This window comes from Saccopteryx bilineata, chromosome 4 (genome assembly GCF_036850765.1).
Source record: "Saccopteryx bilineata isolate mSacBil1 chromosome 4, mSacBil1_pri_phased_curated, whole genome shotgun sequence".
Lineage (NCBI taxonomy): Eukaryota > Metazoa > Chordata > Mammalia > Chiroptera > Emballonuridae > Saccopteryx > Saccopteryx bilineata.
In genome coordinates this window covers 269,106,071-269,178,159 of record NC_089493.1, presented here as the reverse complement: position 1 = coordinate 269,178,159, position 72,089 = coordinate 269,106,071, and positions in this window count along the sequence as shown.

The window sequence follows — 72,089 nt, the reverse complement described above, 5'->3', positions numbered from 1 at the left end:
AAGGGGGATAGCTTAAGGATTCATTAAAGCCTACATTAGGTCAAATTCACAAAAAGGTTTGCAACGGAATGCCTTCATCACTAGGATCTCAAAGTCTCCTGTCTGTTGTTCCCCCGTTCCAAACTCTCTGATACAGTGGAGTCCTGGCACTTAGTGTTATTGTCTTACCATGGGATTTGACTTGTACTCTCTCACACAATGTTTACAAACACGCTTCCCTGAGTGAAAACTGGGATGGAGTGAAACGTAAGGCAATGCCAAGCAAATGTTATTATCCATGAACTCTCAGGACTTAGGAGTGTGCTGAACACTGGTTGTAGTTTGGGGTGTGCTGGGAGTGGGGGGGGTTGCAAAGGTGAATGTGACATCCCCCCAGATGGAGTCTAAGTTCCTTGAACAAAGAAATGGAGACAAATGCTCAAATGTCCTTTTGATTAGGTAGGAGATGGCAAGTGCATTAGAAGTTATTTATGACAGGGGGGGAGGACGGCCACCTTAAGAAAGGCTAGTGTGAGGGTTCCTTAAGGATGGATGAATGGGGATTTTGATGGTGAAGGTAAGACATGTTGGCATTACAAAGACCTTAAAGTACATTTAGTCTGAAACTGAGGTTTTCAACTCCTTCCCAGCCTCTGTCCAAGTAGTCCTTTCAGCTGGGTGTCTCTTCCGTTCATTCCCTCACTTGATCGATTGTCTCATACTAAACCAGGGGTCCCCAAACTACGGCCCACAGGCCGCATGCAGCCCCCTGAGGCCATTTATCCGGCCCCTGCCACACTTCCGGAAGGGGCACCTCTTTCATTGGTGGTCAGTGAGAGGAGCACAGGATGCTGATGTGTGTGGAGTACTGTATGTATGTGGCGGCGGCGCTCACGTACAGTACTACTTTCGGTGACGTGGGACGCTCACCTCACAGCTCCGGAAGCGCGTCATATCACTTGTTACAGCTAACAGTGACAAATATGGAACTGGACATTGATCATCTCATTAGCCAAAAGCATGCCCATAGTTCCCATTGAAATACTGGTCAGTTTGTTGATTTAAATTTACTTGTTCTTTATTTTAAATATTGTATTTGTTCTCGTTTTGTTTTTTTACTTTAAAATAAGATATGTGCAGTGTGCATAGGGATTTGTTCATAGTTTTTTTTATAGTCTGGCCCTCCAACGGTCTGAAGGACAGTGAACTGGCCCCCTGTGTAAAAAGTTTGGGGACCCCTGTAAACTCTTGTGTGTTCAGTGCTGAGGAGGCGATGAGCTGGTGAGTTGACCCAAATGCACTCCACTCCCTGCCCTTCTGTCGCTTACAGACTGGTGGGGAGACATCAAGGGAACAAATTCTGAGGTTGCCGAGACAAGGAGCCTTCTGGAGCTAGGAGAACTTGAATAAGGACGACGATCGGCTCTCTGAACGGGCAGAACCTGTACCTCTGAAGATCTGAAAGCTGTGAAACATGCACGAGGCGAAAGGAGGGCGAGAAGAGCATTCCAGGTGGAGGCGCTGCCTGGGCAAAGCTTTTGAGGCAGAAGATTCTGCGGAGAGGCTCTGAAGGGGGCAGAGGGAGCAGGGAGAGGGGGCAGCGGGGAGGCTGGAGAAGAGGGGGGGCCAGCAGGAGCAGAGCTTTGGAGGCTGCACAGAGTTGGGTTTTGGTATCCCAGGCCTTAGAAGGATTTAAAGCAGGGGTCTGGGTAGGGGCTGAGCAGTAGGGGAGATGTGCCTGGGACACAGGGATCTTGAGAGTGCATGTGCGTGTGTGTGTGTGTGTGTGTGTGTGTGTGTGAGACACAGTCAGATCTCTGTTTTGAAAAGATGATTCTGTTGCCCTTTGAAATGCATCCATTGACGGGAGACTCTCTCCGTCCATGTTGGACAGCCTTATGGGTCAGAAAGTAATTCTTTATAATAAGCCACACCTCTTTGGATGTTCAAAGATACCTGGCATGTACCACATGCTTTCTGAAGGCTAAGCAGCCCTGATCCTCTACCTTCCTCTCGTTTGACTTTACCGGAAGTTCTCTCAACACCCTGGATTTTTTCCTCCAAGCCTGCTAGAGTCTGGCCCCTACGGTGTGAAGCTCGGAACCAACCCAGAACGACAGTGTGGTTTGACTGGAGAGCGCCCATCCCCCCTCTCCTTCCAGAAGCTGCTGCCCTTTCAGTGCCGGCCCAGGTTGCAGCTAATTTTTTTGGCAGTCAGGTCACACTATTGACCCGCGCGGAGCTTACTGACAACTCCAACTCCCCAGGCTTTCAGAGAGACGGCAACTACACAGGGCTCCCTCTTCCTGCACATGTGCCTTGTGGACCCAAGGGCAGAACCTTACATTTGTTCCAATTAAATTTTATCTTGTTAAACCCGGTTCATCACTATTCTGTCAAAAATGCCTGGAGCCCTTATTACGTTTTCCAAAATATATGCCGTACTCCCTCAAGTTTCCACCCGCCAATCCACACAGATTGGAACGCCTTCCCTGTGTCAGCTCTGTTCTTGGCAGGGAGGATGTCGAGATGGCCAGGACCGTCTCTGTCTTCAGAGAGCTCACAGGCGGGGAGAAACCCAACAGAATGCAGGGCATGGGGTGTAATAAAAGGGGCGTTGAGTTTTTATGGCAGCAGGTAGACGTCTCTAATCTAGACCTGGACGATGGTGTGGACCATCAGGGAAGATGCTCTCAGTAAATCCTGGCTAAAATGTCAGAGGGCAGGAGATGTTGCCTATGTGGCATTTGGGGAGGAGGGTAATTGCTCAGAGGCAAGAGATAGAAAGAGACATTGAAGAACCCACAAGTACTTCAGGGATGAGGCAAACTGAGGGCCCTGATAGGAGGAGGCGGAAGGGTAGGGTAGGAAGGTGGTTAGCTTTGAGGTTGTCCCTTGTAAGAGTCCTAGTATTTGATTTAGTGCTCAGAGTCAGGGCTCCTGAATTTGGGGAGGGGGCGGGACAAAGCAAAACAAGGTGAGACTTGGACCAAGAGGCCCCGGGATCCCAGGAATGGGTGTTTGGGTGAAGGTCTGAGGTCCCTTCCCTGAACTGAAGCACAGGCGTAGGACAATTTCCTGAACTTGGGCATGAGGTTGGGGGTTATTGGTTATTGATGCTGAGGCATAGGAGGCAAGGCGCTGGCTTTGGGGCAGCACTGTTCCGGGTACTAGAAGAGGAAGGAGGGGGTGGGAAGTATACGATGGAGAAGGAGCAAGGGTGCAGTGCCGAAGCCATGTGTGGCCTGACCTCGGGGATCCTGTACCCAGTGGGAAACCCAGGTGTGAGGCGGATCTGGCCCAGCAAGTTCTTAATGAATCCTTGCTCCTTCCTTTTTTTTAGCTCTCAAAAAACCATCTCTTCTTGAACCTTTCCTGGACCAATACAGGCACACTTGTTTGTAAATGCTCTTGGGTTTGGAGGCAGGATTCCAATCTTTTTTTTTTTTTTTTCTTAAAAAATAGACCAAAGCAAGACATGTTCTCAGTTCTAGGAGTGGGAGTGAAGGAAGCTTTCAAAAAGAGGAGCTAGGTGGCCCCTGGAGGGCCTTTGTCCCCAGCACCATGCCGGCTCCCATGGCCTTTCCTCCAAAGTCCCTTAGATTTCCCCAAGCTCCATCAGGGGGCCTCCAGGACTCAGGGCCAACGCTGCCTTCTGATTGGCTAGTGCCTTTGCCTTACAGCTTGTCCAATAGAGTTGAGTGTTGCCCTTGCCTTTTTGGGAAGTGGAACTCAACTTGCCTATGTTCAGGTCTGCTCTCTGTCTGCCCTGCTCCTGGCTCAACAGTCTAGTGAACAAGTTCTGAGACTCCCTGTGAAATGCATTCAGTTCAGGAGACCCGCACGTTCAGCGCCCAAGTGCGAGGTTACAGCGCCTGCCTCTCCGGAGCTCTGTTTCCTGCTTTTCACGGTTCGTTCTGTCTCTTTCAGAACAAAGCTCACACTCTCTGACAGGCACAAAAGGACAAAGCGGGAAATGAAGGGTCGAGGGCATTTCAGGTGGAAGAAGTAGAATAAGCCAATGCCTGGAGACACTTGGGAAATGGCAAGAGGCCAGTCTGGGTTCCAGGCTTGTCACATACGTCACGAGGAGGGAGGGAGGGAGATTTGAGGGGGGGGGATCCTTTGGGGTGAATGCACACAGGGCTCTGAGTGTCACGGCCAAGGGACGTGAAGAATTAGGGGAAGGCTTGGATTAGGGCAGGAGATGATGAGTACTGGGCATGTGAAAGGTCGATTGTGGACTGTCGAGGGGGCCTGGAGGTGGGAGAGGCATCAAGGGATCTTTGTACAAGTCCAGGCAGGAGGCAGCTGCCAGCGTGGCAGGGTGGCCTGGAGACAAACACGTGAGGTGGGCATGGAGGTAACACACACCTTTTCTTTAGGGTCACGGAACACGAGGAACAAGAGCGGTGATGGTTGGGTTTTGGCAGCTCCGTGTTCTGTGTAGTTCCATACTGATTTTATTTGTGTCTAAAATTCATCCAAATTTTGAATTATGTTTGGGTTGTTACTTCCGGGGTTTCCAATGAGTGATTTATCTCTTTAGGGATTTTAAAACATCCTTTTAATTTTCTGTAAGCTTCCTTGAGATCTTGAGGGTAAACATAACCATGATGTTAACCCTTGCACAGTTTTGCAGTGATAGAAGCGCCCTCCCCCCCTCCATATTCACATTTTGGTTTTGGTTGGGAGGGTGTGGAGAGTGACTGGCGGCATGAAGCTCACAGACAACCCAGTCTACATCCCACCAAGCACACGACTGCTGCACGCGTGCCCCACCCCCTCCACACTCCAGGCCTTCAGTGTTTATGGGACATTTAGGTTTTGGAATTAGAGGAACAGGGAGAACAAAGGAGGGGCAGGAAGAACTTGGTATGTTTCCTGTCTGTCCCTTACTGCAGTGGTCCCCAGCCTTTTTTGGGCCACGGACCAGTTTAATGTCAGAAAATATTTTCACGGACCGACCTTTAGGGTGGGACGGATAAATGTCTCACGTGACCGAGGCAAGCGTCAAGAGTGAGTCTTAGACGGATGTAACAGAGGGAATCTGGTCATTTTTTAAAAATTAAACATCGTTCAGACTTAAATATAAATAAAACGGAAATAATGTAAGTTATTTATTCTTTCTCTGCGGACCAGTACCAAATGGCCCACGGACCGGTACCAGTCCGCGGCCCGGGGGTTGGGGACCACTGCCTTACTGGGTTTGGGGCCTGGGGTGGAGGCTCTGAGCCTGGAGGCTGAGGGAACTCTTCCCCACATGCTTGCAGGGCGCTCCGGGCACCGGCAGCATCAGCAGTGCCCTCCATGTGTAGAAATGAAGACTCTCAGGCCCCAGCACAGACCTACAAGAATTCAAATGTCTGTATTCATCGGGCCCCCGTGAGACCCCTCAGCACATTACAGTTTCAGAAGCAGGCTAAGTGGATACATAGCCATGAAATAAGAATCTCTGAAGGTGGGGGCCAGGCATTTTTAACAAGCTCCCAGGTGATGCTCCAGGTCCCTGGGCCACACATTTAGTAACAAGATTTGAGAAAATGTACGGTCTCTGATCACAAGCGGGGGCTGTGAATAATGAGGAGATGGGAGGAGTCCGCGTGACACCCAGTGCTCTCGGCCAAGCTGAGGAATGGCGCCTTTGGGAGCCTCTGAGGAGGCGCCTTGAACTTGTATTATGTTCCCACACGGGAACTGTTGACATTACACAGAACCCGATTCGTGGGCTCCCAGAAATAGCTGGAGGACCCACTGACAAGGGTTAATTTTCTTCTAGGGTCAATTAGAAGGAAACCTGGATTCAGCATAATGTGATTCCATTTCACCCTTTTTAACTGGTGAAGCCTGATGTATTAGAGATTTTTATCTACTTATGTATCTATTGATTGATTGATTAATCTATCTATCTATCTATCTATCTATCTATCTACCTACCTACCTGCCTACCTATCATTTGCTTACCCACATTCACATACACACATACAGGCCATCACTTTGCTCACTGTTAACAAACATCAGCTTGCTAACGGCTGCTGTCCAGATAGTTTGGGTTTGGCCACACATTATTAAGCCTTCTCAGGAGGATGGAAAGCAGAGCTCTGAAGAAAGTGCATAGGAAGGGGCATTCATTCTGTATGTGGGACAGCCATTTGCTTAGGGCAAAACCCTGATCCCCTTCCGAAAAAACCCCAAGCAAACACCCATGGAAGGCCCCAAAGCCCAGCCCTTCACTGCCAGTGCCCTGGTTGCTTTAAGACTTCTTGATGTGGTTAGAAGCTATGGCTTGAAATAATATGTTCTGCGTCTTGAGGCTGGGTGGAAATTCACTTAGAATTCTGTGCAGACATAATGTTTGGCTATTAAAATCTGGGGTGCCTTCAGTGACAACCGATCCTCATTAGCGAGCACAAACGACCCACACACGGCCTCAGATCAGCAGCTCTTGGGCTTTGTGTGGTGGCAAATTGGCCCCATTGGAAAGGGCGTGCTAGACGGGAAGGCTGAGTGGTGCTGTGAGCAGCCTTGAGTCCTCCCCACCCTCAAGCAGACGCAAGCCCTGCGTGAGCCCCCGGCATTGTGCGGTGCAGATGGTTCCATGGGTGCAGCTGCCTGCACAGGGGTGGCGATGTCGTGGGTCTCACCCACCCAGAAGGAAGGGAACAAAATGGCCCCATGCCCTTCCAGCGACTCTGCATCTGCCTGCAGTGAGACAATAATAATAATAATAATAATAAATGTGAGTATTAAATGACTTAATATAGGAAAGGCCTTATAATAATGTCTGGACATAGCAAGTTATTACTCTTCCTCCTCTCGAGCTACAAACACTGCTGCTAGCTGACTCTGCTGTCCCCTTCCCCCTGTAGCTGTGGTTTGGCATAGCTTTATCTAGAGGCCTGAGGTCCTTTACCAGCACTGGGTCAGCCGGTATGGGCCAGGGGGAGACAGGGCAGCCGCTGGGACAGAGTAGACATGGATGAGAGCTCACCTAGCTCCGGCACAGCATCTGAGAGCACAGCATCAGTCAGAATCATTACCGATTCTAGAAGGGGCAAGTTCCCGAGAACCCCTCAGTCAGGCTTGTGTATCAGCAAGGCACCTGGTGGCAGCCAGGTGTGGCAGTTGGGTTAGGCAGACAGAGTGAGAATCTGAGAGCCAGAGCAGGTCCTGAAGCACTTGGTGGGGCATGTGATCAGAGCCAAGAATGGGACTGGCAAGATGGCCCTGCAGAAAGGGGGGCGGGGTGGGGAGGGAGGCTGGGCTGCTCCTGGGGGCCTCCGTGTGAGATTGGATCAAGAGGGGACCCAGGATAGGGGTTGGGATACAATGTCCTAAGACTTGGAGGGTGACGTTAGTCTAAGCTCTCAGGGAGATGGCACTCAGGTCACCGATAACTGCCCTGACCTGCTCAGGACAGGCTCGAGGCCTGGCTTCAGCTGCTGTGTGGAAGCTTTGGGACCATTAGCCCTAAGCGTTGGGAAGCTGAGGCTTCGGAAAGAATCAGAGTCTGGTGGGCCCCTAGGAATGAACCTGTTCCTTAGCTCCATTTCCACCTTTAAAAGATCTTTGAGTTGCCCTCTTCTCGTTTCTGTCGGCCCCACCCTGGCGCTAGACTCGCCACGTTGTGTTTGGATGGCTGCCCCCTCCCCTGCATCCTCTTCCCAGAGTCCGTCCCTGGAGAGGCAGTGCCAGGGGGGTCACTAAGAGCTGGGTTTGATATTCCGGCTCTGTGAAGGCATCTCACAACGCCTGAGTTCGCTCATCAGCAAAAGCGAGACAATAATAATAATAATAATAATAATAATAAATGTGAATATTAAATGACTTAATATAGGAAGGCCCTTATAATAATGCCTGGACATAGCAAGTAGCATATAAGTGTTTGCTGCTGCTGCTGACATTACTGCAATTATACTCCTACATACACTCTAATCCTTCTAACCTCCCTTTAGCCTCCGGATTCAAGCACTCACCAAATGTTGTGGTTTGTACTCCAGAAGTACTTTCTCTTCTCTATTCCAACTGAACCCATGTCATTTTCAGTTCTCATCACCTCTTGCCTAGGAATGAAACCCCAGACTGGCCCCCTTTGATCGGCAATTAAGTCCCCCTTTGAGCCCCTTTCCACTCTGCCTCCAAGAAATGGAGCTAGTTTAGAAAACGCAAATCAGATTATGTCATTTTGTCTTACCTGCTGTAACTCCACAATGCCCATGGGATGAGCTCACACTTTGGCTGACCCCAAGCCATCTTGTGAATTCTCTACCTGTGTACCTTGTGCTTCAAAGACAGGGTGGGGTAAAAGTAGGCTTTCAGTTGTTCATATGGAACATGATACAATGATCAATAATAATAACAGAATAAACTCTGTTCTGCACACTCACAACTGCAAACCTACTTTTGTCTCACCCTGTATATCTAAATTCTCCCTCGGGGACAAATCTGCTTCCATTCATATTTTCCCTTCTGCCTAGAATTAGTTTCTTTTCTTTTCTTCCTTACCTCCCTCCTTCCCTCCTTTCTCCTTCCTTCCCACCTTCCTCCCTCCCTCCCTCCCTCTCCTTTCCTTTCTTCCTGCCCTTCCTCTTTTCTTTCTTTCTCCTTTCCTTTCTCCCTGCCCCCTCTTTTCTTTTTGCCAAGGACACTCTTGTTCAAACTTTAAAACCCAGACTGAGAGAAGCCTTCCCCAGTTCCTTGCAGTACGGATAGAATCTCATTCACTGTGTGTCTTTCAAACCTGGTGTAACCCATACAGGGGCAGGAATGAAATGCCTTGCTCCAAAGCCCTGTCCTGCCAACCACAAGGGTTCCTGTCCGAGAGTGAGCTGTGGGAAGTGAGGTGGAGTCAGTGATTATGACAGGGAAGGAGACTTTTTAGGTAGCACTAAATAGAAATGCTTTCCAATTCTGTCCAAAACTGTCTGATGCCTGGCAACACCCAGAGACGAGGCATTCCCGATGACAGCTGTGGGTACAGAAAAGTGAAAGTCCCTAAGCTTGGCTTTGTAGGCAGCGTGCGTTTACAAGTTAGGAATCGCCAGAGCAAGAGATTCAGGACAGCGGGCTCAGACTAGCTCTGGCGCAGGCTGCTGTGAGCTGAACTGAGAGCAGCTAGGGACAGAACTTCCAGAACTCACTGAGGGGAGGATATTTCCCCTGTACAGAGAAATGGCCAAGCCTGTGTAAGATATGAAGCAGTGTGGGAGCCAGCAAACAAGGGCGAAGTTGGTGGACCAACAGGAAAAGAACCCTCGCAGGCAGGGCAGAGCCACGCCAAGCTCCCCGCAGCCGTGTCTGGTCACCATGCCTGCTGAACAAGCCAAATCTTCATAGGTGCCCATGAACTTGCAATTTTGTGCATGAACCTGCAATGAGGTAGGAATCACTGGGGGAGACATGTCTTTGCTCCCGTTGGTGTCAGCTGGGGTGACGTGATGGCGCTACTTTCACAGGGCTGGCAAGTGGGTGCTGGCTGGGAGCTGGGAGCTCAGAGGGGCTTAGGGCCAGAGGCCCTGGTTTCCTCCGACTGAGCCTCTGCGTGGGCTGCTCAGGTTCCTCTCAGCGTGGGCGCTGGTCTGAGCCTCAAGAGGGAATCAGTCATGGAAGCACTGTGCTGGGGAATGTTAACAATGGGCTCCCTGGGTGGAAGCTCAGGGTCTGTAGTGTTTGCTGATTTCCCTGGCATGGATACTCCCATCGTAGTCAGTTTCAAGCCACTGAGCTCAGAGGTGGTAAGAGACGTGCATAGATCTCGGGAGCTGGTGAACCGGCTGCAGCACCCACAGGTGGAGACCGCCCTGGCCTTAGAGGTCACCTAGTATCATGTCTGTTGTATTCTACAGACATGCCCAGATTCAAGAGGAGGGAATCTGTACTCCACTTCTTCATGGGAAGGGTATTAAAGTCACACTGTAAGAAAATCTTGTGAGATAGGAGGTATTTGGGTAAAATTTAGAAAGTGTAATAGACCACAGACTACAGAGGCCACTGCCCAGAGAAGCCAGCCGGGTAATATGAATTAGTGAAGGGGTCAGGTGTCAGGTGACAAGAGCAATTGATACGTGTGTGCTCAGTGTCAAGGGGAAGGGGAGGATGGAGGAGGCGTTGGTAAACTGGAGAGCACCCACACTGGCAGAGCTGAACAAACACTTCGGGGGCCAGAGTCACAGCCGCTTGTCAGCAGCCTCAGTGTTGACTGCTCACAACTCAGGAGAGAATGGAGGAAATAGATGAATTCTTTTATTATTTTTTAAAGCACATTAATTTATAAGCCTAGGTTAAAACAATAACAAACTGCCTTTTGGCTGTCATTAAAGAAAGTCACCTGAGATGAGTAGACCCAAGTGACATTTATATTCAAGATTCTGGTGAGGAGCGGCCCCACCCCATGGCCACTCTATCTTTTGGAGTCTATCTCATATTTCAAAAGCACAGTAATCACTTTGCATATATGTAGTACGTGTGCACATGCAATACACACACTCCACACACACTCATGCACACACACTTGCATACATATCATTGGCATATATCATACCATGTGGTCACTAATACTTGTTAATTGAATGGTGCTGTGTGGTATGTTTCTTGTGCTGTTTGTTCTGTGAGTCTCTACTCTAATATGTCAGAATCAGGAGTTAGCTCCATATTGGCCGATCTAGCCAAGGTCATGCATACCAGGGACCATGAGATTCAGGGTGTTGTGATGACTGGAATTCAGGGTACATTCCTACAATTCCACGTTGTCCTTTGCCAGCGCACCAGGCCATGCCTCCTGGGGGGCAGAGCCAGGCTTCATTATTCGAAGGCTGATTAGCCAGCCCACGGATCCTCTAGACCAGGGGTCCCCAATCTTTTTACACAGAGGGCCAGTTCACTGTCCTTCAGACCGTTGGAGGGCCGCCACATACAGTGCTCCTCTCACTGACCACCAATGAAAGAGGTGCCCCTTCAGGAAGTGTGGCGGGGGGGGGGGGGCAGATAAATGGCCTCAGGGGGCTGCATGCGGCCCACAGGCCATAGTTTGGGGACACCTGCTCTAGTCTCTGAATTTCCCCTCTCCTCACCCAGGATGCCTTTTGGCACTATCTCCCCTCCCAGAGAGAAAGGAGGGGCAGAAGGTACAGTGACATTCACAGTGGGACATTTTCATACTGCTTGGAAGCAACTCTTAAAATTAGATGTATAGATTATTTGTGGGTTTCATTATCTAGGCTATTCCTGTTCCCACTGACACAGATAATTGAAAATTGACTGTTCTATCTCTTTGAAAAGATTGAAGAAACACAGTGAATGATTTATGTGGCTGAATAAATGGCAATGCGGGTCTTCTACTTTTGTGTGTGTTAATAAAAGTTTTCAGTACATAGCTTTCAATTAATCAATTAATATTTGCGGGGAACTTTCTATGTACAATACTAAGTTTGAGAATTGAAAGAAGCTCGTCAAGGACTCTGACCTCCAGAGAAACACAATCTACCCATGAGAAGCTATCCAACATTACAATGAACCAGTGGCTACTCGATAGAGTAGTTGAAACCAGAATAAACTACTGTTTATTTTAGGCTTACAGACCACACAGTGCCTGATTCCTTCACCTGTGGTGCCCTCCACTCTTCTCAAAGCTCTTGTGAGGTAGAGATGATAACTTCTATTGATATCGACACTGAGGCTCAGAAGGTTAAGTGACTTAGCCATGATTTCTCAACGAGTAGAGCCAGGATTCAGTGTCTGTACCTTTTCAGTTGTACCCCAGCCATCTTATTTGTTGTCCGTGAATCCTCAGATTCCACCCCCATTTACTGAACACAAGGTGCTGTCACAAGTCTGCTATTTATTTTCTGCTTCGTCCCTGGGTAGCTTGGGGCGGCTCAGGGCTGAGGCACGTCAGGGTCACAACAGCGCAGGGAGCACGGGGAGGTACAGGCTGGGGCTTCCCTAGGTTGGGCTGGGGATGCGGAAAATTGAACTGATTAAAGAGGCTTAAGATACTTACACGCGGCCTGTGTACACTATGGCAGTGGCAGGAAAAGCGGGTTGAATTAGCCTTGCAGTGCTTCAGAAAGAAGAAAGCCTACTCCTGCACTAAGCTTGAGAAGCAGGTGGTTAACACAGGGCGGGGTGGCAGAGGGGGCAGGAAGAGGTGTGTGAAGAAGCCAAACCTCAGAACAGGGAAACTAGAAGACTCCTTTTCCATGTGTGTTTGATTTTATTAATATCTATGTATTGACCCCCCCAAATTGATTTATTATGTTGATGCCTCTGTAAAAGACTACTATTATTATTTGCAAAAATAATTAAAAGACAACTTTTGCACGGAGACTCCAGGGTGGCTGGAATGGAAGGTTCTAGAAAGTGAGTAGTTGGCTGTAGAGTTGGATAGGTTGGTTTGAACCAGACTGTGGTTAGATCTAGTAACCAGGTCAAGTAACAGGATTTTCCTGGGTGAGATGTTGTTTTCAGGAAAACATAGGCATGCTCCCTGATTTGTGTATGCCAGAATCTTCTGTCTGTGAAAAAAATAAATTGCTTCTTTTTTTTTTTTCAATCTCTATATGTTACAAATATCCAAAAGATACGGAAAGCATGCAGCGCAAATTAAGTCTCCTGCCCAACCCTCACCTCAGCTATCCAGTTCTTCTTCCTGGAGACAACCCCTCCTAACAATTTTTGTCAGGAGTTTTTATTCTGTGGGATTTGCTGAGATCAGAGGGTCTCTTGGCCTAGAAAGAGCCAGTTTTACACGCATCATTCCAAGTTGTGTCCAACTTCTTTATTCTTCAACTACAGCTCAAAGCCATCTCTGTCCGAGGAACACTGGCTGCATGAGCTGTCGACATTACTCATGTGGCATTTAGTACGTGGGGGACACGAGGTTCCTCTGGACCAGGCATCCCCAAACTATGGCCCGCGGGCAGCATGCGGCCCCCTGAGGCCATTTATCCAGCCCCCTGCCGCACTTCCGGAAGGGGCACCTCTTTCATTGGTGGTCAGTGAGAGGAGCATTGTATGTGGCTGCCCTCCAACGGTCTGAGGGACAGTGAACTGGCCCCTTGTGTAAAAAGTTTGGGGACCCCTGCTGGACCTTTAGGGCCCGGGGAACAGAACATAATCAAATCAGCTTAAACACAAGAGAGCCCACCAAATTCATGGAAAAATTAAAAAGCCAAATAGAACCAGCCTCTTGGGAACACTGCTGGGAGCCAGAAAGATAATGGAAGTTTTGTTCTTTTCTGTTCTCTGTCTCTCTTTGGGGCCACGTGCTGCCGGTTTGCTCAGTTCTCCTCTTTCTGCAGACATGCCTTTCCTGAGAATGCCCGCCCCAGGCCCTGTAACCACGTGACCTTTCGGTCCCACTGCGTCACTCCTGCTGGCAAAAGCTTCTAAACCTTTTAATGCAAATTCTGGTGGGAATTGGATTGGATCAGTTTACCTGCCTGAGCCAGGCCACACCGCCATAGGGCGCACTGGGCTGTTTTTGGGTCACATGCCATCCCTAGGCCTATGAGCTGTCGCTTGCTTGCTTGCGAGGGTGGGAGGTAAGGTCAAAGGCAGGGTGAAGGTTCTCTCTGGGTGGCAGAGAGTTACCCTCAGGGTGGCTTTGCAGTGTGTCTCCACTGTAGGGAAGCTTTTGTAAGGGCAGGGACTCTGAGGGCACCTGGCTTGGTGATCAGCACAAAGTTTACCGCTTGGTAGATATTTGTTGATTTTATTGATGCTTGTTTCCCTGTTGGAAGACACTATTCTTCAGAAAGGATCTAGAAGTCTGCAACTTAGACATTTACTCAACTGTCATTAAGCAGTGTGGTGAAGCAGAAAGGACTCAAAAATTAGTTACTGCCAGGAAACAATGATTTGGAGCCTCCTCATAAGAACAGGATCAATAGATTATTTTCATTAGAAAAACAAGACAAAAAGAAATCCCACAGCAGCAGAGCAGCTGCAGCCTGGGCTATGTCCTCTAGATAGAATTTAACTATACGTCTGAAAGTGTGACAGAGTAATAAACTCTTAATTGGAATATCTTGGAGGATGGCCAGCCCTGGTGAATGAAAATTGTGAAATTATGACAAGAGCTTAGGCAAGTACAAGGCCTATTTTAATGACCAGATAAGAATCATTGATAAGTACAATGTTTACATGCGAATGACGCTGATAAAAGGATTGCCAAATAGCTGGAGCTAATTTTCTTAAGTAGATTAAACATCCCCCTTCCAATTTTGTTAGGATTGATAATTTGATTTAACAAACGTATTTCTAAAATCGCTACAAATTCCAAATGAGCTGATTCTGCCTATATATTTTACTTTTTTCCCCCCCAAATAGTTATTATCAACATGTGAATTTGTAATTGCCAAAAAATGACATTAAATTCGAATTGTTTTCTCAGAGGAGAAGGTTATACCAGGGCTACATGTACTTCCGGTGGCCAGGACAATTGCTCATCCCACACAGCTCTGCTGCAATGTGGCATTGCCCTATTCCAACAAGAAGTGGAGAGTGTCCACGTTTTGACTTTCAATGGGCCCTGTGACCACTTTGACAAACAGAATACAGTGGAAGTGACTCTATGGCAGTCTGGGCATAGCCCTTTGCTGGTCTAGCAGCTTCTGCTTCCTGCCTTTTGGGAGTGGGCTGCCATAGAAGTATGTCTACCATGAAGCCACCGTGCTGTGAAAGTCTAAGCCTCGTGGAAAGGCCCTGGAGGATATAGTACCTTGCCCAATGAGAGAGGCCAAGGAGCACCCAGCCACCCCACAGGTGAGTGGAGAAGCCCATCTTGGATGGGGGTTCTCCAGCCTCTGACTCACAGCCCGTACTGTGTGGAGCAGATGTGCACTTGAGCCAAGACTTCCTGACCCATAAAGTTGTGAGCAGCATAAATGATTGTCTTAGGTGTTGGGGTAGTAGGTCATTTGTTCCTTTTATGCCTCGGTTGGTTCATCAGAAAAATGACCATGGGGACCTTTTCTCTGTTTCATGGGGTAAGTTTCTGAGGTGTGAGGTCATATTGAGATAATGTCTATGGAAGTTCTATCGGTTAAGAATGCTTAGAAACGTAGGACCGCTGGTGGGCTCAAAAAGGTGATAGACCCCAAAGTGCTCTCTTTTTTTAAAAAATTTTTAAAGACTTTATTTATTCATTTTAGAGAGGAGAGAAGGAGGAGGAGGAGGAGGAGGAGGAAGAGGAGGAGAGAGAGAGAGAGAGAGAGAGAGAGAGAGAGAGAGAGAAGAGGGGAGGAGCAGGAAACATCAACTCCCATAAGTGCCTTGACCAGGTAATCCCAGGGTTTTGAACCGGCGACCTCAGCATTCCAGGTCAACGCTTTATCCACTGCGCCACCACAGGTCAGGCCCAAAGTGCTCTCTAAATGTGAGGCAGGCTGATTATTCTCATCATCACAGCTCCAGAAATCCCCACACCATCCATCCCTGGCCCTCGGGTTCCCTTGCTTGAGCCTATTCTTTAATCCCAGTCCCTATTCCATATGTCATGGGCACTCAGGGAAAGGGAGCTGAGATCCTGATTCGAGACTTCTGCTTTCTGATTCTTGTGCTGTCAACTCGTCAACAACTCCAAAACACAAGCCCCAAATTCATGTTGTACAATTCCCCCAAAGTCAGTTTATATGTGTCTATACATGCAAACATTGGGTGGTGTGGTAGGAGGGGCGAGAAACTGGCTGATGTTTCCTACTCATTGATAACCAAAACAGTTAATTATGAATGCATCTCCTTTTAAAGGATCTGAATTGAATCACTTCTTCTCCCTGGCCCCCCCAATTTACCCATGAGTGCCAAAAATCTCTCTCTGTGTGTTGTGGGGGCGAGAACAGGTGCTTGCTCAAATATTTGCCATTCAAGTCTGTGTTCTGTAAGGCCATCTGCACTGGCAAGAACCACAAATACGGACTCAAAAGATAACAGGGAAACCAACGGTCAAACATTGGCAAGGCCTGTACTACTCCTGGGTACAGAGAACTCGAAGCAATCTTGAAAGCAAACCTGAGACCGGGTTGTAATGAGGAAGTCCTCTGGATTAGAGCGGGCTCCAGCTGGGTGTGGCCAGCGCCTTAGAGCAGCTAGATCTGTCACGCTGAGCTGCCTGACTGCTGGGTGACCAACTGTCCTGATTTGCCTGGGACATGGCCAGGTTTTGTGCTGAAAGACCCATCTCTTGGAAAAATCTCATTCCAGGACATGCTGGGATCGTTAGTCACTTTACATAACCTGATTTTTTGCCCTGACGTAAAGGGTTGGGCTGGACAGAGAGTGCTTAGGCGGATACACCCTAGATCGGAAAGGGGGCTTCTGGGGACCCAGCTCAGTGTGAGGGTCAGAGTGAAGGGGTGAGTAAGTTTGCGTTCTGCTCTGTGCCATTGCTCATCACAGAACAGGGTCCCAGCACAGCCAAATCCGGCAAGGCTGACGTGGCCATTTCCACATATCCCTGGATAGTGCCATTGCACCTGACCCTTCTCGTTGCCTTTCCAAGGAAACAGCCAGTTTAGACCCTTCTGATATGTCTCCTTAAGAGGAGTCTAGCCTGACCTGTGGTGGCGCAGTGGATAAAGCGTTGACCTGGAACACTGAGGTCGCCGGTTCAAAACCCTGGGCTTGCCTAGTCAAGGCATATATGGGAGTTGATGCTTCCTGCTCCTCCCTCCCCCTTTTCTCTCTCTCACTCTCTCTCCTCTCTAAAAATTAATAAAAGAAAAATTAAAAAAAAAAAAAAAAAAGAGGAGTCTAATTTTTGAGAGTCTTGTGTCCCTGGTGGTGGAGTTCACCAGTTCTCTGCTGATGGTGAAGTGACCGTGTCGGGTAATCCAGTGTTTCATCTACAGACTGAACGTCCACTGCCCTTCTGTTAGGCCAGGCAGTCAAGTTTCAGCATGCATCGGCATCACTGGAGGGGCTGCTGGCGCAGACTCCCGGGCCCCAGCGCCAGAGTTTCTGATTCAGTAGAACTGGGAAAGGACCCGAGAATTTCTATTTCTAACCAGTTCCAGGGTGCTGCCAATCTGCTGGCCCAGGAACCACACTTTGAGAACCACTGTAGGTGCCAGGCACTCTAAGACTTCGTGAAAAGCCCACCCAGGGAGGAGTTATTACTGATTGAATATTTGTAAAACCAGAAGACGAAGTGGTTTGCTTAAATGGCTACTGCTAAGCAACAGGGCTGGGATTTAAATTCTTGTCTTTTTTTTTTTTTTTTTTTTTTTGCCTCCATCTGGCTTTCTTCCATTTAGAGGGGAGGCATGCTGGGAATGGTTATGTTCTTCTTAAAAATATTTTTCATATATTTATTGAAGTTTGTTTAATTTTTTTTAAATTTTATTTTATTGCGGTAAGAATGCTGAACATGAGATCTACCCTCTTAACAAATTTTTAAGTGCAAAACACATTATTGTTGGCTGTAAGGACAGTGTTGTACAGCAGATCTCTAGGGCTGTTCTTCCTCCCTAACTGAAACTTTGTGCCTGTTGATTGATAACTCCCCATGTCCCCTTGCCCCAGCCCTGGCACTACCCTCCCACTCTTTGAGTCTATGCACCTGACTGGTTTAGACGCTTCATGTAAGTAGAATTGTGCCGCGTTTGTCCTCCTGTGACTGGTTTGTTTCACTTAGTGTAATTTCCTCCAGGGCTGTTCATGTCGTCACGCGCTGCAGACTTTCTTTCTTTTTAAAGGCTGACTGGTATTCCATTCGTACGCTGATGGACATTCAGGTTATTTCTATATCTTGGCTTTTGTGAATAATTCGGCAATGAACAAGGATGTGCAAATATCTCTTTGAGACCCTGATTTTAATTCTTTTGAATGATTATCCAGAAGTCAGATTGCTGGATCATATGGTATTTCTATTTTTAAGTTTTTTGAAGAACCTGGAATAGTTATCTTCTTAACTCCTGAAGAAACCCACATTTTCTAGATCTTTGCTCTGTTTCCATTGATTTGCTCCATTCTTCTCATCATTTTATTCTGAGTGGTAAGTAAGATGTCAAATTCAAGTCTAGACTTTGAGGATTTTTATTCCTAATAAAAACCATGCCACTTGTCCATGGTCTGAACTCAGTGTCCTTGTATATAATTAATATCTCATCCTATCTCCAACCTACCATGGTTGTTTGGGAGCAAAGTGTTGGTCTCTAGGAAAGGACTAACAGAAGCTTCTGTTAGGGATCAATGCCTTGCAAAACTTTCTCCTGGCTCTAAGAATTACAGCAATGTGGATACGATGGCTTTTAGCAGTCTGGTATGATCTACCTGGATTTTGGAATGCTCAAATGGGAAGTACAATTTTTCTGGCTTTTCAGAGTCAGATGCCCTGGGGATAAATGAGACACTAATGATTAGAATTCATTATTCTTTTTTCATAAAGTAGAAGTCTTGCCTTTTACCCAAATAGCTTTTCAAAAACGAGATTGTAGAAGGGAGACTGTTTTAAACTGTACAGCCTTGTATCAAGTGCACGATATTATTATGACATGAATAATTGCATACAAACACATTCTAGAATCATTGACCTCAACAAACACCGAAAGATGTACTCTTACCTATTGCAGACTCCTGCTCTCTGGAGAGAGCTGTGAGTCAGATGCGCTACAGTGGTGCTGCATAAGCACAGGATTTTAAGCCAGCGTAATGATTTTATTTTTAAAAAGTGTGATGGTCAACAGGAAGAAAAAAGATTCCCTAAGGAAAAAGGAATCTGATAACAACTTTATTTAATTTTTTAGAAACATTTTTTTTATTTATTAATTTCAGACAGAGATGAAGGGAAAGAGAGAGAGAGAGACAGAACCATTAATCTGTTCCTGTATGTGCCCTGACCAGGGATTGAACCAGCAACCTTTACATATCGGGATGGTGTTCCAACCAACGGAGCTATCTGGCCAGGGCTATTTAAATTTTTTTTAATGGCTTCCTGGAATGTTGGATTGTGAAAATGTGGAAAATTCATGGATTCTACCAAGGCATTTCAATCCCTGTGAGCTTGAAGTTTGGGTTGTATGGCATCACATTCAGATATATTAAACATAGATTAAACGTCTAGACCCCAAAGATGTTGATTAATTAATGTCAGGCCAGAGAGGTGGTTCAGGCGGATGAGCTGCAGAGCTCCACGCAGGATCGCATCCCAGTCTAGGCTCTGGAATCAGCAACTTAGACATTATAGGAAGGATAGTGGCAGTCGGTATGCTAGGTGGCACCAGAAGAGTCAGATTCACCTTATGAGGCCCACCTTATGTGGGTTGAACACAAACATATCAAATTTAATTGGAATTGTTGTGGAGTTGTGCCTTTGGACTGCATTAGTCAAGGCTCCACGGAGGCGAGTAATTGGCTCATCCAATTATGGAGGGCAAGAAGTCCCACAATCTGCTGTTTGCAAACTGGAACTCCAGGAAAACTGGGGGTGTAATTTAGTCCAAGTCCAAAGGCTCAAGAACAAGGAGCAGCAATTTTCAAGGGCAGGAGGTGGGTGTCCCAGAGCTAGCAAAGAGAACAAACTTGCCCTTCCTCTGTCTCTTTGTTCTATTCAGGCTCTCAATGGATTGGCTGACGCCCACCTGCATCGGTGAGAGCTATCTTCCTCACTCAGTCCGCCAGCTCAACTGCTAACCTCTTCTGGAAACACCCTGACAGACACACCCAGAAAAAAATGGCTTACCAGCTCTCTGGGCATCCCTTAGGCCAGTCCAGTTGACACAGAAACTTAACCATCACAGGTGCTTTAAATTGTTCAGTTATAGCCTTTGGGAAAACTGGCTTAGCAAGTATAAAAAATTAAAAGCTCTTAGTTGACTACAGCTCACTTTACATCAATATCATGACAAGGCTGCCCAACAGAATAGAACAGGAAAAGGCACAATAAAACAACTGTAGTTTGGGTGAAGAGAGGCTAATTGGAGTGAGCAGGGTGAGGGGTCTACTTTGCCTGCCTTGCATGAGTCAGATTACTCCCGGAATATTGCACTCAATTCTCGGAGTGGCATTCTGGGGCACAGATGAAGAAGGAAGTATTTCTGCAGGTCCCCTCCCCCACTTGTTTGGAGTGTTCTGTGATCCCAGCTCACAGCTTAGGCTTCTACATTAAGAGGAAAAAGCATTCATTCATTCATTCATTCATTCATTCAGATCTTATTTTCTGAAAAGTAGGAGACTATGTTAGAGGTGGGGCTACTTTGAAGCTGACGAGCTGCAGAGTCAAACTCCTCATTTACCTGCCGGCCCCCCCCTGCCCCCCCGGCACTGGCGGAACCCTGGCGACCTGTTTGCATGGTTGCATGTTTTTGCTAAGCTTGGAAACCTGAGATAGTATAACCGTAATCAGCTAACACTGCTATCTCTTTTTGCTCTGAGCTTGCTTCCATCACATGACATCACAGTTCCTCCCACGTGTGTCAGGTGTCACCGGAGGGGCAGACAGCCTTCTTTCGATCTCCTGAAGAGGAAGTGAAGGTGACATACATTCTCATCTGGGTTCAGGGGCATGAATGTATGTGGTTTTCTGGAATTTTTAAGTATATATTTAGGTATGGCTTCAAGGAATACTCTTAACTTCCATGGTATTGACTTACCGGCCATCATGACATGGAGGTACAAGACCAAGATCACACAGTCATACAACCTGCTCCGACAGAGTCAAGAAAAAGAAGTAGGAAACAGAGGAGAAACACCATCTGAAGTGTACAGAGCCATGATCTAGTCTGTGGAAAATTCTTCCAAGAAGCAGACAAGTAAAATTGTGAGTGGAGGATTGAGTCTCACACCTGCTTAGACGAAATGAAATTTCCTTTTCGTAAGATAGCATAAAACGTATTAACCCCCCGCAAGTAAGAACATCTATGACACATTGGTAAATGAGGGTCATCACGTCAAAGAGTAGTTAATATTTGTTCCTGAACAAGAAAACTTGAAATGTCCCCAAATATTACGGATCTTATAGGAAATAACTTGATAAACATAACAGTACTATTAATAAGTGGTGATGCACAAACATTTCAAAACTTGTAATACAAAACAAATTTTGATTAACCATGCTTGCTATCAAAAATCTATTACAAAATCTTTATTATATGAAGAGGCAATCAAAGAATATGCAGCCAAAAAATTGGAGGTTAAAAATGTTAACAGAGGGGGTATCGGGCAGTTAAGGAATAAAAATATATATGACTGTATTTTTCTGGTTTGTTATATCTTTCAGTTAAAAAAATTGTATTTTGCCGTGAGTTCCTTCTTCATTCTAAATAAGCATTCACTTTGTACCTAATCTGGGGTTTATAATTTTATATCATTTTTCTTGAAGAAGGCCCCTGAACTGTGGAAATTATAGGATTCACAAAACTTATAACCACATTGGCTGAGTTTCAGAGAAGTTCAAACACAAAAGTGGCCAGTGTCTGGCCAAAGAGCTTATCCCATAGGAGGGGAAATGAGACAAGTTCATCAAAGAATGTCCTGGAGAATGGGACAAAGTCCTCAAGGGAAATGCTAATCATTGATCTGAGGGTCTAGGGGCTTCTGGGGACCCCTTATCAACACCCCAGCTCTCCAGTCTGCCCTTCTCCTCGCATTCACAGTTCTCTTCCTAAAAAGAAGTTTTCTTTTAAAAAGAATCCATCCTTCCTCATATAAACTACACCATTAGACTGGGACCCCACTCCCCGCCCCCCCATACTGCTTTCTTGGCCTGGAATGCCCTTATCCTTGTGTGACTTACGGAGAGAGTCCTCAGCAGTGTCATAGAGGGTCAGTGAATTCCAGATGGTGTCCTGGGCTCTCTCTCTAATAGCTACCTGACCCCTGTTAAGCCATTTGACCTTTCCTCACCTCTATAGTAGGGATTAAAATGCCAACATCAAGGGCTATTGAAAGGCACTAAATGAGTTATTAATGTATATAAAACATGTATCAACTTTACAGCTCTGAACAAATGTTAAGTGTTATTACTACACCTCCTCCTAAGCCCAATTCAAATGCTGCCACCTTGATCAAGTCTCCCTCGCCCCCACCCCACTGATTATTCCTTCCTTGCGTGCAATACTGGCTTCTCTGTTTGCATGCATTTCACTTGTTTTATTATTGTTAAGTCATTCACTTACTTATTCCCTCATTCTTTTATTTCATAAATATGCATGGAGCTCCTGTCTGTTCCTGACATAAACTTTCTCCCTCACTGCATTTATCACCTGGGCAGAGGCTGCCTTATTCTCCCTGGAACACTTAGCTCACTGCCTTGTATTCACTAAGGGCTCAGTAATGCTTGTTTACCTGGGGTGACATCTGAGGTGTGCCTGGAAGGACAGTACTGGTTCCATCCTGGCAGGACATTGGAATCATTTGGGGAAACTTTGAAAGAAATGAGGATGCCTGAGCCCAGCCTCAGGAATTCTGCTTTAATGGGCCGAGTGTTGAGCTCTTTTTAAAGCTCCAGGTGATTCCCGTGTGCCGCTGGTTTGCTATCCACTGCTCCATGATAATTTCATTATTTAGTGACTGAGACATACTCCTCACAACTGCCGTTAATTCTCTGGCCCACTGTGGGAATGACCCTGGGGTCACAAACGCCACTCAATGCCCTCGAGCCTGGATCTTGTGAGGTCATTTGTGGTTTTGGTGCACCTGCCGAAGTCCTGGTCAAGTACCCGCTGATAGCTTTCTGGTTTATTGTTCTATTACATCACAAAAAAAGGAGTACCTGGTGGGTCAGGGAGACGTGGCCATGCCAGGACTACACATGCTGCCATGTTTCTCATCTTTCTAGAACCTTCTTCCCTCCACCATCAAAGACTGGGAAACAAAGACTCTAACCCACCCTCACAAGAAGTCAGGCAAACTGCAGTAGAGTCCCTGCCTCCGTTTCTTCATGTCGCCTTCCCTAGGTCTCTAATCGAATTTTTACACCGCACTTATGTGTTTTCAGTCAGCTCACCCTTTTGTTTTTCTTTTTTTCCTCCCCTTGAAATAGCTCTCCCTCTAGGCTTCCCATCTGCGATGATACCTCCGTGCAGACGTGCGGAGCGACATTTAATAACAGGGGCGCTCCCCGCAGACGGCGGTTTTGATCAGGGTGGTGGGCGCCCTTCACAGAGGAAGCCTCCCTCGCTTGGTGTCACAATCTGAGGTGTTCCAGGCTCCGCCCCTAATTATACCTTCTCAGCTTCCCCTCTCCACCTCCCTTTCAGAGGGAAACTCCAGTGGATGACACTCACCTCCCCAGTCAGGCAGGCGCCAGCTCCTTAAGCAGAGCAAGCAGGAGTTTGGGCTGGGAAATTAGTATTTCATTCTTTATCTGCCCTGCGGGTGCTGTCACTACCAGACAAAGAGTTCTGGCTACAGTTGGAAAGATCATTCATTCAGGTGGTAAAAAAACAACAACCCATTTACCTTTAGAGTGGGCTTGTTTCCCAAAGAAATGATGCCCCCCTCGAGAGCCTGTTTTAGACCATTAGTGATATGTTTGCATTTCCACAAGAATGTTTACCTTTCTCTGCAGGGGGGACAGAGGCTAGTCAGCACTGTTCACAAATTAGTAACTGTGATCAAAGCTCATGACTCTAGCCCAAAGAACCAACAGTGGGGTTTTGGAGTTGAATTTCAACCCAGTAATTGGCTCTGCAGGTGCCTTTGTTTTTCCTTTCCACTCCCTAAGTGCCCTTGTCCATCTGGGGCTGGCCACCCTAGGTGCCAGAGAATTCTAAACAAGGAGAGGAGAGCAAATCATCTCAGGAGCGGCAGTGTGTCTCTCCCTAAACTGATGGATTTACTGCAGAGATTCTCATCAGCTGGATGTTACTTGACTTCTCGATGTCTTGGTTTCCGAATAATTATGCTGTCTGTGGTTACGGGCCTTTGGTTTGGCTCCTGCTGTGGTGACCCTGTGAGTGACGCTCACAGATGTCCTGTCCTCAGCAGTCCTGCTCAGCTCCTGCAGACTCATGCCTGTGGTCTCCTTCACGGAGTGAGTCCGTCTCGTATTTGCTCTTCTTCTTAACATTATTGCCTTTTCCAAAGAACCCTGCCTTCTCACCATGTGCCCGAAGTAGGAAGATTTCAGTTTCGTCACTTTTACCTCCAGGGATGTTCAGGCTTACTTTGCTCCAGGACCCCCTTGTCTGTCTTCCTGGTGGCCCAGGGTGTCCAAAGAGCACTCTTCCAACACCATTTTTCAAAGGAGTCAGTTCCGTCCCCCCCCATCGGCCTTCTTCCCTGTAAAGTTCTCCCATCTGTCCATAGTAATTGCTAATACGAGGGGGTAGATGAGCATAGTCTTGGTCTCTAATGACACGTGTTTGGTCTTGGCGATCTTTCCTAATTCCTACTTGGTTTTTATGTGAAAATTAGGTGAGCAGATTCAGATAAACTCAGCAAGTGCATGTCACCGTGTTCCTGCTCATTGGTGGTGAATTGTTTTTGTTTTGGTGTTATTTTTTCCTAGTATACAAGTGGGGACCGAAGTCCTTACTAGATGGCCCCTCTCTCCCTTTACTGGTCCCTGGGAAGGAACCAGTGAGGAAGTACGTAGAATCCTATGAAATCTCCAGCAGCATGGGAAATAAATAGTTAAATGATGCTTTCCTACTTCCGACCTATAGTAGAAATCTCTGCAAGTTCTTTCTAGTAGAAGCTTTCACCTTCTGCTTGGTACTTTCAAGGCCAGAGACTCGCCACTTTTCAAGGATGCTTATACCATTTTCAGACTCCAGAAATTTCTTGTGGGCTCAAACCTATCTGCTTGTACCTTTGACTTACTGTGTTGTGGAGGATGGGATGGTAATCAAGTCGAACATTAGGATGGAGAATTGAATTCTTGGGTCTCTTCCAATGTTGAGCTTCTGGGAATCTAGTCTAGTCTTTCCCCCATTTATAGAATAAGGTTAGTCATTACTTCTCCTGACTACTTTCACAGCACTCCAGTGAGGACTGATTGTGACCACACTGGTTTTGAAAGTGCTGAACCATCGAAGGAGCATTCATCAGCTTGTTGGGCAACATGCAATGTGTTTACTTCGTTTTCAGCATGGCCAACTGTTTAAATGACTTAGGGAAGTTTTCAAGCATACTCCAAAACAGAGACAAATATTCTCAACTCACACTTGCTCATCACCCAGCTTCAAAAATGGCCAGTTCCCCTTCCTGCTCAGGTGTGGGGTTGACAGGAAGGAATGCAACAGAGGTGGTAGAGGTTGGGACCAGGCAGGGCCTTCCAGAGAGGTAGAAATTGAGGTCAGGAAATGAGGGCAGGCAGGTAGGACAAACACCAGCAACCGGGTGAAGCTTGGCCTCATTCCCCAGCTCTTCTGATACTCCCATGTGAAGTCGCCAGGCTGAGGATGGGGCAATGTGAAGTCTGGGACAAGGCGAGAGTGTGCCTATTCTCCCAAGGAAAAGCCAGCTGCTTTTACTACAGTCCTGTTTCACCGGTGAGGCCCCTGAGGCCCCAAGGAGAGGTGACTTGCCAGAGTCCCAAAGCTACTAAGTGGCAAAGGCAGGCACCGACTGCTGGTCTGCAGAGCCAGCTCTCAGAACATTGCCAGGGCATGCTCCGCCTTTGGCCTGGCGCCATGTGCGCACATTTTAAGGGAATCCTACAATCTGGGCTCCACTTTGTTAGGGAAAATTCTGTTTCTTTTAACAGCAGAGATCCGAACACTAGATTTGGTAAAGCGATTGCCTTTTCCATATTGCTGATGAATCATCTGGTGTTGGGGGGGAAGTGGGGAAGGACCAGTAATAGTGCTAATGGATTTAGAATGGAGATAAAAATGGATCCTTGCATTTTCTTTCTCCTTGAATTTACAATTAGATGATCTCCCATGGAATATTTCTGCCATGAAAACCTCTCCTAAGAAAAAGTCACTCATTACTACAGATGGTAGAGTGAGATGTAAAAACAAATGAATCTGCAAACCAATATTTGCTGAGTAACAACGATTGCTGAAGGGGGGAGGGGCACAGTGAACTCAAGCAGGGCGCTGGTGACAATGAGGCCTGCCTGGGCCCCATCCTTGGAGGTTCTGACCCGTGGAGGAGGTTTGCAAGGCACAGGGGGCCCAGGCATCCAAAAGTGGTTCTGATACACACCCAGATTTGAACACCGTGGAGGAACTATCTTGCCTGTGGAAGTTTCACGGTGGGGGTGTGATTATCCTTGAGTGGCTCCACAGCTCCATGGCTCACAGAGATCTGGGCCGAGACAGGATCGGACACCCACACTGTGACAGCTACCAGGGGATCATTGATGTGAGGGAGCCCCGCAGGCTTCGCAGAGCTCGGGTGCTGTTCCCTCAGTTCTTTGTGTCCCTGCCGCATGCACAAACAGTTCTGCCCCATTCTCTAGAGAAATGACAGGCTAGCGCAGTCTTCAGGAGTTTGAGGATGTGAATGTTTCCCTTGACACGGTGAAAAGCCTGCCACCCAAGTCCTCTCCTCACATGCCATCTGCAGGTTTCACTTCCAGAACAAGTCACCAGGTCTGATGACATGTTTACTCTTCGCCTGCTGGCTTCCTGTGATGCGGCTGCGCCAGGGGGGTGCAAGCAAATCCTTCTCCTCTCTTATTTTACCTGCTTGTCACAGGAGGGAAGAGGCGGAGTGCAGAGTGTGCTCCACGATGATAGTAGAATAGTTCCAGATGCTAAGTGTATAATCCCTTTGGTTCTGCTGTGCCTGCCAAGTGCGCGCGCGGAACGACGGCGTGCTGCAGAACAGAGCGGAGGCTAGAGCGAAGGTGTGCGGGTTCTGTCCGCGCGCCACGCTGCGCTGGCGGAGACGGGGACGCAATGTCATTAGCATCCGTGCCGACCCACTTTTCCACCTTTGTGTGTATTTTTAAAGGATTTTGAATGGAAAGATAGTTGAGGGGAAAGGTAAAAATGATATAATAGAACAAAAAATATCTATTAATGGTGCGTTTCTCTGGTTCTGATTCAAGGAGATTCTCTGAAAATTGTTGAACAGCAAAGAGTCTTATCTTGACCAGAAAGACAAAGGTGAGTGGTCACCTGGGAGAGATGGTGGGTGAAGGAAAAGCCTTCACGATTCACTGTCGTCTTCCCCTTCCTGGTGCTGGTTTGTTCGTGGGGAACCTTGCACAGCAGTGAGAGGTGATGGTCATAATGCCGAAATACATGGGAGAGAGTAAAAAGGGCACGCATGCAGCTAACCTGTTCAACCTCGACCCATGGGAGCTAACCTGTTCAACCTCAGCCCACAGGAGCTAACCTGTTCAACCTCTGCCCATGGGAGGTCCTGGAGTCCTGCCAGCTCTCCTGTGCCCAGAACACCGATAGCCCTCTGGGATTGGTCCCCACTGCCTGCTGTACAAGCCTCCTGACAACAGCCCATTCCCAGACTTCCCAGGTGCTGACGGCTGCCTTCGTGGACTGCCTGTCGCCTACCCCACTGCCTTCCCCTCCAACTACTCCTGCCAGCGGACTTTTTGGTCCCCCGGTCTTGGTCAGGACTACGCCCAACAGACAGTCCACGGTCTCGCCAGCATCCCCTGTAATTCATTAATGCTTGGCCTGCACAATGTTTAGCTATCTTCACAGTCATAAAAATGACTTCGGCGACCTGGGTTCCAGTTTTGGAACCTTGCGTACGTTGCTGAGGCGCTCTCAGTGATTTCTGCCCAGAGAGGAACAGTGGTAGCTGACACGTATACCTTTGCAACTTGGTACCAAATAAAAGATGCTCGATAAAAATGAGCTGGACTCATGCCCTGGCGTCTTCATGTGTTTGTTGGTATGTGTGGAGTGTGTTTTGCCTCGCCAAGACAACAGGCACCCTCAGAATGGGACCTGAGTTGGTGATTAATTTTGAGAGCATGTAAGATATTTCTGAAGTTATTATAGAATGTCGTCAGGCATTACTTTTTATTATTTTTAGTGAAATGATTTTATTCAAACTTATCACTTCCATTTGTGATATCATATTTTTTTTTATATCATAAATCTACTGTTCTAGTCATTTAACAAAAATTTTCAGAACTCATTTTCACTTTTGTCCAAATCTTGCTAACTACTATTTATAGTGATTGTGGCTCAAGGGCAGGGATATAATTAGCTTTTCTGGGAAGTGCAAACTGAGCAGAATGCAATGTGAAGTGCATGGATGAGTTCTTATGTAAGTAGCAAGAATAGTAAGTCTGGGGTCAAAATAAAGAACCAATTGTACCATGCAAATAGGAATATCCTCTGTTTTTGTTCCTCTTTGGAACAAAAGGAGTTAAATGAAGAGATGATGAAATGACCTGTGTTAAATTCTTTGGAAGACTTATGGTATCTTTTAAAAATTCTGTTTGAATTTTAAATTTAGAGAAATTCACCTTCTCATATTTTAACCCCATACCTTTAGTGAAAATAAAGTGGGCAACTTATGTGTTTATTCCATTAGTATTCAATTATATTTCCCAGATAAACAGCTGGAGGCCATCTCTTCAGTGACAAATGTGTTTGATTTGACTTAATCACCACCACAGGGCACATCATTTACCGACATTTGCTGTAGTACAATTTTAACGAAATAGGGTGATTCACCCTGGGAGAAGAGAGAAAAAGAATGCAAAACACCGAGAGACAAAAAAAGAGAGAAGGCAAGCATGGAATTAGAAGGATATCTGTGCCTTTAAAAATTTCCCACTTTTATTAGACCCATGACCTTAATAGAGAAAAGTGCACACAAATCATAAGGGTACATGTTGCAGAGAACTGTCACAATTTGAATAATCCACGTGCCAGCACCCAGGCCAAGAAATAGAGTAGACCAATCACCCAGAGCCACGCTCCCATGCCTCTTGCATGCCTTCCTCTCCCAAAGTAACTAATACCGCTTATATTTTCATTTATTTGCTTTTTAAGGATCTTGGTCACCTGTCATTCTAGAAGTTTCTTAAACAAGCCCTCTTGAGGGAATCCTCGGTATGCTTGTTGTCTAAGGTTTCCACGAGCTGGTGCTAGATTCCCGCACTGTGTCCTGAGGTTGAACAGTGGCTGGAAGGGGAGAGAAGTGTTGCGATAGGAGGTAAGAACTTGTTACCCTTGCCCTTCCATGTCCTGGGGAGTCACAGTGCTTTCTTTCCTTTGGCTACTTACCTTTTCAGCATGGACACAGGTGGACACCTGGTCTACTTCCTCTCTGGCTTGCTGCGGAGCTCTACTGACACAACGGATATGAAAACACTTTGAGCAGGATGAAGTGTTAGACAATTAGTACATCCTTTGACCAATGTGATGGACAAACATTGATAGCAGAGGGAGTTATTATGAACAAGCAGAAGACACATGCATATGCCTCCAAACCAACAGAGGTACTGATCCTAATGGTTTTAGGTGGCTGGGAATGTTTCTCTGAATTTGGAAAAGTGCCATTAACCTAACTCTTTAGGGCATAACTCTAATAAGGCCAGAGGCCTGGAATAACCTCCGCGTCTTAGAACATTTCAGGCTGCTGAAAAATACCATTCCCAAAACACCGTAAACTGGGTGGCTTATGGACAAGAGAAATTTATTTCTTACCATTCTAAGTGTGAGGAAGTCCAAGACTGAGGCACTGGCAGACTTGGTGTCTGTGGGGAGTCCACCTCCTGGTTCTAGATGGTGGTCTTCTTACTATAAGAAGATGTGGCCTGTCCAGAATAAGTTTTCTAAAATTTTCTTCTTTATTTCAGTGACTTGCTTTTCCTTTTAGTCCAGGTATTGACATTCATTCCCATTTGTTCTGCATTGTGTTTCAGTAGGTGTTCGATTGTTTATGTATTTATTTATTTATTTATTTAGTGTGTGCGTGTGTATGTGTGTGTGTGTGGTGGTGGTGGTGGTGGTGGTGGTGGTGGTGGTGGTGGAGTCTATGTTTCTTATCCGTGACATGTTTCATCATGGTTCTTCCTAATGGTTGGAGAGGTAGACTGCTTACTGTGTTCACTTACACACGGATCAAACCCCCTTCTTGGAGATTCAGTGAACACAGCTCCCAAGACCATTCCCCGATATATGGCAAGTTTACTCCGGAGAAGTATTGCTAGCCGAGATAGGACCTTTCAACTCCCACAACCTGAGGCTCTACTGCACGTGAGAAGTGGAACCCCTATAGCTGCTAGAACACGCTGCTCCAATAGTGCCCCCTGTGTACTTCCTTCCCCAAGGTTTCACCTCCCAGGGCACACTATGCTCCTCCATTCTCACCAGCCCAGCCACCTACCAAAAACAGTGCCTTTCAGTGTCAGGTTCTGGACCGCATGTTGAAAAGAGCCCTCGATGTGGATGAGGAGAGGTAGAGTTTGGAGGAGGAAGAACTGCACTCTGATGGCCTCTAAAATCAGCATTCTTGTGGGAGAGGGGATACTGCTCAGGTTTCTGATGTCACATACCTTGAACTGAAGAGCAAATTTGGGAAAAGAAGGAACGATCTGGGTCTGTGTTCAGCCCGAGTGAGCCGTTGGTTGTGTTACTCCTTCTAGTTCCGTGGTCTTTTAGAGGAGAATCTCCCAGTTCTATCTAGAAATAGGTTGAGTATTGGCCCTACTTTTTCATGGAGTTATGAATTATATTTTTTTTCTGTGTTTTTAAAGGCATTTTAATTAAAATTTGGCAAAGGAACTTTCCAGGCTGCTAAGTAGATGATATTTAAAACTAGAAGCTGAATACAGCTGATTACTACTTAACCTTATAATCATTGCATTTATTCTTTTCTCCCTCAACCTGTCTTCTTTTCCACTTAATGAAGTTCTTTGTTTTCTCTCATCACAAATATTATTTCTGTTAAATACTTTGAGCTTTTCCATTTCTATTTACATATGTTAAAAAGGAAACTTTTCTTACCAGCCTAACATTATTTTATAATTAAACCAATTTAACCAAATCAAATTGTGTCTTTTTTTTTTTTCTATTCATGAGATATTTGAACCAAGAACTCTGTTTGAGTCCTAATTTTAGAGTGGCTGAGAGATATACTATTGAACTCACTCTCTCTAATCCAGGGGTCGGGAACCTATGGCTCACGAGACAGATGTGGCTCTTTTGATGGCTACATCTGGCTCGCAGACAACTCTTGAATAAAAAAAATAATAATGTTAAAAATATAGAACATTCTTCATGTATTACAATTCATTCATTTCCTACTGCTCATGTTCATGGTTGCGGGTGGCTGGAGCCAATCACAGCTGTCCTCCGGGACAACACCAAATTTTTATTGGATAATGCCTAACGTACACAGGTCGTTGTATGGCTCTCACGAAATTACATTTTAAAATATGTGGCGTTCATGGCTCTCTCAGCCAAAAAGTTTCCCGACCCCTGCTCTAATCCCTAGTTTTTCTTATACTTTTGTCTCTTGAAAACTGTACCTTAACTTTTTTTTCTTCTTTACATCTTATTCCTTTAACTTTTCATGGTAAAATGGCACAGTACAATATTTAATTCTTCTTTTAGGTAACCTTCATTCTTTTATGCGATCAAGTATCATATTAATAGGTTAAAAAAGTTCCTTCTAAAGTAGTCTTGGATAAGTGATAGTAACAGACCCCAGACCCCTTCTCCATTTGTCCTTATTCTCACATCATGCTCAATTCATCAACAAATCCCTCCTGCTCTAATTTTGAAACAAGTCTTGAATCCCTGCACTGCTCACCACCAACACACCTACCTCTCTGTCTCTGTCATCATCACCGCCTAACTGCTCTCTTATTTCCACTCTTGAGTCTCTGCCATCTATTCTTCCCCCAGCAGCCAGAATAATTCATCTAAAATGCAAATCAGGTGGTGTTCCTCCTCTCTTCCCTACCCTCTCCTCAGTAGCTCCCCATCTCCCTCGGAGTGAAACGCATGGTCCTCTCCGTGGCTGGGCTGTGGCTGTGTGACCGCGCCCGCGGCTCTTCCCCTGTAACTCTCCTACCCTCACTGCTCTCTGTGCTTGGACTGTTCTACTAGCTGCCTGCACGGCTCAGTCCTTCCCTTTAGATCTCTTCAAACATCACGTTATCAGCAACGTCTTTTCTAACCACCCTGTTAACCTACCCACAATCACCCAATCCTTTTACCTCGTTGTGTTTCTGTGGGGCACCCCACGTGTTATGTCTTGACTAGTTTATGTGTTGACTGTCTGTCTTCCTCATTCTTTTGCTCACTGCTCTATCTTGCGTGCTTCGAACGGCCCCAGGCACAGCCTATATTTGATGAGTGTAGGAAGAAACGGATCCTAATGCATTAGACTTACACATTCCAGTTTATAAAATACCTTCACTCTGGCTAATGGTCTCAAACTGTTTCTGTGCTGTGGAACATTCTCTACAAGCAAAGTCTCATGAAGAACACTGGCACGCAAACCTGACACAATTGGAATGACGTGCCTGAGTGGGGGGTGCGAGCTGGGGCAGGGACGCACCCGTCCTGCTGAGTCCCATTCAGTCCTTCGGCCTCTCACGGCAGCCCCTGCGTTTGTTTGAAAACCACCAATACAGGTGATCTCACTCAATCCCCATCACTACAGTGGGGAGCAGATGTCATTACCCCATTTCACAGAGGCGGTAAGGTCATGAGTCGGAGTAAACGGGGCAGGACAACATGGTGACATGGATCAGCCACACGGCTGCAGAGTGACAGAGGCAGACATCAGCTCCCAGCTGCGCGCCCCAACGCCTAGCTCCTTCCCTCCCTCTGCTCTAGCCTGTTCCCTTAACTCTCTCCCCAGTTAATTATCCTTTCGTCTGGCATCCTGTTTTCTTTCTGTGTCTTTCTTTCTACCCTGTTTGTGATGACATGCTTTAGGACCTTCCTTTTAGGGATATTTCTGGCCAGAATCCTGAGAATTTCATCCGTTTGTCTGCTGAGGTCTCTGTGTAGATCTGGAAAGTGTTTTCCTAATTATTTCCTTCATTATAATCAAGGTTACTTCACATTCCTCTTCCCCCAGAGACTCCTGTTAGGAGGAGTTTGGAAAATCTTGATCTATTTTGGGGACCATTACATTTTTACCTTTGAAGAATGGATAGCTGTTTGTTGAAATCTGTTGTTTGGACGTGGAAACCGTTTGCTCTGGAGCATTACTGGTTTCTTTCTTCCCCGTGTTGGTTAGTCTTTCTCCACTCGGGCTTCACCTTCCAACCTGGATCGCTGCTCCTGTCCCCCGGCCCCCCTCCCCCATCTCCGTGGGGCGGGCTTGTTAGTGTGTCTGCTAAGCGGATATGTGAAGAAAGACCATACTTCAGATAGAAATCATCGACACAAATCTATGGAAAATTTTCCTTCTTCTTCAAATAGAAGTGCTTTTCTAGATCCTCCAGTGGTTCTTTTGTCAGGGAATTGCTGCTTTTCGAAATTGCGCATCTGATCTCTCCTGTAATCTCACTCTTCTGTAAGTGTTCTCACATTTCTCGCGCTAGCTGTGGCTTCCGAGAGCAATCTCTAGCCAAACACACGCTCTAATCTCCCCGGATGTCTTGAAGGAAACATCTGAACTCTCTCCCCACAGGACCACATAATTTAGCAGTAGAAACATTTAAACAGCTCTAAATTGATGATTATAAGCCTGAGACGATTTTACTTTCTAGAAACCTGATTGACCTCCTGATCATGAAGGGTTAAGACGTCCCCAATATTCTCTGATAGATATTTGAGCCCAGTTGGAGGAATTTCACAGTGAACGCCCGCATACCCACCACTTTGATTCTACCATTAGCATTGTATTGTACTTGCTTTATTGCTTATCTAGTCATCCTGCAGATGAGATGGTAAGTGTCTGGAATGACTGACTTTCCACAGGGGAGAAACTTCTCATGGAACGCTGGAGCAAATCACGTCCCTGAACATTATTTTTCTCCCCTGTAGAATGTGTTTGGAGTCGATGGTGGTTTTCTGCCTGCTTTTACGGAGCCCTCCGGTTCTGTGGATGGGTGGGAGGGCTGCTATGTGGAGGTAGGAAGAATGGTGACAAGTCACACGGGCCATTGGGACAGGCTAGGCTCCAGGCTCCCCTGTGGCTTTAGCCAGAACAGCTTGGCTCTGTTTGTTTTATATTTTGGGTTTCTATGTATTTACTGAGAAAGAGAAGGGGAGAAATTGTGTAGCTGAATCCATTTGAAAAACTCCTGGACAGCATAATTTTAAAACTCTTTTCAGCTCACAGGTAGGATATGTCTGGCCTTTCTAACTAGCTTATAAAATTTTAGAGAGGATAAATGAACTATCACACTGGAGACTCTCCTGTGTGCCAGGCACTTTGCCAGACACTTTCTCATAACAACCCTATAAGACAGGGATTGTTAACCTCTTTTTACAGGTGCAGAAATCCAGGGCTTAAAGAGTTGATTTTATTTAAAGTTGCTTGGCCTGCAGTCGGGGGCAATGAGGGAGAGTGGTGCTTTGAACCCCCACCTCACAGCAAGAAGGCATTTACCCCCTGGTGTAGCTCTAACCACGTGGGCATGTCACAGAGCTTTCTTTAAGGGAGTCATGAAGCTCTTGGTCAAAAGATTTTCTGTGTTGTTACCTCAGTAGCTTGTGAATTCAGGATTCTCCTTTCAATCACAGAGGCTGTTATAGAAACACACACACACACACACAAAAAAAAACAACCCTGTGGTAGGGACTCTAAGGCTGAGAGTTCCAACTGTGAAAAAACAGGGCAGGATGGGAGGGCCAAGGTCAAAGCAAACCTATGTTATCCCTGTGTGGAGTTGTTCTCCGTCTTTATTTTTGCTTTATACTATCCAGCCCCATTTTCGATCTTGGAGAACTCTCACTGAGTCTGATGTTGGAGGAATGAAGTGCACTGTCTGCAGGAAATGGGGACACTCTTTCTTGGCCCCTGGGTGGCCATGTTGTGGCACGTGGCCTCGGCTCAGCCGGTTGGATCCCCTCTTCCGCATCTTTGGCTCCAGAAACAAAGTAAAATTGATGGAGGTCAGTTAGAATTCATGCTTGGATGCAGTTGTAGAGCTGTCTGAGGCAATGCACTCAGTTAGCCATGCTGGTGTCCTGGTCACACCACCCTGTCTGAGGATGGTTGTTTTACCTGCTTCTTGATTCTCAATAGTATGACTTCCTTCCCACCCTGCTAGGAATAGTGGCCTCTGCTCCTGGTTTGTTGCTGCTGCAGAATTGCTGTTGTGGTTCTATTGATACTTTGCTATGAAAACGGGAAGAGTGCTCATTTATCTACTCCGTGTTGTACTGCTCCTCCTGCTGTGAAAACAGCACATTTTTACTCTACGGCCTCACAAGGACTTTTGTATTAGTCAAGTTAGGTTAGTTTATGCTGCAATAACAAGCAACCCCAAATCCCAGAGGCTCAAACAACAAAGCTTAATTGCTCCCTCACTACATTTCCATTACAGATCAGTAGTGGTGCTTTGTTCATGCTCATCAGGCACGGGTCTATGCTGATGGAGTAGCCATCATCAGAATATCGCAGGTTACTGTGGCAGAAGGAATGAGGGCCTGGGCGAGTCTTCACCAGGAGTTAAATACTTACCCTGCAATTGACACACATCACTTAGCCCAAATGAGTCATATAGCTTTACTTACATAAAAGAAAAGAAAAGAAAAGAAAAGAAAAGAAAAGAAAAGAAAAGAAAAGAAAAGAAAAGAAAAGAAAAGAAAAGAATTCAGGAAGTGCCCTGGCCGGTTGGCTCAGCGGTAGAGCGTCGGCCTAGCATGCGGAGGACCCGGGTTCGATTTCCGGCCAGGGCACATAGGAGAAGCGCCCATTTGCTTCTCCACCCCTCCGCTGCACCTTCCTCTCTGTCTCTCTCTTCCCCTCCCGCAGCCAAGGCTCCATTGGAGCAAAGATGGCCCGGGCGCTGGGGATGGCTCTGTGGCCTCTGCCCCAGGCGCTAGAGTGGCTCTGGTGGCAACATGGCGACGCCCAGGATGGGTAGAGCATCGCCCGCTGGTGGGCAGAGCATCGCCCCCTGGTGGGCGTGCCGGGTGGATCCCTGTCGGGCGCATGCGGGAGTCTGTCTGACTGTCTCTCCCTGTTTCCAGCTTCAGGAAAAAAAAAAAAAAAAAGAATTCAGGAAGTGCAATCCTACCATGTTGCTGCAAAACACAAACTTTATGGAAATAGCATCTTCAGCCCTGGTCCTATGTCCTCTCTTTCTAGGTGTGATAAGCTTGTCCATGTAGCCTCGTAGGGCCAGTTCCCATATCACCTTCTTCATTATTCTCCTTCCTACCCACTTCTCTGTAGGAGAACTTGAACAAAGTTTCTCCCTCCTTCTTCTGTCAAAGTTCCCTGCACAGCCACGTGGCAGCTCATGGATATGAAAGCCTGGAAGGGCAGTCTAGTGAACCAGTTCCAGAAATTACCAGGCTCTGAACTGCAGTTTGAGTTCACCTGAAAGAGCCACTCCAATCGTGTACACACAGACATGCCTACTGGGTGTGCCCTGCACATGTGTAAGCCAGATGCCAGCTATTGCTTTGCTGCTTGGCCCCTGGAACGGTCTGTTTTCTCACTCTACTCCGGTCACAGAATTTAAAGTTCTCTCCAAAGAATCCAATCTCCCAGAGGCTTAAGAAGCAAGACACACTTGAGAGAAGATTTTGTAGACACTATGGGGAAGGGGATGTTACATAGCTATCTAGCTGTACACTAAGACTTGGTCTCCCTTTCATAGCTTGCAGGTCCTACATGGGACCTGACCTTCACAAGCTCCTTTGGATGCAGTACATCCTATGAGCCTTGTTTTTGCCAGTGGAGTGTGGGTAGAAGTGATGTGTGTCATTTCTGAGCATGAGTTTTTAAGAAGTGGGTGTGCCTTCTCCAATGTCTTGTTCACTTTCCACCAGCTGGAGCAAAACAACTCATAGGCCTTTCGGGGTGGCAGGCCCACAACGGAGAAGGAACTTGAGTCCCGGAATGAACCGTGTGGAGAAAAGCTACCTACTGACCAAGGACACCTGCATTAGAATTTTGGATAAGTTGTGCCTGACCTGTGGTGGCGCGGTAGATCAAGCATCAACCAGGAATACCAGCTGAGGTTGCTGGTTCAAAACCCTGGGCTTGCCTGGTCAAGGCACACGTGGGAGTTGATGCTTCCTGCTCCTCTCCCCCTTTCTCTTTCTCTCTCTTCTCTAAAATGAATACAAAAAATCTTAAATTTTTTTTGAATTAAAATTTTTTTTTAGATAAATTAGAAATAATGTCCAGCACTGAACTTCTGGGTTAACTTGTTTTAGCAACTAGCACTGCCCTAACCAACATAAGAGTTACAACACATGCAACTCAGCAGTTACCTAAGAATTTCTCTTAGACAATTTTTGTCCCTAAAGTTCATCTCTGGCAAAGCTGCTAATGTCCCCCTGCCAATTATTTCCCAAATAATGTAGTTTTACTAGCTTTTTCCCTTTCCTCAGGGTTATGACACTCTAATCTAAATTTTACTTTTCTGATCACTCTATAAAGAAGAACTATTCTATCAGTTTCTAACTGTGAACTGCATTCTTATACTCAAGAGGGAAGTTAGAAAATCCCCATTTAACAGAACCTATTCTTTCAACTAACCTTTTGGACTGTAAATGTTACCACCCTGGCTGGGTGGTTCAGTGGATAGAGTGTCATTCTGTGCACCGAGGTCACAGGTTCAATCCCCTGTTGGGGCATATAAGAGCAACCAATGAGTGAACAACTAAATGGAACAACTAAGTTGAAACAACAAGTTGATGCTTCTCTCTTTCTCTCTGCTTTCCCCCTTTTCTCTTTTTCTCTCAAATCAATGGAAAAATTAAAAAAAAAAAAAAAAAAAAAAACTACCCGCAATACAAAAAAAACAACTCTATTTTAAATGGATCACCAACTATCTCTTCCTAACACGTGGTCCACTGATCCTAAGGGGACTTCTAGTGAACATTTTATGGTCTTCATCTTGTTATACATACAGTCACTGATATGGAAAAGCACTGTGGAGTGATGGACAAGCACTGACCAGGGAACTAGGGGACTTGTGTTCTAGGCCTGCCTCAGCCTCTTAGCAGCTGTGTGACTCTGGGTAGATTATTTCACTTCTTTACATGGCACTTTATAAATCTCAGCCCAAGAGGGTGCCTGGAAAAACCAGCAGAACTCCACGTCTTCTGTTTTTCACTCTTTGTTGGTACTGTGCTTGGTAGTGTGGATGACAGTAGATTTTCTACCATCTTGCTTTCCAAAAAAGCAAATGGACATCACTCTGGACTGAAACTCAAGGCTGATTCATAGAACAATTATGGTTCATTATCAGCTTCTTTGCTTTAAAAGACATTTGTAAAAGCTGTTCTATTTCATTTTAAAGTCCCAGATGAGTCTTTCAGGTGTCTTAGAAAAGTAAAACGATAAACCTTTACACACACACTCTCTCTCTCTCTGTCACACACACACACACACACACACACACACACACACCCCATTATCTCTTAGTACTAAAAAGGTGAGGTGGCTGCCTGAAGAGGTTATTGATTTAGATGTGCTTCTGATGAACAACTGATACTGACACTGAATGGGACTCTCTGAGATAACAGGATGAATGAAATTGAAAAAAAATTGTGAGGAAAAAGAATTCTCGAAGAACTTTTAAAGAAAAAGTTGTCTCATTTAGGCTGTGTGCTCTTGCCTGTGGGGGACCCTGCAGGGGCATAATCTTAAAGACACTGGAGAGATGGAGCCTCCAGAGCTGGGCTGGCATCAGTGAGACACCCACAGCTAAAACCTCATTTCACAGCTTGATAAAAATTAAACATAAAAGGCTCTTCTTGCTCCACAAGGGAATAGATTCTGTTTTGAGTTGAGCAGTGTTACCTCTGGTAATTGAATTGCTAAATTCCAGCCCCACCTCGCTTCTGAATAATGGTACATGGATTCTGAGGCATTTGCATCCTGGAAGGCAATAGCTCATTACATCTCAGAGTGTTTACAAAAGCATCTGCTTCCACTGTCAAAGCCTGGTCAACAAGATCTCAGGAAGACCTCCACCACCGGAATCCTGGCGCTGCACGGAGTCATTGATGCCAGTAGCTCTTCTGCTTTGTAATCCGGGAGAAGGAACTCTGAAAACCACATTTGGCTTTAGTAGACTCTGTCAAAGGTGGGCTGGAGGGAGACTGCGGAAAAAAAGGAGGAAGTAGAGAAATGCTTCTTCCTGTGGATAGAAGACTTTCTCTCTGCTTCCAGTGGACTTCCTGTTTGTTTCTTGTGGACTGCTTGTTTTTGTTAGGGCCACCCCCACAGTAATACTTTCTTCCTGTAGTAGATGAAGCCAGTTTGCAGTTTCCCCTGCAAGTAATTTTCAGTTCTTGCAGGTAAGCTCCAGCATTTCCCTTTACAACCACCAGGGTCAGACAGCCATTCTTCCCTCCTCAGAGGTTTGGGACTCCCCTAAATTCTCTAAAAAAAAATTTTTTTTTTTTTTGGTATTTTTCTGAAGCTGGAAATGGGGAGAGACAGTCAGACAGACTCCCGCATGCGCCCGACCGGGATCCACCCGGCACGCCCACCAGGGGCGACGCTCTGCCCACCAGGGGGCGATGCTCTGCCCCTCCGGGGCGTCGTTCAGCCGCGACCAGAGCCACTCTAGCGCCTGGGGCAGAGGCCAAGGAGCCATCCCCAGCGCCGGGGCCATCTTTGCTCCAATGGAGCCTCGGCTGCGGGAGGGGAAGAGAGAGACAGAGAGGAAGGGGGGGGGGTGTGGAGAAGCAAATGGGCGCTTCTCCTATGTGCCCTGGCTGGGAATCGAACCCGGGTCCCCCGCACGCCAGGCCAACGCTCTACCGCTGAGCCAACCGGCCAGGGCAAGTTCTCTAAATTTTAATAATTCCAGTCTCTTCTTATTGTCCCTCTAGCCCTAGAGGCAGTAGCTGCTTCCTATAGTTGCAACATCTGTAATAACTTCTAGCTAACAGCTCGAAACCTACTCAACAATTTCTTTTGATTAAATTCATTGTGTTGAAATAACTTTTGTGGTTTCTTTTTCCTGATTGGACCCTGACTGATATGCCAGTAACAGGTTAATTTGTAAATTTCTGATTTTTTTTTCTTATGCGTTCCACACACACATGTGCGTACACATGTATTATGTTTAAACCTAAGTCCATGGCTTTATTTTTGCAACAGCGGCATTATATTCTTTGCCCACTGTTCTGCATCGGTGGGGAGGAGCAGGCTGGTGGGGCAGTCCGGAGTTTCATTTGGCCATGTCAATTTTGAGATGCCTGTTTAGCCACTAAATGAAAATCTGGAGTTTCTGAACAAAGTCAGAGCTGGAACCAGATTTCAGAGATACTGTTCTTAGCCAATATGTTATGATATGTGCAAAGACTATAAAGGACATTAAAGGTCATTTTGAAAAGCAGCTTCTATTCATGGATTGGACAAAACAGGGTCAGGAGTGGGTGAGTGATTTGCTTAAAAAAAATCTAGCTGAATCTGCAAGCCTGCTTTTTTGATTTTCATATCAACGAAGGTTCAACATGTAGTTATTCAACATCTGCTATAAATAAGCGGGCTCTCTGCCAAGTATTTTCATTTAAATTATTTTATTCAATCCTGTAGTCTTTCTACTTTTGTATTACTGTCTAAAAGCATGAATGCCTTTCCAGACTGTGTCCCCTACACTTCTCACCGGCTGGTACTGACAGTCGCATTTTATAGTTGTCTGGCAGGTCTCTGGGGAAAAGCAACTTATCTATTCAACTCGAGTGGCCAGCACTTCCAGGAGCAGAGTGTGGCTGCTGCATGCTAGGATTTTAATGAGGTCATTCTTTAAGCAGGAGTGTGAATACACCCTTGAAACTACTCAGAAGGAAAATGTGGCTTCAAGGTACCTTTTGAAGAAGGTACTTAATTAAATAAACATAAGTGCCAAGCTTCCCTCTCTCTCCCTCTCTCCTCCCCTACCTTCTCCATTCCTCCCTCCTTTCTCATCTCTCCCCCTCCCCCCATCTTATCTCTCCACAAGTACTTATCTAACCTCTACAATTTGCCAAGTATTATCTGGTCATTGTGGCTAGAACCAGAGCTACTACTCTTTTATCTTTCAGCATGGGTGCCTACCTCCTAGCTATGGGGTCATGAACTCTATGAGAGCACAGACCCATTACTGCACTTTTTAAAAATTGTGGTAAAATACACATAATGTAAGTTTAACCATTTTAGCCATTTTAAAGTGATTATGTAGTGGCTTTTGGTCCGTCCACAATGTTGGGCAGTTATCACCTCCAGCTAGTTCTAAAATATTTAGGGTTACTAAAGAAGACTTTGTACCTGGTAAATAGTTACATTCCATTCTTCCCTTCTCCCAGCCCCGGGCAACCTCTAATCTGATTTCCCTCTACTCTATGGATTTACCTGTTTGGGATATTTCATATAAATGGAATTATGAGTATGTGTGTTTTTTTATATTGGACTTTTTTCACTCCACATAATATTTTTATTTATTGATTTTAAAGAGAGAGGAAGTGAGAGAGAGAGATTGATTTATTGTTCCACTTATTTATGCATTCATTGTTTTGTTCTTGTATGTGCCCTGACCAGGGATTGAAACCTCAACCTTGGAGTATTGGGACGACATTCTAACCAACCCAACTATTCAGCCAGGGTAGGATAATGCTTTTTAAGACTCATCTGTGGTGGTCTGTGTGCTGGTCCATGTGCTAGTCACTACTTTATTTATATTCCTGGCTGATTAATATTCCATTCTGGGAATAAACCACATTTTGTCTACCCACTCATCAGTTAATAGACATTGGGGTGATTCCCACCTTTTGGCTATGGTGAATAGTGCTTCTATGAATATGTATGTACAAATTTTCATTTCACCACCTGCTTTCAGTTCTTTTGAGTACATACCCTAAGAGTGGAATTGCTGCATTATATGGTAATTCTGTGTTTAATTTATTGAAGACCCACCAAGCTGTTCTCCCCAGCGTCGTGCTGTTCCGTTTCTGTGCTTCCTTGCAATGTCTGGTTCAGTCTCAGATGCAGAATTCGAAATAGCCATCAATCTTTTAAGGCACGTATTTGCTTGATCTCTCTCTCACACTCTTCCTGAGCCAGACATATTGAAAGATCTGAGTTATAAATCTTTTAAAATTGGGTTTTATGATTTAAAAATAATGAAAATTGATTTAAATTTGATGGTGCTTCCTGACTCTTAATTCTGATAATAATGTTTAATTTGAAATTTATACAAAATATTTTAAAAGGAAAGAAAACACTGTTAATTTTACTATTGTGCTATGAGAATAATTTTCAGTTTTCAATTTGGTTCTTGTTGGTTTCTATGCATATATTTTATACACTTACAATCAGAGTATACACATAAATATAAATTCTGCATTACTTAATTGTCTTACTAGAGCATTTCTATAATGTGATATGTTCTTCATAATTACTTTTAATGGCTATATAATACATCAACAGGCTGATTTCTCATAGCTTACTTAAGCTATTTCTATATTACTAGATATTTAGATTGTTTGCACACTTCCCAATATTGGACATAATTCTTACATCTTTATTCCAATACATGTAGCTTTTTTTCCAATGCATATTTCTCTTAAGTTATTGTTTGAGAACAAATCCCTCAATTGGAACTGCTGAGTTAGAAGGTGTGTTTATTGGCATTTCTCTTGATGCACACTGTCATGTTTCCAGATGAGTTGTACCAATATAAAATGCTATCAGTAAATGTTCGAGTGTTCTTGTTTCAACACAATTTCACTAAAATTGTCTCTTTTATTTATCTTTCCTTCCGACTCCATAAGGGTAAAACGACACTTTGTTGTTGCTTTGGTGACTGTTTTCTCTTATCTTGCCACTGCTTCGGAAATGTTCTTTACTTCTAGCATAGTCTGAAGAGGAGGAAGTTACGAGGAAATGACAAACCAGGGGCAGTGGGGAGATGAGCAGGTTAACACGCCCTGTCTGGGGTCGACGTGGCTCCAAGGACTCGCGCTATCATCCCCAAGGCCAGTGAGCGGAGCCCTGGGTGAGGACAGCCATTCGGGGTTCCCCTCTAGAGCCAGATCTCACGAGTCCCCCTCTTACCCTCCCTGCGAAAAAGGAAATAGAAAGGAGAGACAGCGCTTCCTATTTCTTCCAGTGCCTGATTTTCATTAGGTTTGAAGCAATTCTTTGTTGTAGTTTAAACTGGTTCTTTTGTTCAGTCTGAAATCTGCCACCCGCTCCTCTTCTCAGGAGGAGGAGGACTGCAGGGCCAGCGGTAAGTTAGACGTGTGGGATCCCGGCTCCCAGACTGAATGAATGAAGGATTGGGTGACAGGTGATTAACCAGCTGCAGCTGTGATTGCCCAGGACTCCCTGCCTCCTCCCTCAGGGAGACGGGCAGTTCCCCCCCCACTGAGAGGGCCTGCTGGGGAAAGGGAGCAGAGTGCAGGCTCTGTGCTCAGTGTCTGTGTTAGGAAGGCCCACTTCCTCTTGGCTAGATGCAAAATCAAGCACTATCTATCCACCACCTCAATCCCTTCCTTCTTTCCTCCTTCCCTCCCTCCCTCCTTCCCTCCCTCCCTTCTTCCTTCCTCCCTCCCTCCCTCCCTCCCTCCCTCCCTCCCTCCCTCCCTCCTTCCTTCCTTCCTTCCTTCCCCCTCCCTCCCTCCCTCCCTTCCCCCTCCCTCCCTCCCTCTCTCCCGCCCTCCCTTTTTTCCTTTCCTTTTTTTCTTCCTTTTTCTTTTTAGAGAGAGGCAGGAGAGAGAGACAGAGATCAGATAGACAGAAACTTCAAGCTGTTCCTGCCTGTGCCCTGATCAGGGATTGAGCCCACGGGGGTCTTCTTTTTTGAGGATCATTTGTAGGTACCAGCATCACACAGGACACGTTTTGAGACAGACTTCTCTAGGCAGGTGAAACCTCACATTTTTACTTCCTCTTTACATGGCAATTTCCAAACCCCGCAGGGAAACAATAGGACCATTTTACACACAGGCAGAATTGGCTCCAAATCCTACTTGTTCTACATATTAATGACATGGATGTAGATGAGTTCTTTCATCTCTTCAAGTCTCGGTTTTCTCTTTCGTGAAACAGGGAAAATTTAAACTTTAAACAGGGGATTAAGTGGAATGATGACCATGAGTCACCTTTCAATCATTCTACAGGCTGAATTTGCCAGCTGTTATTTGCCCCCTACAAATACCATTGGAGGGTAATGCTATTTGCTGTTATTGAAGATGCCATGTTCCTTTCCTGGGTTGTAACTAGTTCCTCCCAGCCTATTAACTAAGTCATTTGGATCCTTTCTGTCAGGTGCCACTGTGACAGAACTCATGAGCCCAAGGAGATATATGTGCCGAGGTCAGCCATCTGGCCTGACACATGACCCCTGCAACAGAAGGACGTCCAAAACATGGATCCAGATGGTGCAGATACTCTCAGAAGTTCATCGCTCTGCCTCCTCGTCAGTCACAGCCAGCTCTTGTCTGGCACTGACCCACGAAATCTGATTCTTGTACTTGCTCTGAGGAGGTTTGGTGTCTCCTGCTGTGTAGATTCGGTATCTGATCTCCCCTGCAGCTCACCGCTGCAGACTCCCATCCCCAAATGACTTCAGTGACTAGATCTGGAGTCCTCCCTCTCTGCGCAGCGGGAAGCCGTGCTTGTCTTTGGCTGTACCGGCCTCTCAGCTCTGACGGCTCATGGAGATTCGGCCCTCTCTGAGGTTCAGCTCAGGCACACCCTTCGAGGCATTGGGTTTTACTTGCTTACTTTGCTTTCTTCTTTCATGTCCGTGTGAGTTTTGCGCTCATTCAGCAAGCTTTGACTGCGTGCTTTACATAGGGAATAGACTCTGAAGATGGTCACCAACCATTTCTGCCCCCTCTCTACATCCACGCTACCCTCCCAACCAGGAGTGGAGAGGTCTCTCCCTTTTCATCTCGACTGACTTGGGACCTGCCCTGTCCAACAGAATCCTGTGGAATTGATGCTGTTGAGTTCTGGGCTCAGATCTGGTAGCTCCTACCATTGCTCTCAGACGCTTCCATGAAGAAACTTGGGATGGTCTCCTAGATGATGAGAGGCCGGAGCGACGGGCTGCGTGGAGGATATCCGAATGCCCCAGTGGACATCACTGAGGTGCGGACATGTGAGCCGACCGTTTTAGATTCCATGTCCAGCACTAGCAAGCTCTCAGTGACCACGTAGAGGGAAAAATCCGTTCAGCTTAGCCCGGCCCATCACAGAATTTGGAGAAATGATAAAACATCATTGGGTTAAACCCAGGGCTGGCAAACTTTTCTTGTAAAGGGTCTATAAATATTTTAGGTTTTGTGGGAGGGCTTTATAGTCGGCTGCAACCACCCGGCTCTGCTGCCGCAGAGTGAAGGCCACTGGAGGCCACGCGTGAATAAGTGAGCGAGGCTGTGCGCCCATAAAACTGCCAGCAGTAAGAGCCAGCTGGCCGATATGCCCATGGATTAAAACTTGCCAACCCCCACGTGAAGCCACTAAGTTTTGGGGTGGCTTCAATGATGTGAAAGGTCACTAGAGCAGCCTACTCACATGCTCCCGGCACTGTGGCCGCTGTTGAGGTAGAATCGTCAACATGGCAAACTCATTCCTGCCTCCAGGGAGTCTGCTGCTTGTCCTGGATTTATGGAAAAAGAGACTAGCAGCTATAATTCCTGTCTAAATAACCCCCAAGGATCAAATCCAACTGGTAAGAATTCGGTAAAACAGATATCTATTGAAGAAATGGGCCGGAGCTAGAGCTGAGATTGGTTCTGGTTACGACAGCCACATAATGGACCACACCAAAGCTTGGTGGCATGAAATAACCATTTTATTATGCTCATGAATTCTGTAGGTCAAGAGTTAGACAGGGATAGCTTGTCTCTGGACCATGGTGTCTGGGCCTCAGCTGTGAAGACACCGTAGCTGAGGGTGATTTGTCACCTAAAGGTTAGAGTCCTGCAGAGACGTCCTTTCTCAGGTGTCTGGTTGTCAGCGTGGCTCTCAGCAGGAGCTGTCGACCGACCGGAGCACCTCCCTGTGTCCTGAGCTTCCTCAAACAGGGTGGCCTGAGGCGGTTCCCGGCTCGGAAGTAAGTGTTCCAGCGAGCACGTGGAAGCCTTGGAAGTCAGAAAGCATCCTCTCACTGTGCTCAGTTACTCCATCACTAAGGCCAGCCCAGATTCAAGGAAAGGGGGCACAGATATCAGCCCTCTACGGTCAAAGTGTCAAAGGCCTTCCAGCCAAGTTTTAAACCACTCCAGTGTCTGAGATTGGTATATGAAGAGTAATTCCATTTTGAATAGCTTTGCGGTTCCGAACATTTCTTGTCAGAGGCTGAATCGGAGTTCATAACAATGATCTGCTTCATCTGGCTTTGGAGAATAAATAACACAGGGAATTATGGTCAGTCATGGCCATTGTTATTTCTGGATAAGGCCTGCAGTTTTTGCCTTTTTCCGAGCAGCACAGGATAGTGATTGAATGCATCTGTAGAGTCAGACAGTCTTAAACCACTTCCCAGCTCTGCGATTTCATTGCTGTGCAAACTTGGGCTAATTTCTTAACATGTCTAAATTTTAGTTGCTTTATTTAAAAAACAGAGATAATAATATTATACTAGCAAGGATTCCTGTGACAGTCTATGAGACAAATCATATAATTAGCAACAGGTGGGTGCTTGATGTGTAAATAGTATCACCTTAGATCAGCGGTTCTCAACCTGTGGGTTGTGACCCCGGCGGGGGTCGAATGACCAAAACACAGGGATCGCCTAAATATGTATTTTCCGATGGCTTTAGGCGACCCCTGTGTTTTGGTCATTCGACCCCTGCCGGGGTCGCGACCCACAGGTTGAGAACCGCTGCCTTAGATGATTTTATGCATTTCAAGCAATTAGTAGGTTTTAAGGGTAAAGATAGTGGTAAAATAATATAGAAAAGAGTTAAAACAACAGTAATAAAAAAACTACTGAATGATCCATTTATCCTGTAAGATTTTCAACTTTGGTAAATATATTTTCAAGACACAAAAGGTCTATATGTTCCTTTATAACTAGAGGCATAAAATTATACCCCTACCCACATACATATATACACACAATTTTACACAAGTGACATAATATTCATGGCCTTTTATAATCATTTACTCAACACTATATCATGAATATCTTACCAGAAAAATGTATAGTTCTTTACCATTATTTAAAGAACTAGTACTAGCCATATGGACTCACCATAGTTTAACTTGTCCCAATTGCTGGACATTTAGACTGTTTCTATCTGTTTGCAGCCTGCAAGGTGGCAGTTCTGCACTGAAGATGGTAATAATGATGTGCGTAGAAAGTGAAATCTAGACTCAGTGACAGCCCGGTATGTTCAATTGTGCCCTGCTCCCTTCAGCCGGACAGCTCTGCCTTTCACCAGGAGGCAAGAATACAATATAAATAAGCCCACAGATACCTTGATTCATCCACAGGTCTTGTCATGAGCCTGGTGGACTCATCCCAGATTTCTCTCCACTTCTAACCTCAGTCTGATTGATGTCTTTGGCTCTTGATCTCTTACTCATTTCTCACCTCTGCCAGTTCCCTTTCTCTTTTAGCAAATATATGACCCTCCTTGTGTGGGCCCCTGTCTTTCAGTGGTTCCAGACTCATCCAGCATGGACTCACATGGCCAGCATTTTTATTGGGGCTTGTCCAACCTCAAAGAAAGAGAGCCACTTATAGGAAAAACAAAAACATTGTTTTAATGATGAAATCATTCTACATCACAAATGCCACAGAACCTTTCCAGGCAACAGATATCTCAGAGGACTTATGGTCCAGTCTTTGTGCTATGAATGTCTAGTGAAGGGAATAACCCTTAACACTAATATAAGGATAAAAGGCAAAAGGTGATACAGTTTAAAAAGTGTAAAAGAAGCCATTGGAATATTGAAGGGGAGAAATGTATTTGTCTGGGTCAGAACTTGAGGCTGCAGAAGACTCAACACTTGTGGGAAAATGTTTCCAATAGGATTTCTTCCTTATCAAAATGAAATGAAAACAAATCTTAGGGAGAAACTGGACTAAGAATTATCCAATCTGTCTTCTACTCACCAGATGGGTGATCCTGAATCCTCAGAGCTTCTGGCTTTTGTAAAATGAGACTAGTAATAGCAGGTTCTTAGCATATTTTTGTAATAATAAAGATTACCTAAGAGAAGATCAAAGGACTTTGTAAAAGGTAGTCTTCTCAAAACTATTGGTATAAATATTCTAAAGAACTACAATCTCAAAGTAGTTTCCCCCTTGTTTTGCATGTGGCAGCGGCTCAATACTTGTTGACTCGCTATGATAACAATGTAAAAGCAGCCAGTTATTATGAGAATTTCTTTTCCCTCAGACTATATGACAATTCTAATGTTCTTAATTCAATTATTTATAATATCCAAAAGGTGAAAACACCCTAATATCCATTAGCTGATGAATACATAAATAAAATGAAACATACTCAGGCAATAGAATATTATTTAGCCATAAAAAGGAATAACACAGTGATACGTTTTACAACATGGATGGCCCTCAAAAAACATTCTATCAAGTGAAAGAAGACAAAAGACCACATATTATAGGATTCTATTCATATGAAATGTTCTAGGAATATATCCTAAGAATCCCAAAACACTAATTCGAAAGAAGATGTGCACCCCCATGTTCACTGCAGCATTGTTTACAATAACCAAGATCTGGAAACAGTCCAAATGTCCATCAGTGGACGAGTAGATAAAAAAGCTGTGGTACATATACACAATGGAATACTATAGGGCCACGAAAAAGAAGGAAATCTGACTTTTTGCAATAGCATGGATAGACCTGGAGATTATTATGCTAAATGAAATAAGCCAGTCAGAGAAAGACAAATATCATATGATCTCACTTATATGTGGAATCTAATGAACACAATAAACAGAAGAACAAAACAGAAACAGAGGCAGAGTCACAGGAAACAGATAGACAGCTGTCAGAGGAAAGGGGGCAGAGGCGATGGGATCAAAGAAGGTGAAGGGCTGAGCCAAATCATATATGCATAACTCAGATGCAGGAAACAGGGTAGCAGTTCCTAGAGGAAAAGGGAGGTTGGAGGTAGGGGGTGGGAGAGCAAAGGGGTGAAATGGGAATGGAAAGAGATTTTGCCTGGGGCATGGGGGGCACAATGTGGGGGATAGAGGGTGTTATATTGAGTGGGACACTTGAAACCATGTCAACACACTAAATGAAAAAAAAAAAAATGTCCAGAGCAGGGAAAACTGTAGACACGGAAAGCAAATTAGTGGTAGCTTAAGGCTCTGAGAGATGGAGGAGGGAGGGGTGGAGAAGAAGGTACAGAGTTTCTTTCCAACATGATGAAAATGTTCTACAATGGATTGTGGTGCCGGTTGCACACATCCATCACTTGCGCAAACCGTCGACTTGTATACTTTGAATGGATAAACTATGTTATGTGAATTATATATTGATAAAGCTGTTAAAAAAGTATTCCCAATTGAAAGACACAGTTTAGCCAGTTACAAAGTTGAGGCAGAGAGTCTATTTCAGCTCAGGCCCTAAAAAATAAACTGGAAGGGAAACCTCTCCTGAGAAAAGGCCATGCATGCGAGGGTGTCGCGGGCGGCCACGTCCACTCCAACCCTGTCTGAGCCAGCCCAACGCCAGGCAGCAGGTCATCAATAAAATCGAACCAGGGGCACCCAACTCCGTTTAGCGGTGACCAGAGACAGAATCCCATCGCTACCTCACTTGCTTTCCATCTCTGAAGTGTTCTGGGTCTGGATAGTGTGTGGATCTTTTTATGTTCAGAAAACTGAAAGTCTGACCTGGTCAGCCTTGTCGGTTCTTGGGAGGTGCGGTCTCGGAAGGGCTGTTGAGTGGTGGGGTGTGAAGGAGGCAGGGGAAGTTAAAGGCAGCGTGGCTCCCATCATCTACAATAGTATCCGTGTTCTCTGCTTTCCTTATTGTTAGGAGAAACGGTGAGGGGTGACCAAATGGCTTCCCACCTTCTTTTATATGCCTGGACCTTTCTCTTTGTGAAATAAGGTGTATGGAGTCCATTACTCTTCTCAGTGCACGTCTATTGGCCTTACAGTTGGTGGAAATTTCTCTCAGGTTTCTATGGTACCACAGGCATTGTAGAGGAAACTGTGAAAAGGAGATATCAAAGGCTGCTGCCTGATTCTTTTTCATTACATTTCTTAATATCAATATCAATATTTCAAAGTGTTCTTATAATTCTAAGGCAATGCCGTTCATTCATTTTTTTTATTTGCATTTGGACAGGGCTTAGTGAACAAATTTACACACACATTTAACACTGGCTCTTTAAGATTTGGAATTCAAATGATCTGAACCCAATTCAATATTAATATAATGCAACCACTTTTACACCCTCTGTGCTCCAGAGGGCTTTACACATGATCTTCTGAAATGATGTTAGCAGAGAGAGGGCTGGATCAGAAACCAGGAACCTTGGCTTCTAGTTCGAGCTCTCTCTCCAGCCAGGTGGGACGTTAAAAGACCCACTTCCTCATCCTGGGTCTCAGTTTTTCAGTTTATAAAATGGGTGAGTGGACTTAATGGTCTCTGAGATCCCCTCCACTTCAGATCTTTTATTGACTCTGTGTTCATCAGTGATGGTCGTTTCGATCTAGCCCAGAGAAGTAGATAATTAGTGTCAAAGCAAATGAACGAGCAACAATTTGTGAGTGACAGGAGCTTCCTATTTAGCAAAGGCTTTAATTTTAAGTTGCCCTAATCGGTTGGACTAGCCCTTTGAGTTATACTAGCATTGTTCTATACTAGTAGCTTTGCAAGATTGCTGCCAGCTGACATACGTGGAGTACCTTGCTATGGCGTAGGGCCTAGTCAAGCTTAGCCAGAGCGGTGATTCTCACACTTCAGTGTGTAATAGGATCACTTGAAGGGCTTGTTAAAACACAGATTTCCAGACCTCATTCCCAGAGTTTCTGAGGCAGTGGTTCTGGAGGGGAGCCTGAAGGTGTGCATCTCTAATCAGTACTCAGATGAGGCTGATGTTGCTGGTCCAACGACCGCACTCTGAGAGTTATAGTGAGATTGTTTTGTTTTTCCTCTATGGCCAGAGAAATTCTAAGCACGTTCCCAAGTAATTAAAGAAAATGGATTGGTTTGTGTTCAGCCACTTCCTCCTCTCCTTTTCATCTTCTCTGACTGATTTTCTAGCGTGATCTAAGGCTGCCTGGCTTGGTTATAGAGTTTGTATTCCAGAGGAAGAGGCTGAGACGGGTGAGCTATCTTACTCAAAAGAACCAGGAAGGGAAAGAATCAGAGTTAACATAAGAGTTGAATTCTGAGGGTTGTTTTCGGCAACCGAGAAAAGCAATGTTGACAAGGCGGACACAGAAAAAGTCCACGTAACGCTATCTACTGGCGAGTCTGGTTTCAAACACGTGGCAGGCCTGTTTACTGAAAGCAGTGTTCCCTTTTTCTCTCTCTCTTTTCTAACACAGAGCTAGGCTGCACTTTGAGCTTTCCTAGCAGCTAGATGTGGTCATGGATGAGTTATTTCCAGTGAAACATGAGTGGGTATGATTTGTGCCTGCTCCAGGCCAAGACTTTTTAGAAGAGATGGTGCCTCTTCCTTGTTCTCTTTCTTTTCCTCTATCTATTGGATGGAAATTCAAGGAGCCCGAGTCCCTGTGTGACCACATGGAGAAAAGCTGCCTGTTGTTCAGGATCTTTCAAAGTCTTACCTGAGTTAGAAATGTGTACTTACTGCATTTGAGTCATTATAAACTTTGGCTCTAATTTTTACTGCAACAGTAAGTATATATATATATATATATATATATATATATATATATTCCATTATTTCTCAGTATTACAGGGCCAATCTGTGGAGAAGGGGCAAAACAAAACGTTAGGACTAGTTAAATATACATCAGATCTTAAAAAATGAGCTGAGAGCTACAATGACCAATAGTCCTTCTAGGGTTTGATCAAAGCAAGGGAGCCTCTGGCACTTACGGGGCTTGTGAGTAGAATCCAAAGAAACTCACCCCCAATGTACTGAGAAACCCCAATTCCATGATAAATGTACTACAAAAATAAATATAGGCTAGCTGGAAAACATGCTGCACAAGAAGAAAGGGGTGTACCTCTCAGCGCACCCAATGGAGAAATCTAGTTCAGGAAATAAGTACTGCAAAAGCAAAAGCCAAAAAAAAAAAAAAAAAAAAAACCAAACAAAAAACAAACGACAAAAAAAAACAATGACAACAAAACGTTTTAGAAAACTTTGGTGACCAAAGTAGTTGCAAGAAGACACGACCTTGTTAAAGTATGAAGCAGAACCATACAAAGAAAATGTGAGAGGAGAGGGTCTAACGGAAGGAGATTCTGCTTCAACAAGCTGAGACAGAAGGGAGGGAGAAGAGTTCAAGAAAGAAATCAAGGGAAGTGACACACAGGGCCGAGATGAAAATCCCCCAGGACGTGGAAAGCAAAAGGCGCTTTTCTCAGAATTCAGGTGGAAAGAACTAATAGATAAAAGCGAGGAGAATTAGACAGATTAGAAGAAGATAAAAAATAGAATGAGTTATAGAGATTATCAAGAAAAGAAATGACAAATAGTACAAAACGTAAAAACTGAAAGTATATTGAAGGAATCCATATGAATCTGGAAAACTGGCTGACTTTCAGTCAGTGAAGAGTGAAATAGCTTGTGAGGCCCTGGCTGGTTGGCTCAGTGGTAGAGCGTCGGCCTGGCATGCGGAAGTCCCAGGTTTGATTCCCGGCCAGGGCACACAGGAGAAGCGCCCATCTGCTTCTCCACCCCTCTCCCTCTCCTTCCTCTCTGTCTCTCTCTTCCCCTCCCGCAGCCAAGGTTCCATTGGAGCAAAGTTGGCCCGGGCGCTGGGGATGGCTCTATGGCTTCAGGCACTAGACTGGCTCTGGTCGTGACAGAGCGACGCCCCAGATGGGCAGAGCATCACCCCCTGGTGAGCGTGCCGGGTGGATCCCGGTTGGGTGCATGCAGGAATCTGTCTGACTGCCTCCCCGTTTCCAGCTTCAGAAGAATACAAAAAGAAAAAAAAAAGAAAAAAGAAATAGCTTGTGATATTACAGGTGATACTCCCTCCACACACTCACACATCCTGGCCATTAAAGAAAATTCTAATAATTAAAATAAGCCAATCAAAACTATGCAAATATCCAGGCAGAAGAAATTCAATTTTACCACAAGAGAACCAAAAAAAAAAAAAAAAAAAAATCAGGTTGGCTCCAGGCTGCTGTTCTTTAAGATTATATGCCAAAGGATAATAGGATAATAGCTTTAGTTTCTTTTACAGGAAAATTATTTAAATCCATGGATTTTAAAACTGGGAAAGTTTCATTTATCTTTGAAGACTGAAGCAAAATATTCCAGGACATATAAAGATCTAGGCAATTTACCAACTATTTGCCCTTTGTGGGAAAAAAATTTTTTTTTGAAGACATTGTGCAATTGACCTAGAGCTGAATCAATATTATGAGCTTTAAAAAGTCAGTATTCCAATATCCTCTGTGTAAAAAATGGTCCCGGAGTGTCTGCCATCCGTGCTCCGTCCAGCCCGCGGTCCTGGGGCCCATCCGGGCCCCTGTGGCTGGCTTACCTCGCTCTGCCACACTGACGGCTGCACATCCAGCTCTCTCCTCTGCGTCCTTGCTATTCAGAAACCCAGGGCTGCTCAGAAGGGCCAAACCCTGGTGTATCCCTATGTGATGGATGCCCTGTGGCCAGACAGAAGTGACTGCATGGCAAGGTGGTGCCAGGGAAGCCGGAAAGGCAAGCACTTTTCAGAATCCTAGATGAGAAGTGAGGCCGAGGGCCTCTGCTACAGAGGAGCATTTGCCACCCCTCAGCTTCGCACATTGAAACCTAATCCCCAATGTGATGATATCAGGAGGTGGGGCTTTTAGGGGGTGATTAGGTCATGAGGAGGAGGCCTCATGCATGGGATTAGTGTCCTTACAGAAAAGGCCCCCCTCCCCGAGAGCTTCCTGACCCTTTCTACCCTGTGAGGACACGGTGAGAAGAAGGCCATCTGTGACTCAGGAAGTGGCTCTCACCAGACACTTATCTTCTGGTACCTTCACTTTGGATTTTCCAGCCTTCACAACTGTGAGGAATAGATTTCTGTTGCTTATGAGATGCTCAGTTTATGGCATTTTTGTTATAGCAGCCTGAACGGACAAAGACCGTCTCCTTTCTCTCCTGTTACCTTCATCCACCTGAGCACCTGCTCTCCGGTAGAAGAGGCTGAACTGACACACCTACCCTGGAGGGTGGGACTTCTCTGGTCCTCTTCCTGTCTGGACCTCTCATCTAAAGATCTACAGTCTAGGCAATAGAAGAAGCTGGCTTGGCCTGAGTTGGAGTGAGGAAGATGAAGAGATTTAGGCAAACCTTTCTGAAGAACATGTCTGGGGTTGCAAGATATTTTCTGCTGCTGAATCCTAGTTTCAAACTTCAGAAACAAAAATTTAGATTTCCTCTTGCTTTCTTCCTCTAATGAACTCCCGCTAGAAACATAGACATTAAAGGCTGATGAGGGCTGATGAAGATGAAGGCCATCCATTGGAAAAGGCATAATGTTACTGTGCCATCTTTATATTAAATGATCCTAACTTATATATTTTTAATATATATTTATATTATATATAAATATATAAAATTCAACCAGTTATGAACCATGATTTTTTTATGGGTACTAAGATAATAAGTAACTTTTTCTTTATATTCTCCTGAAATGAAATTTTTCTGAGCTTGTCATAATGTACATGCATTGCTTCTTTCATAAAAACACAACAAATATTGTTAAAAAATATTGCAAAATAAGAAGTGTAAGGACTTACACACTAAAGCCAAAACCAATTATATGTAACCAATTTCAAAATGTCAATAATTTTTAAGACAGGAATATAAGATTCAATATATTAATAAATCTTTATACTCAAAGTGTCAAAATATAATTTTCCTTTAAGACACCAAATGTGTTTACCTTTAAATAATGGCAACGTTCAGGTAGAAAAACCCACTCACTTCTTGGTAGGTTGCCACGACTGTTCATGGTACTTCTCATACCAACGCACACGCGAAGTATAATAGCGACATATTTGATTGATGTAAATGGGCATCATTTTGTCAATATGCACAGGCTCTCTGAAATTGATCTGATAGCCTGTTTGTGTCTCTCTATCTGGGGGCCAATTTTGGCAGGAAAAAAGCTGGAATTCTGTTTCACAGCCTGGCTTTCATCACCTGTTTCTCTCTTCAAAGGAGAGAATGAACGGGGCGTTATAACACAGGAGCCACAGCTTGTTGAGAGAGATGAATCACCAAGTGATGAATCAAACCAGGGCCACTGATGCTGCCCTAAATCATAAGGGCAGCCTGTCAAGGGAAACCCCACAGGAGATTTAGAAGTTGGCATCATCCATCCATCTCATCCAGGGTGCATTTGTGGGCCCATGTGCTCCTGTGACAAGTGATATTTTGGGATAAGGAACTCCTGGGGTTCTTATCAAAAGCGTCCCCGACTAATTAGAAAGGAGTGAGTCAGTCCCTTGCCTTTCCCAGGAGCGGGGCTCCTAGTGTGAGGTGCTAGAAATGGATGTCATGGTTACGTCATTCCAGCACCAGCCCGCTTGTTTAGAATAAGGAGCCAGCTCTCCTTGGACTTCTCTGCTCTTCTCCTGGAACTAACAAAATGTCAGCCAAGCAGGACATCAGGAGTGCTCTTCCTGAGAACCCTGGATTATGAAAATAGAGATGGCATTGCATGCGCAGAGTGTGCTGACATGCCATTGGGTAATAATTGCACCTCGTCCAGTCCCCACGTGGAGAGATCAGATGGCCTTGCTGGTTCTTTCTTCTCATTTTCTAGGGTTGCATCCTGAGCACTGGTGCCTGGGAAAACTCTGTTTCTGTGACACATTTTAGGGTGGAACTTTCTAGAATTGCCTGGAAGCTTCACTGTCTCAGTTCAGTATCTCCCTTAAATTGGAGTGAGCTTTAGATTGGTGGATCCACTCTTGGCTGCTGGAAATTTCTGTTAAGTCTCTCTTTCAACTCATTTCCGTAGCTCAGGCTATATCTGCAGTTGGCACCTCTCCCACTGTTTGAGCTCGGGCAGACACGTGAAGATAGCACCCAGCAAATTGGTTCAAAAGTGAGGGAGTCAGGCAGAGTCTGGGTTATTTCCAAATAGCTAAATTCAGTTAAGCCACCAAGCAGTTACTAACTGGTTGGTGGTGATCCAATTATCAGAAGGGTTGATATCTTTCAAAGCCATCTGTGTGTATAGACACAGCATTAGTTTCTATAAACTGACATCCCTATGATCAGTCCTCTTAATCAGCACATTAATACTTTGTACTCTTTAGTTTTTTCATGCTTGACGGTATGATTCATTAGGGAATTAATTTACTCTAATTAATTTTAAGGCACAGTATTGTTCTGTTAAGCCTGATTCCACTTAGAAAAAGATATGAATTATATAGAAGCGAGCAACTTCAGTTTCAGTGACTTTCTAGGTCTGGGAAATACAAAAATATAATTTGCAGTGACCCCTTCCCATTTCTATTTTCTTCTTCCTTCTTCTTCTCAACTTCCTCCTCCTTCTTCCATTTTCCCTCCAGGTTCTCAATATAGAACATTGTTCATCTAGATTCTAGAGGAGAAGGCATTGCCAGGGATGAGAAAGGACCTGAATCACCTCTTTTCCCCCCTTTTCTGCTCTAATTATACACATGTGAACCATCGTCCTAGGAAACCACGCTGGATAAAGAGAAGAAATATACAGAGAAGGAGGAAAAATACCTGGCCAGATTTCTAACCAGCTTCTGCAAGGCATCCGCCAGACAGGCTAATAACTTTAGACAATGTCTGACAGGTTGATATTTTGAGCTCGCTTTCCTAAAAATTATTTTGGGACCCAAAATATTGCAGTGCCTACCTGCCATGTGAAATTCTAAAAGAAGATTCAGAAAGGCAAAGACGAATGCCTAGAAAAAGGACTATTTCTGACTCTGTCAGATTTCACAGGTCAAAGAAGCTGTGGATGTAAGTGAGCTGTCGTAAGACTGGCTCTGTGGGCTCAGTTCTCTGGGAACAGTTTGCTGGCTGGACTTACCACTATGTTCAATTTCAGTGGCTTACCACAGTAGACACTTGTTCCTTAGTTTTATTTCTCTTAAGACTCACTTGGCCCTTTATGTTCCTGGACCTCCAGATAGAGCTGAGCTCTTGTTATCGCTAATGGACTTGCTTCCTAGAGCCCACCTCGCTGGGAGGAACATCCCACCTCCGACCTCTGTCTCACACAGAGCTGGGACCTCGCGCCTTCCAAATTCCTTTCTTTCTCTTGGCAGATCTCAGGAGGTTCACACGTAAATTTTTCTTGACAGCCATTGCAGATTTCCTGAGTTGCCCACTGCAGCAGCTGCCAAGGGTACTCTCTACCACTGACCTTGATGTCACCATTGGCTCCAGGAGCACTGCAACTATTTTGTTAGAGCCTGGGGCCTTTTGTTGTCTTATAACTCCCATTCTACCAGAGCCACCACGTCCCTCTTAGAGCCCCAGGTCTTGCTGCTGCTATCGCCTACACCGCAGGGAAAAGCTCTGGTGTGAGTGAGAGCACCTCATTTATTGTGAAGAATGGAATAATAACATCTATTCAGAGAAATGCTGGCTACGGCACGGCCATGAAAAGATGTGGAGACAGGGGACCAGGCAACCCAGAAGGGCCATTCCTGACAGCTAGTTGTGATGAGTATGCAGCTTTCAACGACTTACTCTGTTATTTGCCTGGATCTGAGAAGCCCTATCCTCCAGAGGCTGATGAGGATGCTCCCAGGGCAATGGTTTATTTTCCTGCGTAACATCTGTTTTACATTTCTGCTCTTCATAAATGTGCGTGGTTGGCTATTTGCCTGTGCCCACTTCTCCCTCCTTCTACCCTTCTTTTGCCTCCTGCAGATAGCTTTTCTCTGTGGAAGGTCAAGATCATTTCTCTGCTGAACGGGTCTATCTTATAGAGGAAAACACTTAATGCCAAATGTGGCTTTTGGTTGTTGTGCGCCCCGGGGTTGCACCCAGGACACTGGGCAGAGACCTGCCTCTGGAATCTCTTCCCTTATTGTAGACACAGCGTCGGATTCCAGCCTTTCTGGTGGGGCTCCACATCGTCTCTGGGACGGTGGCGAAGACGTGATGGCTTACTTGGGCAGCTTCCGAAGTCACTCCCGAGCACTGAGCTCCAGGTCTCCCCTCGCCCCCCTCCCCAACCTCCTCACAATCCTTTTTGCCTTTGTTTCTAATTGGAAAAATGGGGGAGGGAGGTATGGTCAAAGCAGAGATCCTAAAATAGGTCAGGCTATCATGCGGGTTCCAAAATCAACGTCATTAATGCCGAGTCACTGAACCATAGAGCCCAAGCTGACAGGGCCTTGTTTGCCTGCTGCTTCTGATTTGGGATTTTAAAGAAACAGTGACCATCAATACAAAGGATTTACAGAAGAGACTCTCAAAAGGGAAGGCAGTTTTGAGGTGAGTGGAGGAGAAGGTAGGATAAGAGAAATGAGGAGAGATGAGACACGGCCATATCAGGATTTAAGTGTGAGCCAGAACACGTCCTTATAATCCAGGCTGCTATTTTTGGTTATTGATGTGGGATTTGGAGGGGACCAGGATGGGGAGGAAGAGATCCATCCTTGCCCCCCCGCGCAGGTTTGAACGTTATGAGGATGGAATAGTAAGCATGCAACACAGGGTTTTATGCGTCAGCACAACTTTGTGCTAAATTGTTCTCAGTGGGTACCTGGTAGGGGAATGTGAATATGAATGGCCCTGTTGTTCTGGAGGTTGAATTGCAATTACCCAGATGTGATAGGAGACGGGGCCTTAACACTGCCCAGTAAAACAGTATTCCTCCACTTATGTATGGCACCTATGGTCCATTTACTCTCATATACACAAAGTAATCTCTTTGGTAGTCAAACTCCCATGAGCCACCCAGAAAACAGAGAAGAAAGAACTCTGTTGCTTAGCAACCAATGGAACATTACAACACTAGATAAATTGAATCAATATTGCTCTAAATATTGAACCCTTAGATGATGAAAAAAACCCTCAAAGCCATGTCCGTTCTCCTCTACGTTTTCTTTTCTTAGACTCGGCAGCGGAGGGAAACCTGCTTGTGCTGTGACAATCTCCAGAGACCTCCGGGGAGGGAGAGGACAGGGCGCTGAGTCGCATAGGAGAACCCATCAGGACAATTCCAGAGAAGAGGAACCCGCAGGCTGCATCCCTAGGAGTGTGGAGCCTCCTGCCTACTTTGGCAGCACTGGCTGGCCTGGAGTGAGGTCATTGTCCTGAGTTCTTCACCTACTGGCCCCTGATCAGAGCTCATTAAAGTTAAAGAGATCAAGGCCACTCTGTCAAGTGTTTCTTAAAAAGAGCTCCAGAAGTCAGGGCACCTAGCGCCCTCTCATTAACCCTTGACCCTCAGGGTCCTGTCACCAAGCCCTAGCAGTAGACTGTCTGCACACACTCCTCAGATTGCTAATTTGGGGGTTCTATTCCCATGAAATCTCTGCTAGTCTATTTCAACCAACTCTCATACTCAGTGCTTGCCTGGGGCCCTGCACCGTGGTAGAAACCAACTTGTAGTAGTTGGGGGGAAGGCTGAACAATGTCCAACTGCCTTGGTTTTCCAACTACTGACTTTTCTTTCTGGAATAATGCTGTGCCGTATTCCTGGAGAGAGTGTCTTGGCAGATTGTCCTTTGGTCCATAGATGCTCTTGTACAAAGCTTTCTTCGGGGCCCCTAACTTCAGGCATCTGCAACAGTGCCATTGGAATCACTCATTCTTCATGTGTAAACTTAGAAGGTTGACCTTCGTGAATGGCTAAGATGCAGAAGACGGAAACTAACATGAATCCTGCCATGTGCCAGGCAACGCACAGTTGCTTTAACAAACCTGGGCTGGTCATCCAAACTTTGTGAGAGCTGTATGAAGTAGGAGTTATTATTTTCATTTTACAGATGGAAAAACTGAGGCTTAACAAGATTATAGAAGCTTGCCTTCTTTGAGAGAGAGTTAACAGTATCCTAACTACCTAGTGGCAACTGCGGGCTTCTCTCTGGTCTTTGTGTGGTCGCCAAGAGGTATATGGCTGGGAAATGGGCCCTTTCTTCTTAGCAATGGGACATCCGGTGCCACTGAAAAGAGGTGAAGAGTAGATAGAGTAGGGCTGAACAGTGACAGGTTTCTGCACCATGACGTGGAGGGCAGTCTGCACTGTGCAAGGAAGAACCTCTGAGCTGACGAGACAGGGTGAGACAGCGAAGTCTGTTAGGCCTCTGTCTGTGTTTCAGCAGTGCTAGCAGCCCTACAAGTCATGTCTGCCCTGGGAAGTATATGCGGGTAGAGCCCAACAGTTAGCTCTGGGAATTCAGGCAGGTCCTGCTTTTCCTCACTTTCCACCATATGACCACTCAAACTTGGATTAGGCTGTCCTCCCAGATGTGGGGGTAATTCAGGGGACTTACAACGCTGGAGGGAGAAATTCAAAACTGTCCCATATAATTTTCCCACAGCCTACCAAGAAGGCCCCCAGGAAGACAGACTCTCCACAGGTGTCCTGTGGCACATTCTTCTACCAATGTTGGTCCCTTACCTTCAAGTTCCCTTTGTTAAGCAAGGATCCCATTCTTCCAGTCTCCATGGGAAGCATCTTTGTTTCATGTTTGGGAAATCCATCTCCCTATCCTCAGGGCAATCGCCAAATCTCAAGGTCCATTACCATTCTCCCCTGTCCACTCCCAGAGTACGTTTACCCACGTCTGAGTCATTACGTTAATGCAGTGGTTCTCAAAATGTGCTCCAGGGCGCACTGGTGCGCCCTAGAAGATTTCCAGGTGTGCCCTATGGTATTCCAGAGAAATATGTGCCTGTTGGGGACCAAAAAACCAACAGGGTTTTTGGAGTTTAGATATTTGGGGGACAGAAGTGTGGGGAATTGGCTGTAAGCTGACAGTCTGCCCAACCCCCCACCTCACTTGCCTGATTAGGTTACAAAAGGCTGTTAAGCTGTGGTGCTGGATTGTTTACACTACCCCCCATGTTCCCCAGAGAGACTGGAGGCAAGTTTCTTCTATCCCTTGTTTGATGTAAAGTTTCGATGATATGTATGGTGGGGGTTTTGGATTGATGATTAAACGTAAGGAATTGTCTCTTGAAGCTTTTTGGATTTCTATGAAAGAAGAATATGTGGCAATATCTAAAAAAGCTTTGAACATTTTACTACAATTTTCAACATCCTATTTATGTGAATGAGGATTTTCTACCCTCAACACAATTAAAAGTAAAAAGAGAGGAATTCTTCAATGTATTGACGAGGAAATGAGAGTTTGCCTTTCAAATATATGCCCAAACATTGAAGAAAGAATACATCAGACTCATGTTTCTCATAAACACAAGAATAAAAAAACTTAACACTTTTGCGCTGGGACCTGCCGAATTTACTAAATCTTACTAAGAATGTATCTATATATATAAAAAGATAACTTTTTTGTCATTTTTAAATTTTTTAACCCCTCTTTTTTATGAATTCTAAAAAGCATAACTCAAAAAATGTAACATAAAAATGTTTTTTTAATGTCAGAATAAATTTAATTTTGCTTTTATTTTGTTTAATTACCATAAAAGCACGCTTGGATTTTATATATTTTTTCTTTAATATTTGACTTAACTATTATAACATATTTTTCAGAAATTTGTATATAGTGCACTTACAATTATTTGTAGGATTTTAAATGCACTCCAATTTCAAAAAGTTTGAGAACCACTACGTTCATGGCAAGACCTTGGGCAGGGTGGGTGAGGAGGTACAGCAGGAAAATGATTGCTTTTTCCAAGTTCCAAAACTGGGTACCTGGGAGGACTGGGAGCATCCACATCTTCTCTCTCTCAGCCGACTGAGTCCCACCGTCCCAGGATAGAAACCGCAGAAGCGCCCCGGGGTCTCAGGCCAGAGCCCCCTACCGAGGGCTCTGTGCATTGCACCTTCCCCAGACCGGCCTCCGAGTCAGTCACTCGGTTGTCATTGTAACGACTGTTTGTTGCTCTGCCACTGCATATCAGGCACTGTGCAACACATTATTTTACCTGCTCCTTTAATAGCACTGCAAGGTCATCACTTAGCCTCATTTGACAGAGGAGGAAATAGAAACACAGAGAGATCGTGCCATTTGCCCAAGGACACCCAGCAAATAAGTGGAAGTCATGATTTAAAACATGCTTTGTCTGAAGTCCAGGCTCCTGTGCCTGATCTGAGAGGGGTTGGTTTGGCAGAAGCTGGTGAGGGAAGATGGCTTACAGGCACCGCTCTAGGAGCAGGAAGGTGACCAGCAGAATCTGGTCTTTGCCTGAAAAATCAGGAGACCTGGACTTTGTTCCAATTTTATTCAAATTAGCTTGAATAAACTCCTCAGTTGTTTTTTTCATTATTGTAAAATGAGAGAAGCCTCAGTGACTTTCTACCTCTCAATCCAATTCAGACCAAGGGCCAGAGTTCCTCAATCCCGGAGGCAAAATTTAGGAAGTGGTTTTAAACTGGTGTGGAGTTCACAGGTCAGTTCTCCTGCTCTCCGTTTGAAATGGATAAAGGACGTAAAGCGATCTTGGCACCCACCGCCACTGTCAGCGGACCGCAGGACTGAGTGACGGAAGTCTCCCCCTGCCTAGAATGAAATCTTTCGGTGACCGTTTCCTTGGATGTCATTACTTCTTCCCTTGTGAAGAAAAGTGCCTATAGGAAAGGTATTTCTGGTTTTAATGGAGGAAACCTGAATCTATAAAACTAATCAATTGTTTAGTTCTTGCGACCGAATTACCAAAACATTCTGAAGAATACCTCCATTAGTGCTATCCTGCAACTATTATCATTATTAACAAATGGAAAGATATATAGTTAAAAATTAGGGATAAATAGCACCAAAATATACCAGCTTACTAACTGGTTAAACAGGATCATTCAGACCTCACCTTGTAGAAGGAGGACTTATGTCTGAGTAACACCTGTTCCCACATAGAACCTCTCTTCCCGCAGGTGCACGGCTCCTTCCAGAAACGCCTGTGCTATGTCCATCATGTCTACCCATTCCCACCCTCGCTCTTAATCCCATAGTGCTTTCCATTATCGACCAACCGAGCCCAGTGTGTTTGCTGCCAGTACTAAACTTTTCTTCAGAGAAGCATCCCTACTTCAGTGCCCCAGGTGACTAGTGGGTTGTGTCACAGGTCTTCAGTGTATACTTATTGACAAAAGAACAAAGTCAGCCTCTAGAAATGCTTCTCTGTAAATTCCTTGCAAGAAACCAGATGATTCTTAAAGGAAAGGGTATCCCTGGAAGATGGAACCATTGTTCCCAATTCTTCAAGTCCTCCCTGAATTAGAGATATTGGTTCATGCCCTTTGCGGTGTGACTGACTTTCCACTCGAGGGAGGGGCTTATAGTTCCCTCCTATTGGTCCTCGGTTTGGCCAATGGGAAATGAGCATTTTGAGCCCTAGACCAAGCCAGCAGGAGGCCTTGTCCTTTTGCCTCTGGTCCAAACACAGGCAGAGACTTGAAGCCTCCGAGTAGACCTGAAGCCCACCAGAAGTCTGCAGCCAGGCTAAGCTGACCCACGTCCTAGGCCGTCACAGAAACTCCGCAGACCTGGGAGCTAGAAAGAGGCATTCTTGTTGTTGTACGGCAATGTGTTTGGGGGACATTAGGTATGTGGCATTATTGCAGCAATAGCTAATTAATAAATCATTTTTCTGTGTGACAAAGTGAGTCATATGGGGAGAGAGGCAGGCTGGTGGGGGAAGAGAAAGGTTTCTAGGCTGCCTGGAGAGGAGAGGGTGCTGTTGTTACTTGTCTGGCACAAGTCCTAAAAGACCTTGTAGCAAGAATTTCTCTGAACGTTCCAGACGTATCACTGTGTCAGGCAGGCCATTATGCTAAAAATTTTTTAAAGGCAGGAATTCAGTGGTGACCCATACAGAGCTAAAAGGGCAAAACTGAAAGGCGGTAAGAGAATAACCTTTTACATCAGGCAAAATTGATGGGCTGATTCCACGGCCCCGACGGCTTGTAGAGCTCAGCATTTGGAGCAACCATCCTCCTTGCTCAGTCAGGAGAAGTCCGTTTATGCTAAGACGGAGGGAACCCCCCTCTGCCCGGGTGCAGGAGAGAACTTAGAACATTTAAAGAAGTAGAGGCATAATATCTATAATTCAACCATAATAATGATAGAAATTTTCAGAGAGATGGAGATAATATTCAAATCGGTAGTATGCTTATAGTTTGAAAATGGTCACATGATGCTTTACACCACTGTAGTGGTATTCTTTCTTAGGTAGAAGTTAAAAAACGGAACACGTGGCAAACAAATCACTTGATACCAGTAATGTGATTCCAGAGGGCTTTGAAGGATGTTGCACTGAGCTTGGAAAAATGATAATTATCCGTTACCTGGAAAAAGCAGGTAGGTTATTGCAGAGAGAGTGATTTAATTTTAGCCCGTGTATTTCAACACAAATTTAAACCTCCCGTGCAATTAGCTACAATAACTGAACTTGGGGATTACACAAAGGTCATGCCCATGTATGCTAATCAAGGATTCACATTCAGCAGAATTTATAAACCTGCCAGCAGTTACTTGTTTGACCTGGCTTCCCTTTCTGTGCCGATGAGCCTTTCTGTTGAAACGGACCACCCAGCCTAGAGTGATGCCTGCCTCTGACATGGCCAGAGGCACTTAGCTTCTGAACCGGTGCCCGGCTCTAAGTGCATTGTTACAGGAGGATTTGTCTGGAATTATTGGCTATATTTCCATGTGTGCATGTCTTACTTCCAAGAATCCTTGAGGGCATGCGCTGAGTCTTGAACCACTCTATTTTCATCCCTGTGTCATTGTACTGAGCATGGTATAGTGTCTCGAACAACAACAGCAAAAAAACCCAATTCTAACATATAACTATTAAGTCGTTTATCTCCCAGTACTAAACATAGGTGGAAAATATTCAACGTGATTGTTGAACATTGGGACTGCATTTGGATGGGCAGAAGAAGAAAGAAGAAATCCTACTTGGAAATGAAGTCAGGCAATTGGAAGCTACAGAAGAAAATCTTGGCAGCCTTTAGAGTTTTAGACATTACAGAAACAGCGGATACTTGACTCAATAACAATCAGCCCTTGGTGTCAGCATATAAATGTTGGGTCGGAAAAGTAGATAAATTGATTTTCCATTCTTCTCATTCTAGCGTCTTCCTTTTTATTGATGCTACAGCGATGGATCCCATTACTAGTGTAACAGTCTGTAATGTAAACACATTGTTTCTCTGATTAAAGGACAATTCTTTTCAAAGTTATATAATGTGATAAACTGACTCTGAATTATGACCCTAAAAGTAATAACTCACTCTTTTCTCCAAAGCTATCAAAAAATTCACAAGCTTTATATCCTATAAAATCTCTAACCTTAAGCCATTGCTATATATTTTTCACATTTTACGAGTTAAAATGGACCTGAGAGTTAAGAAGAGGCAGGTATGCATACACCTGCTTTAAAGCTGGGGATAGTAAGGCTCAGAGAGCTTAAGTCATCTGTTCAAGGTAAAAATAATAGAAAGGGAGACTAGATTGCAATGAGTTGTACCTTCTGGTGACTTTTTTGTCTCAGATCCACGTTTCTGTATTCCAACATAAATACTCAGTTTGAATGCCTAATAATCATCTTTCTGGTATTTCAACAGGATGGGTAGATCTCCCCCCCCCCCCCGTGACTATTGAGGCGTTAAGAAGAGCCAGAGATCAAGTATCTGAGTCTTTAAATGCAAAATGAAATATTGCAAATGGAACTAGGCTCTTTGAGGCAGATTCCTGGTGGAGAAAAAATGTGTCCTGGTAAAAAGTGAGCAGGCTGATTGCTTTGCCTTCCTCCTATGGAGTTTCCTTTAGCTCCTTACTTTCTATGTATACATCTTTTATTGAGTAAGTATTATTGAGTACCTACTATAAGCCAAGCAGTTTTATAGATTCTGGAGATTTCAGCGGTGGTGGCGGGGAGGGGGCACGACCCTGCTTTCACAGAACAGGCGTGGTGGAGAGGTGGAGTAAAGACCACCAGTTAACCAATATGAACACCCACAGAGAAAATGGAATAAGGCGGTGTGATGCAGTGTGGCTGTAGATGGGACAGGATAATTTGGTAGGGCACTTAGAGGTGGTCGGGGTGGAAAGATATTTAGTGGGGTCTGAATAATAAGTGGCAGTCTTGTGACGTTTGGGATGCAGGCAGACTGGGACAGGCACAGACTGGGATGGGGCAGAAGGAATAAGCTAGTGCCGAGTCTCAGAAAGGGATGAGCTGGGTATGTTCAGATAAGAGAAAGGAAGCCATTGTGACTGGCTTGTAGTCCATAGTCGCTGGTGGTAGGTGAGGGAGTTGAAGAATCATTCAGGACTATCATGTGGAACCTAGAGGCCATGGCGATGTGCTTGTGTGTTATTCTATTTGCTGTGGAAAACCATTCAATGTTTTTAGTCAGGGGAGCAACATGAGCCAATGTGTATTTTCTTTTTAAAGAGACACAAATGATATAATCAAGAGGATCATCTTGAATGGCAGAGATATTGGTGGCTCAACAAAGAGTAGTGGAGACAAGGAGTTTATGAACTGGGGACCTATTTTTGAGATAGAGCCACAGGAGGCATTGACAGATTTGATGCGGGGGGAGAGGGGGTATGAAGAAAATGGAGGAATTAACAGTGATGCCTTGGCTTTTGGCTTGAACCATTGGAGTCCCATTTACTGAGCTGAGGAGATGAGGGAGGAAAAGGCTTGGTGGGGAAAACCAGGAGCTCCATCTCAAGTGTTTGATATCAGGGAGCCTTATTAGACACCATCTCAGTGTAGATGGAATCATTTGAATATAGATTATTATTAAAGATTACTTATAGATTATTTTAAAGCCAATGATATAGATAGAGATAGAGAAGAATAGGCTAGAACTTGCGGTGTTTCGTTATATTATCCTTGGTCCTGCTTAGCTTTCTTCTCTGTCTGACCTTCAATTGCCCTAGGACCTGTTTTCCCTCTTCCAGATCCTTCCTATGGGAATCCTCTAAGTTACTGCCATCCACTCCCCACCGCCTGCCACTCTGTAACTGCCATTATTCCTGGATGATTGTGTTCATTCACAAAACTTCAACTGACATATGCTGGTGACTTCCCTAGTCTATGAGTCTGCCCTTATCTCTATCTCTCCCAACCTTAGTTAAATCAAATTCATTCAATTCAAATCCATTTCTGTCAAGAAATATTTGTTGGGCAACTTCTACATAGCAAGCACAGTGCTAAGCAGGCTAGTTGGTCATAGAGTAGCTGTACAGGATGGTATCACTTTGGTTGAATCTAACCCTCAGCTGGGGGGGCTTAGAAGCATGATTCTCTTAGCCTATCACGTGGGCCAGTTTCTCAGGGTGCAAATTAACCCAGCTTGCAAGAGTCTCATGAAAATAAATCAAAATGTCAATTCACTAATTTACAATGGGAAATAAGCTTATAAGGGAGCATTCACATTAACCTGATCTGCACAATTTCTCCATCTGAGAAAACTACATATAAAGCCAAGTTGTCAGTAGGTTGCATGGATCAGAGGAGATCAGAGCAAGAGGCCTTGGTGGCAGGTTTGAATGTACAGTATCATCAGGCTCTGATAGTCTGAATCTGATGCATCTGTGTCCATAGAGAAATCAAACACGACCAGGCGGTGGTGCAGTGGATAGAGCATCGGACTGGGATGCGAGAGAGAGAGAAATCAAGCAAATCACACATTCTTGTGGACTTTCTAGGATCCCTAAAGAGCGCTTTCATGAGCACTGCCAAAATGATTCTCTCTTATTTTCTCTTTTCTGTGTTCTGTGATCCCATCCCTCCTTAGTCTGACAAGGTCTTTCTCTGGAGAACTTAATAAAATCAATGACCTCACCACCAGATCCTGCTCTCACCTACGCACCATTCTAGCTCAGTAAGAGTAGTGCACATCCTGTATTTCAGATTTGTAGGTTTTGCTTCATTATTAGATGGCAGATTCATTTTCTTCACTTCCAATTCTGTAGCCTCAAGTTTCTAGAATAATGTCTTGCAAATAAACAGCTCGTGAAATGTCTGTTGAGTGAATGAGGGTGACTAGGTTAACTTTTGTTTTTCTATGGCTTGGATGATTAGATAAGAAGAGTAGATTTTATTTAACATATTTAGTTAACTTTAATAAAAAAATTGAATAGCTGACAAAAGAGTTTTTCTAGCCCACCTCCCAAGATCCAGGGGGTCTATCAATATCCTACTGTTCAGGGCAACTTCCCTTCGAGATGGAACTCAGCAGAATACCTCCAGAGCTTCATTCCACATATACACTCCAAGGAGGATAGCTTTTTGTTTCACTTCCTATTTTAACTCAACTTTAGCTCTCCTTAGGGTGAATGGCATAAATCACTGTTAGTTGTCATCTGCTCTACCTTTTCTCCCCAATTCCAGGATGCTCTTTTTCTCATGTGAACAAAATAACAGGATAGGTGAATGTCTGACTGTCCAATGATCAAGCTTCCGACTTTCAACACGGTCAGGGTCAGGGGAGGTCCAGGTCACACCCGGAAGGTGGTCCTATAACTTAATACTTTTCTGGAAGTCAATGTAGACCAATGAAAGAAGAGCCTGTGACCTAATAATTCAACTTCCAGGAATTTATCTGGAAGAAATAACTAAAGACGCAGTTAAAGAGTTATAGGCAAGGGCTATTCCCTGTGGTGTTGTATTAGAACAGTGCAAAAAAGAGGCCTAAAAAACAGCCACAGTGACTGGTTAGTATGGGTCATTCATGCAACAGAGTATCACATAGCCCAGGGGTCCCCAAACTTTTTACACAGGGGGTCAGTTCACTGTCCCTCAGACCATTGGAGGGCTGGACTAAAAAAAAAAAACTATGAACAAATCCCTATGCACACTGCACATATCTTATTCTAAAGTAAAAAAACCAAAATGGGAACGAATACAATATTTAAAATAAAGAACAAGTAAATTTAAATCAACAAACTGACCAGTATTTCAATGGGAACTATGGGCCTCTCACTGACCACCAATGAAAGAGGTGCCCCTTCTGGAAGTGTTGCGGGGGCCGGATAAATGGCCTCAGGGGGCCACATTGGCCCGCAGGCCGTAGTTTGGGGACCCCTGGCATAGCCATTAAAAATCATGTTTTCAAAGAATGTTAATGGACATGGAAAAATGCTTGCTGTGTACAGTTGTTCTTGTTCCTTAACATCTCTTCCTTTTATTGTGATTGTTGTGATGGGAGCCCTTCTATATTCTACATGGCACTAGCATTCAGAAGTCTAGAACTTATAAAATTTTACATCTAATGGACTCAGCCTTCCAAACTCCAAAATGTTCAAGCATTTTATTTCTACAGACTTTCCTATGCTTCCACTAATAGGACACAAGAAAAGGAACAATAAAGGAAGAATTATACAAAGACTAATTAGGGACTGTTCTGGGCCAAGACTCCTTATAGGAGCCCAAGGTTGTATCAGAGTGGGAACAGAAGGTGGGCCTTATAAAGTATCACAGAGAAGGTGGAATTAAACAGGGTGTTTAGCCTGGATTTTGGAATTTGGGGCTTGGATTAGGAGGCTCAGGGGCTACTCTATAAGTCCACACAAATAGCCAATAAAGCATGTGAAAAAAATCAAAGAATTCAATTAACCTGAAATGCAGTCACATGATATGTTTCTCTCTTCCTACTCTTGTTAGCATTGGTGCCAATGACAGTATTGGTGAGAGGACAGCTGGGATCCCAAACATATGTGGAGACAGCAACAAGAGCCATGGACAGTGTCGCTGACACTGATTCCACCAGAATGCTGTGACACCTGAATTCCTTGCAAGAAACCATTGCTCTTCTCAGACCATTAAGTTTGGAGGTGGAGACTACTCTTACTGGCTTCTGGAGTGGGCATGTAACAAAGGCCTGGCCAATCAGAGCCTCATATTGAAGGAAATGTTTACTTCATGTTCCTTTCTTCAACCATCCCCCAACCTCCTTCCTCCAGATTCTTCCAACCAGGGGATGAAAGAAAAAACAACTTGTTAACCATTCCCCAGTCCCCTTCTTTGGTCATCTGATTTCTTCCAACTATTCCCCACCCCCCTCATCCAGTTCATGGATCTCTTCCTTCCCCCTTTGCATGGCCATTTAAACTAGCCAGTTGGGAAAGAATAAGATTGTATGGTCACCACCCCAGCCAATGGGGAAAGACCCAGCCTAGGGCCTGTGTTAGGACTGAAAATTGAACCCAACCCCCTGCCCATGTGCTTGCTGGCTGGCTTTCAGTAGCAGCAGCATGCCCTCCTGCAGAAGTTATTAAATTGCCTTGCCAGGGTATTTTGTCTCCACGAGTCTTATTTAATTCCACCTCTAACAGTATCATCCTGGACACAAGGACTGGCTCAGAGATGAGCAGGTGGCTGAATCAGAGCTAATGATATGGGACTTTTGCTAGAACTTGTTAGAAACTGTGAAGAAAACCCCAGAACTGTTACCTACCATTTTTGCCAGCGTGGCGGGAAAGCTGAGCTGAGATGGAGACCACAGAGGGGAGCAGAGCAGAGGGGAGTGAGGTCAGACGGAGAGAAGGAGGTTGAACCTCCGGCCCTACCACGTCTGCCATGTGCTTGCCCCTGAACTTTTAGCTCGGTGAGCCAATAAACCCCCCTTCCTGCTTACGGCACTTTGAGTTGTATTTTCTGTCACAAATAAGAGAGTAGTAACTGGTGGGCCACTTTAAAACCTGGTGTACCAAAGTAGCAGGAAAAAGTCATAAATTGCAAATTATGTGCACATGTGTAAAGAAATAGACCAAAATGTTAACAATTATCCCCGAACTGTGGGATTATGAGGGTGTTTTTTAAATAAAATTTTATTTTCAATACTTTCTGGAATGTTTTACATTTTCCAAAGAGCCCACATATTCTTTTCAATGATCATACAAAAGAAAACCCTCTGGTTTCCCTTCTGCTTCAGTGGCACAGGCAGAAGGCCATGTGGCCTTTTTTGCAACATCAACAAACATTTCACAGATTCAACAGACTCTGACCAAGATCAGTAAACTCAGGTTGTAAATTTAGCCTTGTGTTTAGTTAGAAAATAGAAAGAAAAAACCCCCCACAAAAAAAACTCCCATAGCTCTCGAGTGGTTTAATGACTAGCATTTAAATTTTTGACTCAGTGTCAGGCCAAAGGCCCAAAGACAGCCAAAAGGCTGGTCAAAAGGCCCAATGACAGGATTTCCTGTTAATCTCCGGAGAAGAGTTAAAATGGCTGCTGATTGGCAGTGGTTCCCGGGAGGTGGTGGGAGGCTGCTAGTCTGAAGCGCTGGGAAGTCTGACAGGATTGAAACAGGAGGACCTAGCTTAAGCCAGCCTGTACATTCCAAAGGTCTCATGTATCTTTTGGGCGGCTTTGCCACCCAGGCTTTGGGGGAAGGATAGGAGAGAGTAACTGAAGGAAGGGTAGGAGAGAGGAGAGAGGAGGGAAGGGGAGGGAAGGGAAGGAAAAGGAAGGGAGGGGAGGGGAGGGGAGGGGAGGGGAAGGGAGGGGAGGGGAAGGGAAGGGAGAGGAGGGGAGGGGAGGAGAGGGGAAGGGAGGGGAGGGGAGGGGAGGAGAGGGGAAGGGAGGGGAGGGGAAGGGAGGGGAGGGGAGGGGAGGAGAGGGGAAGGGAAGGGAAGGGAGGGGAAGAGAGAAAGGGAGGGCAGGGGAAGGGAGGGGAGGGGAGGGGAGAGGAGGAGAGGGGAAGGGAGGGGAAGGGAAGAGAAGGGAAGGGAAGGGAAGGGGAGGGGAGGGGAGGGGAGGGGAGGGGAGGGGAGGGGAGGGGAAAGGAAGGGAAGGGAGGGGAGGAGAGAGAAAGGGAGGGCAGGGGAGGGTAGGGGAGGGGAGGAAAAGGGAGGGGAGGGGAAGGGAAGGGAAAGGAAGGGAAGGAGACAAGA